Source organism: Papio anubis, chromosome 4, assembly GCF_008728515.1.
Source record: "Papio anubis isolate 15944 chromosome 4, Panubis1.0, whole genome shotgun sequence".
Classification (NCBI taxonomy): domain Eukaryota; kingdom Metazoa; phylum Chordata; class Mammalia; order Primates; family Cercopithecidae; genus Papio; species Papio anubis.
The window spans coordinates 52,559,702-52,631,790 of record NC_044979.1 but is presented as its reverse complement, the minus strand read 5'-3'; the positions used below and the strand labels follow the sequence as shown (position 1 = coordinate 52,631,790).

General features: G+C 41.9%; 1 non-coding gene across 1 annotated transcript; it reads left to right on the top strand.

Moving 5' to 3' along the window:
• The first annotated feature begins 53,344 nt into the window (after positions 1-53,344).
• LOC116274737 lies at positions 53,345-53,452 on the top strand. Its single transcript, XR_004183518.1, has one exon. It is a non-coding gene; the product is annotated as a U6 spliceosomal RNA (small nuclear RNA).
• Positions 53,453-72,089: the final 18,637 nt, after the last annotated feature.

The window sequence follows — 72,089 nt, the reverse complement described above, 5'->3', positions numbered from 1 at the left end:
TGGGATTACAGGCTTGAGCCACCGCGCCCGGCCAAGGATATGCATCTTAAAACATCTGGGGGTAAAACAGGAGGGGATAGAGAAAGAGAAGAACAATCAGTAGATCAGTAGAAACCTACAGTCAGTAATCTGCAATAGGGATCTGTAGAAAATTAAGATGGTAAAAATAAATTGAAACTTACCTTTAATCCCAACAAAGGTAAATGGACCACAATTCAGTTACAAAGTAAAGAATGTCAGATTGAATTTAAATAAAATTATGCCATTAAATGAGACATAAGGATACAAAAAAGGTGCAAAGTCAAAGGATAGAAAAGCTGATAACTTCAAAATAGTTAAAGATAGACTTTACTGGAAAGTTTGTAAACTTGTATGTATCTAATAACACAGTATCACAATATTTTAAGCAAAATGACAAATCTACCGGGAGAAAGTGACACTTCATTATAGTGCAACATTTTAACACATTGCTCTCAGTAAGTTTTGGATTAAACAGACAAAAATCAGTGGGATATAGGAGATTTGAACAGCACAATTAGCATGCATTGTATAAGGAACATATACAAACAGTTGGAGAATATACATCTTTTGCTAGTACATAAGAAATATTAATAAAATTATCCACATGCTAGATCACAAATCTAGCTTTTACAAATTTTGGAAATTCAGTATCATATAGAACATATTCTCTGACAACAATCCAATTGTGAGATATAAATCTCTAAAACTAAAAAAATCCTCTGTATCATTCAGTGCTCAGATCAAAACACCACTGTAGCTATTTTGAGCAGAAAAGGTCTTCATACTAGGAATCAAGTGATTACAAAATTGTTGGAAGGCATGGAGAATTGAACTTTAGGTGGGGTTTATGGAGATGTACCCAGAACAATATCCCAAGGGCACTGCCTTGGACTCTGCCAGGGCGGGAGGGTGGGAACAGGTTTCCTGTGGCAGCTGTGGTGCCACTGGGAACTGTTGAGTTGAACAGACCACTGGACTGTGATCCAGGCATCTCAGTCTGTTTGGGCTGCTATCAGAAAATACCTTAGATTGGGCAATTTATAAACAATATAAATGTATTGCTTACAGTTCTGGAGACTGGGAAACCCAAGATCAAAGCACCAGAAGAGTGTGTGTCTGGTGAGGGCCTGTTTCATAAGTGGCGCCTTCCGATTGTGTCCTCATATGGTGGAACCCTCTTTTCTTTTTACTTCTTTTTCTTTTCTTTTCTTTCTTTTTTTTTTTTTTTTTTTTTGAGATGAGGGTCTCACTCTATTGCCTGGGCTGGAGTGCTGGCATGATCACAGCTCACTGCAGCCTCAACCTCCTGGACTCAAGCTGTCTTCTCACCTCAACCTCCCAAGTAGCTGGGACTACAGGAGCACACCACCACGCCCAGCTAATTTTTGTATTTTTTGTAAATACAGGGTTTTACTGTGTTGCCCAGGCTGGTTTCGAACTCCTGGGCTCAAGTAATCCTCATGCCTCAGCCTTCCAAAGTGCTGGGATTACAGGTGTGAACTGCTGCACCTGGCAAGCCTTTTTTAAGGGCACTGATCCCATCTGTGAGGGTGGAGTCCTTATGGCATAGTCACCTCCCAAAGACTCCCACCTCTTAATACTTGCTTTAGAGGATAGATATCAGTGTATGAGCTCGAGGGGATATGAACATTCAGATCACAGCCCAGGGATCAGGAAGCAGCCCCTGCTGCCCTCACAGCTGCCACACACCTGCAAAGCCAGTGCCTGCACATGAGAACTCTGAGTTCAGTGTTGCCACCATCAAAACCAACTCTTTTTTTTGAGACGGAGTCTCGCTTTGTTGCCCAGGCTGGAGTGCAGTGGCCGGATCTCAGCTCACTGCAAGCTCCGCCTCCTGGGTTTACACCATTCTCCTGCCTCAGCCTCCCAAGTAGCTGGGACTACAGGCACCTGCCACCTCGCCTGGCTAGTTTTTTTTGTATTTTTTAGTAGAGACGGGGTTTCACCGTGTTAGCCAGGATGATTTCGATCTCCTGACCTCGTGATCCGCCCGTCTCGGCCTCCCAAAGAGCTGAGATTACAGGCTTGAGCCACTGCGCCCAGCCAAAACCAACTCTTAACACTCAAAAAACCCAGAGAGACTAGACATAGGAGCACTATGGAAGAAAAACAAAACATTCCATGACCTTGCCTGTCAGCAGGAAGAGGGCGTTTACTTCTGTTCCTCCTTTCAAATCATGTGTAGGTGTGTCCAATAGAGGAACCTAATTCACATTCAGAACTGTAGCTGCAAGGGAGTCTGATATATGAAGTTTTTCACTTTTTGGACTCTAGTACTTCTTTTTTTTTTTTTTTTTTTTTTTGAGACAGAGTCTCGCTCTGTCGCCCAGGCTGGAGTGGAGTGCAGTGGCATGATCTTGGCTCACTGCAACCTCCATCTCCTGGGTTCACGCCATTCTCCTGCCTCAGCCTCCTGAGTAGCTGGGACTACAGGCACCCGCCACCATGCCCAGCTAATTTTTTGTATTTTTAGTAGAGACAGGATTTCACTGTATTAGCCAGGATGGTCTCGATCTCCTGACCTTGTGATCCACCCGCCTCGGCCTCCCAAAGTGCTGGGATTACAGGCGTGAGCCACCGCGCCCGGCCATCTGAACTCTAGTACTTCTGTAGTGTAGAAAGAGGTTTGTAGAAAGAGGATAAATGCCAATTTACCAAATCCATCACCCCTCATAGGTCAAAGGAAAAAATTCTGGTGTAAATAGTTTTAAAGTTGAACAATAAAATACAACATATCAAAACTTGTGAGGTACAGCTAAAATGAAACCCAGAAATGGATAGTTTAAGTGGTTATATCAGAAAAGAAAGACTCAACATCAATGAGATAAGATTCCAACTTAAAAAATGTAAGAATAAACCTGGCATATCATACCCAAACAAAAAGAGCAGTTTAGAAATATTAAGAGCACTATATTGACATAGGAAAGAAATAGTAGAGAAGATCAACAAAACCAAGAACTGGTTCATAGAGAAAAAGCAATAAAATAGACTTCAGGCAAAATTATCCCATAAAAAAGAGAAAAGATGTAAATAACAATGATAGGAATGAAAAGGGGAATAAAACAGCAGATGCTGCAGACATTATGATAGTAAAAGGAAATTATGAATAACTTTTTGCAAATAAATAGGAAGGTTTAAATTATTACATTCTTAGAACAATGTAACTAAATTAACTCAAGAATAAGTAGAAAAAGGAATAGTGTTATGATCTTAACCAAATTGGATCAGTTGTTAATATCATCCCTTGAAGACGCCAAGTTCAGAAGGTTTTATAGGTGACTTTCACCAAACTTAAAAAGAGTAGATAATTCTGCTTATAAGCAAACCCTTTCAGGGAACTTATTTCGAGAAGAGCTGGATTTTTAATAGAATTCTCTCTATTTTTAAATGTTGGCAATTATTTAAACATTTTTGTCAGTGCAGGCAAAACAAAATATGTTTGCAGGATGGTTTCAGCCCACAGTCTGACAGTTTACAACCCCTGATCTAAACCTTACACAAGAGAGCTGATCCAAATCATAGTGCAATTAAACGAAATGATTTAGTTCCAACATTAAGAAAATTTGCTGATGGAATTATGAGACAATGATATGCATTTCCAGAGGTGGTTGTGGAAATAGGCTCTGAAGGCTAAAAATTATAGCTGACTGAAGTACTCCTAATAAGACTCATGTGCAGTCTTGCCTGGAAGCAGAGGGATGGACCAGATGATCTTTCTGGGTTGTTTCATGGGCTCTTCTAGTCTTTCTAATAAATGCAGTTTTCTCAATGCATCCCTTCTGTGTTACCATCTGATCCCGTAGTAAACAGTGATTTGATGCTTCCTCCAGACAATCTTGCTTCAGGAAAAAAGGGTTAGAATATTTAGGCCCAGTTTGGGGCTGAGAATCTTTCACAGCATACAGTTACTTGCATGTCTTTTATTAGGAGAGTTAATGTAGTGTAGTTATTAATAGCACAGACTTTGGATCCAAATTCTCTTCATTTGACCTTGCTTCTGTCACTTCATGGCTATATGGCTTTTCCTTGCTTTTGTTTCCTCAGTGGTGAAATGGGAGTAAGACAGAACCCCTGTTTTAAAGGCATTCACACTGTAGTTGTAGGAGACAGACAAAAAAAAAGTGCTGGGGGTGGTGGCTTACATTGTACTCCCAGCACTTTGGGAGGCCGAGATGGGAGGATTGCTTTTGAGCTCAGGAGTTTGAGATCAACTTGGGTAACATTACGAAACCCCATCTCTACAAAAAATACAAAAATTAGCCAGGCATGGTGGCGTGTGCCTATAGTACCAGATATTTGGGAGGCTGAGGTGGGAGAATAGCTTGAGCCCTGAAGTGAGAGGAAGTCGAGGCTGCAGTGAGCCGAGACTGCACCACTGCACTCCAGCCTGGGCAACAGCAAAACCCCATCTCCAAAAAAAAAAAAAAAAAAAAAAAAAAGGATGCATAGTATGTATCAGCTAGCAGACTCCATTTCCCCATCCTTGAGTCTAGCCTTGGCCATGTGATTGGTGTGGCTAATAGCACGGGGCAGAAGTGCTGGTCCTCTAGTCCTGAGTCTGAGTCTCAAGTGTTGGTGTGTTCCCACTTGCTTGCTTGTACTTCTGTTATCACTATGACTAATTTGCTAATCCCTGGGGGAAGGAAAGATAGGTGGAGCCGAGCTACATTCAGCCTAGATTATTCAATCCCTAGCTGCCTACAGAAGTATGAATGAGTCCAACAGAGACCAGCAGTACCGCCCAACCCTACCTAGACTAGCCACCTCCCCAGCTGGCTGGCAGATGAAGGAGAATTAACAAATTCCTGTTATTTTAAGCCATGGAGTTCTGGGTGTTTTTTAACACAGCCATAGCTCACTGATATAAACAGCTGAGATTTATTAAGGTCTACTTTGTGCCCAGGACTCTTCATTTTCACAACAGCCGTGGGGTAGGTACAGGGCATGCTAACTTAATTAAAATGTAATTAATGGAAATTTGATATAGTGCAATAAAGATATTAATAAAGTCGTGCTTTGTGTGCAAAGTTTGAAATGAGGCAAATTTCTATTATACATCTCGCCTCCTCCCATCGCTCCTCCACCCCCAGCCAAATTTTGTCAAGCATCATGGAACATCAAGGTTACATGACTGGTTGTAACCAAGGCTGACTGGTTGAGTGTGTTGTAAGTAGTGCCTGCTTGACAGCAGAAATGTTTGATATTCTTTGTCTGGATTAGCTTAAATTACTGCATTTTGTATAATGAGAGGTCTATATTGAATTTGTCATATAAAAAGAACAGCTACTCTGGACTATCATTATTAGCTCCAATGAACAGACGAGGGAAGTGAGAGGTAGAGAGGTTAAGATCATGTGGTTAGAAAATGGGTACTGCCTTCTAGGATGATGGACAATGCCAGAAGTTAGAGAAATTCCAAAAGCCTAAAATGGTTTTTCCTCATCACAGGACACAGTTCAGGAGCATCTAGTCGCTGCAGGGGATTTGACTTCAGGCTGAGAGGGTCGGCCCAGGTTTACCAGACCATGTGCCCTTTGCTTTCTGTCTTCAGATTCTCGAATTTCTAGTGATTCAGTTGTTGATTTTGTATATTCTCCCTGGCCTTTGATATTTTCAACCTTGTATTTAACACTACTAGTAATGCGATTGTCCTCTGCTCCCTGCGTCCATGACTTTTAAGCATTTCCTACTTTGTTAATGTACTTTGTTAATTTGGATTAAATTTTAAAAATCATCCATCTCTGTCTTTTCCGGTTTTTTAGCTGTGTTCTCACCTCTGTCCTCAGGCTCATAGAAACACCAACATGGCACATATATACATATGTAACAAACCTGAACGTTGTGAACATGTACCCTAGAACTTACAGTATAATTAAAAAAAGAAAAAAAAAAAGAAAGAAAGAAACTGGGCCTAAATGGGAATAAATTCCTGGCCCTTTGTTGCCCTCTAGTGGCCTCCTGAATTACTGCTTCATGTATTTGACGTTTAATCCACTGTATTCTGGAAGCACTTGTCGGGACCAACAGTTTTTTTTTTTTTGAGACGGAGTCTTGCTCTGTCGCCCAGGCCGGAGTGCAGTGGCCAGATCTCAGCTCACTGCAAGCTCCGCTTCCCGGGTTCAAGCGATTCTCCTGCCTCAGGCTCCCGAGTAGCCGGGACTGCAGGCGCCCGCCACCTCGCCCGGCTAGTTTTTTTTTTTTTTTTTGTATTTTTTAGTAGAGACGGGGTTTCACCATGTTAGCCAGGATGGTCTCGATCTCCTGACCTCGTGATCCGCCTGTCTCGGCCTCCCAAAGTGCAGGGATTACAGGCTTGAGCCACCACGCCCGGCCGGGGACCAACAGTTTTAAAGGGTATGGTTCATAACTGCATTTCATCTCTCACTGGATCCAGCCTCCTTCATGATAATAAGTTGTGTTTGAGGAAAGCTTAGACATTTAAAGATTTGAGGCAAATTGATAAAAGTTATTTCAGAGAACCCCAGGAAAGTTCTGCTCTAACGTTTTGACCTCCAGTTGAGCCCTGTGCTGACAGATATTTTTCCTCTCAGTGTTAATGAGAAGCCAATGAATAAGTCAGTTAACATTTGCTGAGCACCTATCAAGTACTGCGCACTCTTTTAGATGCTGGGACCTAGGTGGAAGAAAGTGTCAAGCTCTTGCTTTTCTTGCTTTTCAAAAACTATTCTGCTATTATCATTTTAAAAAGCTAACAACCAACCACCCCACTTTACATGACTTAGGTGACGAGGAAAAGTTCCTGTTGCTTTTTCTACCCAAGTGAATCTACGTCACTATTTATAGTCCTGGCTTGGTTGTAATACGATCGGAGAAGTCACCAATAATGGATTAAATAACGTAAGATTTATGGTAACCAAATTTTTCATAACAAATGTACAATGAGCAAATTCAGTTTTCTACAGCAAATAGTAAAACAAGTGTCATAGTCTCTGGGTTAAGGTTACGTCACAGTAAACCACAGCAGCTAAAATAGAATTTCGCAAGAATTCTTGTGGCAAAGGAAGGACCCAGTTTTATGATCTGACTTGAAAGGGCCTTTACTCCAACTTGGCTAAGATTCATCTTTTTGGTGTCTTTGAGACTAGCTGGGCTTGCTATTCTCAAAGCATTTGTGATGATAGTATTTTTATTTTTTGAAAGTTTCTTAATGACCATTTTTGGAACATGTAGCTTTGGATTTCAAGTATAATCTTAAGACTGAAAAAAGTCCTGCAGTTTATAGCTTTCTATTTTTACATGTAATGCTGATGGCCAAAGTTGCTGCTGTTTAGGAGCTTGACTTCTTATAGGGGAGAGAGCCCATGATCGGGTAAGTAAGTAAGCCCAGGGGAGCAATGCCTGGGTAAAAGTCAGACTGGGCTAAATGTCACAGTTCTCTCTGGCTCTGTCCCTAGATCTTTGGTCTTCCACGACTTAATTTAGCACCTGCTGTGGTACTGCACCAGCTGGTAAATCTTCACAGGGTCTATTGTCCCTGACTGGCTTCACCTGGCCCTGGGCCCTGGTGGGGGATTGGAAATGTCCTCCTGACCGGTGTTAGCTGGGGGTCACTTCCTCATGCCATGCTGAAGGCATGCGACCTCCCCTCCGGGAGTCGGTGCTTAGCACAAGTCTCCTTCTGAAACATCAGTGCCTTTTGGGGAGTTTCCCTCTGTCTGTCGGGAAGAGGGCAGAGGGGAGTTTGTGGAGATGCTGAACGTCTATTTTAGGTAGTCTCCCTCTCTCAGGCCCCTCCCATGAAGAGCTCCATGCAATGAAGCAGGTCCAGGTTTTGTGATTGATACGTTTTGGCTCTGTGTCCCCACCCAAATCTCATGTTCAATTGTAATTCTCAGTGTTGGAGGTGGGGCCGGGTGGGAGGCAGTGGGATCATGGGAGCGTTTCTTGTGAATGGTTTAGCACCATCCTCTTGGTATGATGATGAGTTATTGTGGGATCTGGTTGTTTAAAAGTGTGTGGCACCTCCTGCCTTGCTCTCTCTTGCTCCTGCTTCCGTCATGTGAAATGCGTGCTCCCCCTTCACCTTCTGCCATGATCGGAAGCTTCCTGAGGCCTCCCCAGAAGCAGAAACCTCTATGCTTCCTGTACAGCCTTCAGAACCATGAGCCAATTACACCTCTTTTCTTACAAATTACCCAGTCTCAAATATTTCTTTATACAATGTGATATTAGTCTGGTGGGGCCTGAAGGTTGACATAATTGTGTGTGTGTGAGAGTGGCCTGTAAGCAAAAGAGCACAGAATTTGGAATAAAAACTAGATACAAAAGGGAAAATTTATTTAGAATGAGAAAGACGTCATCAGAAATTAAATTTTTTAAGCTAACAAATGCCAGAAATGTCACAAAATTGGGTTGCCTTTCTTGGTGGCTAGGAGAAATGGACTTGAAAGAGAGGGATGGCAGTTGGAGAATTAGCAATGCCAGAGAAAGGTGAGAGTTCTAGAGGCCCATGAGTGAGCCGGGGGCCTGAGAGTGGCTGTGAGAGGAACAAGTTCCCTTCAACTTTTGGAACAAGCACTGGCCCTCAACTGGCAGGAGCATCAGTTGGAAACTGGTTCAAAATGCTAATTCTAGGTCCTCACCCCAGACCAACTGAATCAGAAACTCAGGGATGGGGTCCAGCCATCTGTGTTTCGATAAGCTCCCCAGAGGATTTGGAAGCGTACTCAAGTTTGACACCTCTGATGTAGAGGAGAGTGGAACCCTGTTGTCCATGTGAGCATCTCCTGTTAAAAATATAATTACTGGCCAGGCATGGTGGCTCATACCTGTAATCTCAGCACTTTGGGAGGCCAAGGTGGGAGGATCACTTAAGCCCAGGAGTGAAAGATAAGCCTGGGCAACATAGTGAGACCCTGTTTCTAAAAAAAAAAATTAGCTGGATATGGTGGGGCGCACTTGTGGTCCCAGCTACTCAGGAGACTGAGGTGGGAGAATTGCTTGAGCCCAGGAGGTTGAGGCTACAGCAAGCCGAGATCATGCCACTGCACTCCAGCCTGAGCAACAGAGTGAGACTCTGTCTCAAAAAACGTGGCTGAAATTTTTTTTTTTAATAATGTATTTTGTGAGGTGTGAGTGTAGTGGTGCCCTCAGCTACTTGGGAGGCTGAGGTAGGAGAATCGTTTGAGCCCAGGAGTTTGTGGCTGCAATGTGCTATGATTGCACCCGTGAATAGCCACTGCACTCTAGCCTGGGCAATGTAGTAAGATCCTGTATTTGAAAATATGCCCAGATACACACACACACACACACACACACACAGGCAATACATAACACAGATGATATCTTTCATAAAGCAAACCAACTCATACAGCTTTTATGTCATGGTTAAGTGTCTGAGAGATAAGTGATACCATCCACCATGATTGGGTGCTAAAGAGAATACGTTTTAAGGCGAGCGTAGAAAGGAAAATTCTCAAATCTCAGTATTCTCTACAGCATAGTTTATTAGCCAGAGACACATGGTAGGTTGTTTTTCTGCTAAATTTATGCAAGTGATTGTTAAAATTTTGCATCATTTACAAACAACCACAACCACAACAAAATCGAATTCAGGGTAGAAATTTATTTTATTGTTTGCCATTAACTGAGCTAACTTATTTTTCCTTTTAACTTTGCATTTTTTTCCAGCTCTTCCTTCTGTGTTCATGGTTGGAGTGTTAATAGCATGTCTAAGCTAATTGCACTCCTGATGGTCTAATTCTAGTCACTGTCATTTTTGGCAGGAAAATTCTGAGTTTGGCATGCTCTCACACTGCACACAGGCATGCTAAATTAGCTGGGAAGAATCTGAGAATGCTAGATTTTTATAACCAGGCAGAATAAGTCCAAAAATACCATCAAGGATTGTACAGAACAGTTAAGAATTCTGCTTGGTAGGCACTGGGCATAGAGCTGCCAAAACAATAAAACAAACCAATAAAACCTAAAAAAGAATTGCATCCACTCCAGGAAAAGCTTGTCTGATGACCTCTCTTGCCACTCTGGTGTTACTGGTGTGGGCCTTCAGGATGTGTATTAATGTTTTAGTGAAGGGGTCTTTGGGCTACACATGACATGACAGAAACCCAACTTGAACTGATTTTTACAAGGAGAGAATATATTATGTCTCATAACTGAGAAGACCAGGAGGAATCCTGCTTCAGGCATGGCTGACTCCAGGGGCTCAAATTCTATTGTGTTAGGTAGTCTCTAAAATAGCTCTCAATGATCCTGGCCTCCTGGTACTCATTCCCTGTGTAATCCCCTCCCCTTGAGTGTAGTTGGACCTAAGATTTGCTTCTAACAAATAGAGCACAATAAAAATGATGGGATGTCATTTCTGAGATTAGGTTGCAGAGGGACTGTGACCTGGGCCTTGTATGCCATCGCTTGCTCTTCTTCTCACAGAGCCCTCCATTTGCAGGAGTCAAGTTGTCATGTTGGGAGTAGTCCTATGGAGAGGCCCTGGTGGCAAGAAACTGATGTCTCCAGCTCTCAGCAAGGACCCGAGGCCTGCCAACGACCACGTGAGTAAGCTCAGACTGAGGTGTGCTCTGAAACCTGCTGCTGGGTGAGTGCAGTTCTTCCCGCAGGGAGCCCTGAGATGACCGCCGCCTCTGGGGAGACCTTGAATTAGAACCACCAGCTAAGCTGCTCCTGCATTTCTGACCCACAGAGCAGGTGAGATAGTAAATGTGTTGCTTTAAGTGGCTTCGTTTTGGGGTAATTCATTCCTCACACTCAGTAACCAGTATGAGTGCCATCTACGGTGGTCTCTCTCCAGTTCCCCCAGAGCTTTCCTCTGGCCTTCATGACCAGGCAGAGATGGCAAAAGAGTGGCCGGGAACTCCAGACTCATGGCCTAGCTCCCTCAAATAGTGACTTTCTCCTTTGCAGTAGATAAGGAACAATTCCTGGGTTTGAGTCTCATGAAACTGACTTAGGTCGCTTTCTGCTGGATCCCTTAGCTTTGATTTTTCTTTGTGTCGTTCCCTCTGTTGGCTTGGAAATGTGAGAGATTATAACTGGAAAGTTCCAGGTCAGCCTTTGTGGCCTCTCCGTTTCAGCCTCCCTGAGTTCTAGCCTATGCCAAAAGTGACACTGGAGTTTCTTCTGCCTTTTTTTTTTTTCCATTGGTGAAGCTCAACAAAAATTGAGGTGGTGGGACAGAGAAGGTACAGACAACTTAGATGAGGCAGTGGTAGGTGCTTCTGCCACTAAATAGTGCTATTGTTAATTTATCTATTAATAGTTATGAGTGACTACTAAAGTGTTAGTAGTTTTAATTTTCTATCTTTATGACCAAGCATTGATTAGTTTCTATAAGCCTTCTGAGCCCAGTGATTGGCTCAACTGCTAAAATTATACCATACAGTTATATAAACATGTACCAAGCGTTGACTGGCTGCTGCAGAACTCTGTTCCCAGTGGGCCTCATGGCTGCAGCATTCATCCTGAGTTTTGCCTTCCCACCTCTAGCTGCGAGTGGAAGAATGTCCTATGCAAAGGCCAGGGCTATAGATTTAGGGACCTGGGTTTGAGTCCTGGTTAGAGTGTTGCCTTGGCCCCTCTGAGCCATAGTTTTATTTTATTATGTGAAACGAGAATTTTAGTGCCTGCCTCATAGAGCTGTTACAACTGTTAAATGACACAAAACTTATCCTGTTGTTTATATTTACTTATTCCTGGAGCATAGTAAATGTTTTACATACTGTCCATAGAAATAATGTTTTAATGTCCCTCTTAAAATGCAGAAACTGGCCGAGTGCGGTGGCTCACGCCTGTAATCCCAGCACTTTGGGAGGCCGAGGTGGGCAGATCACAAGGTCAGGAGATCAAGACCAGCCTGGTCAACATGGTGAAACCCTGTCTATACTAAAAATACGAAAAATAGCTGGGCGTGGTGTCACGTGCTGTAGTCCTAGCTACTCAGGAGGCTGAGGCAGGAGAATCTCTTGAACCCGGGAGACGGAGGTTGCAGTGAACCAAGATCATGCCACAACGCACCTCAGTCTGGTGATGTAATTAATTAGCTCAACAACTTCTGAACTCTTCTAATGACATAGCTTAATCTACAATAGACTTTTATTTTTACTTTTTGGTAGCCACATATATTGTTGACTTAAGTTGATCTTTTAATGAGTGAAAAACCCTCCCAGTTCTTTTTTACATGGACTGTTAAGAAACCTCCTATCTCTGACTCTACACTCATCCCAGTGAATATTTGTACTCAAACACTTGGCTTCACATTGATGCCTATGACACTCATTTTGTTGTTTGTGGACATACTCATTTTATCTGCCTGGTCTTTTTGACTTTTTTTTTTTGCCTTTGCCCAATATATCAGTTGGATGTGCACTATTCTGGATGGATAATTTGACCATTTGATGACCAGGCCATACATCTTGTCAGTTGAGACACTGCAAGAGTCTAGTCTAGAGATCTTGGCACACCAGTAGAGACACCCTTTTGGCTTGCACTTGCTGAATAATCAATCGGTACTCTTTCTTTTTTTAGCCAACTATGGATGCTCCTAATTGTTCTAATCTTCAACTCACATAGCTCTATATTCCCCACGTGGATGCCATGAAAGCCTTTTCTAAATGCTTTCTTAAAATTCACAGCCTATATCTACATTGTTATAACTAACATAAAAAGAAAACAGGCCAGGAGCAGTGGCTCACGTCTGTAATACTAGCATTTTGGGAGGCCAAGGTGGGCAGATCATTTGAGGTCAGGAGTTCAGGACCAGTCTGGCCAACATAGTGAAACCCCATCTTTACTAAAAATACAAGAATTAGCCAGATGTCGTGGTGCATGCCTGTAATCCCAGCTACTTGGGAGGCTGAGGCAGGAGAATCTCTTGAACCCGGGAGGTGGAGGTTGCAGTGAGCCAAGATTGTGCCACTGCACTCTAGCCTGGTGACAGAGCGAGACTCCATCTCAAAAAAAAAAAAAAAAAAAAAAAAGGCAGAAACCAAATCTGAACAGGCACCTCATATAATGATGTAATTAATTAGTTCAACAACTTCTGAACTCTTCTAATGACATAGCTTAATCTACAATACACTTTTATTTTTACTTTTTGGTAGCCACATATATTGTTGACTTAAGTTGATCTTTTAATGAGTGAAAAACCCTCCCAGTTCTTTTTTACATGGACTGTTAACAAACCTCCTATCTCTGACTCTGTACTCATCCCAGTGAATATTTGTACTCAAACACTTGGCTTCACACATTGATGCCTATGACACTCGTTTTGTTGTTTGTGGACATATTCATTTTATCTGCCCGGTCTTTTTGACTTTTTTTTTTTTTTTTTTTGCCTTTGCCCAACAAATCAGTTGAATGTGCACTATGCTGAATGGATAATTTGACCATTTGATGACCAGGCCATACATCTTGTCAACTGAGACATCGCAAGAGTCTAGTCTAGAGATCTTGGCACACCAGTAGAGACCCCCTTTTGGCTTGCACTTGCTGAATAATCAATCTGTGCTCTTTCTTTTTTAGCCAGCTATGGATGGTCCTAATTGTTCTAATCTTCAACTCACATAGCTCTATATTCCCCACCTGGATGCCATGAAAGCCTTTCTAAACGCTTTGTTGAAATTCACAGCCTATATCTACATTATTATAACTATCATAAAAAGAAAACAGGCCAGGTGCAGTGGCTCACGTCTGTAATACCAGCATTTTGGGAGGCCAAGGCGGGCAGATTGTTTGAGGTCAGGAGTTCAGGAACAGTCTGGCCAACATAGTGAAACCTCATCTCTACTAAAAATACAAGAATTAGCCAGATGTCGTGGTGCATGCCTGTAATCCCAGCTACTTGGGAGGCTGAGGCAGGAGAATCACTTGAACTCGGGAGGCAGAGGTTGCAGTGAGCCAAGATCACTCCATTCCACTCCAGCCCAGGTGACAGAGGGAAACTGTCTCCGAAAGAAAGAAAGAAAAAAAAAAGGTCCTTATATATCATCAGCTGTCCCTTTGTTGAGCAGAAGTTTCAAGAGGCAGGTTCATTTGTTACTTGTGAATGATACTATTGCTACCATGTAAGAGTTCCTGCTTTTCCACATTTTTGTCAACACTTGATATTATCAGATTTTTAAAATCAATTTTTCTGAGGGTAGAATGGTATCATATTATTTTTGTAATTAGAAATTCCTACTCACTAGTGAAGTAGAGCATGTTTTATATTCATTGACAATTTGGGTTTTCTTTTATATGACTTGCCTGTTTATATTCTTTGCTTATTTTTTGAACTTTCATTTTAAACTTAATATATCTTGGTATTTCTAGATATGTGCACATATAGAGTGCTTGTATTTTGTTTTTAACAATTGCAGAATGTAATATTTTATGGATATAGCATGATTTATTTAACCATATTCTTCCGATATTTAGTTTTTTCCTAGTTTTTGTTTCCTACTATAAACATTGCTTTACTTGATGACATTTGGCTAGTATATCCACAGATAGGTTCCATTCCAGGAGAGAAATTGTAGATTGTTTTTAAAGTTTGTGCATTTATATTTTAAGAGATATTATTAAACAACCTTCCAAAAATGTTGCACCAATTTACACTCCTCCCCCAACAAGTATCTCATCTGTTGTGATGATGTGTCAGGACAGGGCTATCTGTGTTCTTCAACTGACTAGGCCATTTGTACAACATGCCCGTGGCATTGTCTTCACCCCCCTTTTTCTTTTTTCCAAGAGAGCTCTCTCTCCATGGTGCAATCATCCTCTCTTGCCTAGCTTTCCACAGGATTCTGGGGGAGACTGTATTTTCATTTAGCAAGTATTTGCTCTCCCTCCTCCATACCCCCACAACCCCTTTATGGGAAGAACATATTATCCCACTGATGTTGGATTGGCCATGTGACTTCCTGCAGCCGTCAGAATGTGAGTGAATGAGATGTGAGCTGAGGCTTTACGTGTGCTTGTGTGGCTTAGCTTCCCTGCCTGTGCCACTGCCATTTTCCATGAGAAGAGCATGCCCCAGGTGGTCCTGGTTTCAGAATGAGAGACACAGGGAGCTGACTGTAGCCTGACCCACAGCCTAAAGCAGTCACGCCAGTCAACCCACTGATCTGTGAGTGAGAAATACATGCTTTCATTGTACTTGCCAAGATTTTCGGATTTGGGTTGTTACACGGCATGATTGCAACAATGCTAACTAATACAAGCTTCTCACATTTATATTTTTAAAATGCTATATACTTGAAAACATATTTTTATGGAAGTGCATAGCATATTTATGATTGTGTTACACAGGTTTTCCTGCTGTCTTTATTTTTCTTTTCCTTATTAGATTGGTTATCCCCTCTTTTATTTTCCCTTGTCCTACCCAAAGAAGCCTCCTTTCCTTTCCAAGTAATCCGTGTTAACAGCCTACTATGCAGCCATCTATATTTTCTCCATATTTCTTATATACTTGTATACAATATGAATGCATATATGCAGGAATGACATTCAAAATATGTAGCAAATATGTACTGGCTGCAGTATGCACAGTACCAACCAAACACAGTGAACACTTGCTGAAATAACCAATATGGTTTTATCAGTGTACACTGACTAAATACCAGCCCGGCACACACACAGACACATATGCACAATAGAAATTTCTGTCATTATTTTGTTTTACAAAAATGGAGCAATATTATGAACATTTTTGCCCTATATTTTTAATTATTGTTTTCCACACAATAGCTCATTCCTTAAATTTCAACTCCAATATGGCTCTATTCATTCCTTTTAATTGCTCTATAAAGCCACATTGAATGGACTAGATGTATCAGTGTTTATTCAACAGTACCCTATTAATGGCCTTTTTCTTTGTACTGGTGTTTTTGCTACTGGGGACGATGCTGCAATTAGCATTCTTTTGCAAATATCGATGTGTCCTGGTGATCTTATCTTGAGAGCATCAAGTCCCCTGAATGGAACAGGTGGATTGATTGATTGAGTGGTTAATTTTGTTAGATGACATCAGATAGCTTTTCAAAGTTCAGTAACAATTCACACTTTCTACCATCAAGATTTAAAGAAACACTTTCCCCTACATCCCACCCAGCTATAAGTAAGTGGCTTTCTGATTTTTGCCAGTAAGTACTGGTATACAATAATGATCTGCATTTCCCAAACTGCTAGTGAGCTGAACACTTTTTCATGTGTTGGCTACTTGGATCTTCTCTCCATGTCTTTGCTCATTTCTCCGTTACAATTTTGATAGCCTTGTCAATATGTAGAATCTTTTTTTTGCACACTGTGGGTATGAATCCTATGCCTACATTGAAATACTTTTTTTCTCAATCTACAATGTGTCTATTGTTTTGGCGCAGGTTATCACTGCCCTGGCAAATGCTATCATGAGTTTAGGAGTGTGCTGCATCTTATGTCTTTCTTTTTTTATATAAATAATATTTGTACATAGTATTGAAGTAGATGTGACATTTTGTTACATGCATAGAACGTGTAATGATCAAGTCAGGGTATCCAGGATATCTATCACCTTGAGTATTTCTCATTTCTATGTGTTCAGAACATTTCAAATCCTTTCTTCTATTTTGAAACATACAATGCAGTGTTAACAATGGTCACCCTATTCTGCTATCAAGCATTAGAACACACTCCTTCTATCTGTTTGTGTTCATCAAGCCACTTCTTCATCCCACATACACACCCTGCCCAGCCTCTAGTAATTGTCATTCTACTTTCTACCTCCATCTCATGTCTTTATATCTCTCTCCCCTCTCCCTCCCTCCTGCCTCCTCCCTTTCCTCTTTTTCCTCATTTCTCTCTGTGCCTGTTTTCCTTCCCTTCTGTCTGTCTTCCTTAGGATCTCCTTTTTTCCACCTCCTGCTCTGTCTGCTTCCTTTCATCCACTCCTTACCTCCTTGCTTCTGCAGCTCCGTGGGAATACTCATTTTCAGTGCAGAGAGCACTGTCTTTTTCTTTTTCTGCTTGTGTCACTTACAAAACCAAGTCAGACCCAAGAGGTATTGTGGAGCAGCCCAGTAAGGGTTGTTAAAGCAGCGTGTTTTCAAAATCGGCTGAATGTAAGATCCTTTGGGAAGGTTTTTCTTTTTATATGGATCCCCCAGACCCATCCTCAGAGATTTTGATTCTGTAGGTCTGGATGGGTGTCGATGGATATTTATTTCCAAATCTATCCAGGTGATTACAGTACCTGGCCGTCTGTGGGTGAGTGCTGGCTCAGGGAAGTTGGACAAGGGCTCTCCAGTGTGGGAGTAGCTTGCTTGGGTGACTGGATGTTACAGTCGTAGATAATTGGCTTCCACACCCACCTAGCTCAGTACAAGACAGCAGGAGGGGTTCCAGTGGAGTAGAGACAATGATAAAGCCGTGGTCTACTGGCCTGATTCTGAATCTCAAATGGCAGCTTAGCCTGAATGCAGCCGCAGTGTGGTGAATGGGCACAGGGAGGCAGTGTGGCCCCACGTGGCTCCAAAGCCCTCTGATTCTGCATGAGGCCTGACTCCGGCTGGGACCCAGGCTCCAGGAAAGCTGTGAGCTGGTGAAGGGCTCTCCCACTGCCTTCTTCCCCTTCCACTCTTAGTCCCTGTCCCACAGAACCTGGCTTTCAGATAATTAAAGTTCATCCACCATTTGCTGAGCATGAATTATCTCATGTCGAACACTGTCCTAGGTTATTTCATTTAATCTTCATAACAATCCAAGAAAGGCATATGATTTCCACCCTACACAGAGGAAGCTGCAGTTTGGGGAAGTTAATTAGTTTCCCAGTGATGGCAGAGCCAGGATTGAGACCAAAGCCTGTCTGACTCCAACCCCAGTTGAGTGGAATTCTTTGCATTCAATAACTGCTGCTTAATACAGGTAACCATTAGTTGATTCTGAACATATTAATAGGTGCTAATTTACCAGTTAATTTATTAATGCATGCTGATTATTTCCCCTTCCTTCCTTCTTTAAAGGGGTCAGTAAGAATAACCGAGTTACCTAAGAAAGCTCAAAGCCCGAGGTCTGTTTAGATTTTAACAGGATCTGAAGAAACAAAGAATGAAATAGCTGATGGTGAAATAGTGGCCATGGGGTTGCCTTCTCCATTCAACTAGGCCAGGGTATCACACTGAGAGTCTACAGACCGAATGTAGGATTTTATTTGGTTAACATGATGTTATTTAAAAATCTAAATTCCAGTGCTTTTGTTGTTTATTTAGAGACAGAGTCTCCTTCTATCGCCCAGGCTGTTCCAGTGGTTTTAGGTGGGACATCTGCTTTGCAGTTTATCACAATCCTATCCTTCCCCTTTCTGTACATCTTTCTGCTTTGCTCATTGATGCTACCTGCCGGGCATCCACTAACAGCAGCACCGGGCTGACGAGTCCTGTCATACTCCTGCAAGATGAGAACTGGCTTTGGGCCCCGCCCCATCTCTTTCTCTTGTTCCACTTCCCTCCCAGGTGCTTCCCTCCCAGGTGCCATCGTCGGCCCTCACACCTGTGATGGGTGCATCAGTCAGTCTGCTCTGCTGCTTCTAGCACCCAGATCAGTCCCAGGTTTGCCAGAGCTAAATTTAACCTGCAGCTGCTTCATCAGATGCTTGGGTATTTTCAGCCCTAGGAGCCTCGGGTGGCTGAGCTGGAAGTAGCTGAGGGCTGCTGGCCAGGGCTTAAGTCCAGTGTTGTGGATTGAAATTAGCATCCAGGTTGCTCCAAGGTCTTAGCTACCCCCCACACCACGCTTCCATTTTTCTTAACTGAAGATGAGGAGAAAAGAGGGAAGGCAAGAACTGGCAGAGAATAAGACAACACAAAATAGACCCTGGGATCCCTCTGAATTTGCTCCATCATTCCTCCCTTCTCTACAGCCAGGAATGCCCCTCTGGTTGGTGGCCTAGCAGAGGGTACAGTCTGCATTGCACAGTGAAGGGCTGCCAGCTGGCCTGTTCTCTCCCAAGCCACTGTTCTGGGGAGCCGCCAGCCTTGCTCTGAGCTCTAGCGTTCTTCATGTGTCTGTCATTCAGTGTCCTTTCCTGACCTGGGCATTCACTGACAGGACTATGTTCCCTAAAGCCTTGGCCCATGACCTCTGAAAGTTCCCTGCTGATGTGTGCCGTGGAGTCGATAGTCCCTCTGGCCAAGCAAGCAGAGGCATGTGCAAATCTGCAGGCTGTCAGTGGCATTTACAAAGAGCAGAGGAATGTGGGTCCAGAGATGGGGCGGGTGACCTTGAGGGGAGGGGAGGAGAGGAGATGCATGTGGAGGGGGGTTGCAGCCCCTAGGTCCTGGGGCCCTGGGATGGAGGAGGTGCCTGCTGGGCATGAACCATTCTGCTTATCCTCAGCTGATGTCCTTGGCAACAGGCTGTCAGCCATCATCAAACCTCCTGTGAAGTCAAGTGTAGCAAAGTCCTCCCTCTCTCGCTAAATCCTACATGTCCAAGGCAGGAGATGTTCCCCTGACTACTTCTTCAGTAGGTGCCCACTGGGTGGCACCTCTAGCCCACAGCTCCAGCAATAGAAGGGCTGTAGGGATCCTTTGTTTGGATCTGCTCATGTTACAGGCAAGCTGTAGCCCTTAGAGGTTGTCAGTTTCATGTCTGGAACCCTGACCTCTTGTTATGGGTCCTCAGCATCCTTCTCTCTTTCACACCGATATTCACAATACCTAACAATTAGGATTCTGTACCAGGCACTATTTCATTTTATTTGTTTGAGACAGGGCCTTGCTCTGTCACCCAGGCTGGAGTGTGGTGGCATGATCACGGCTCACTTCAGCCTCAACTTCCCTGGGTTCAATCGATCCTCCTGCTTCAGCCTTCTGGGTAGCTGGGACTACAGGCACGTGCCACCACGCCTGGATAATTTCCCATTTTTGGTACAGATGAGGTCCCGCTATGTTGCCCAGGGTGGGCTCCAACTCCTGGGTGCAAGCAATCCCTGCCTTGACCTCCCAAAGTATTGAAATTACAGGCGTGAGCCACTATGCTGGGCCCACCAGGCACTGCTTTAAACACTTCTCAGGTATTAACTCATTTAGGCCTTGCATCCACCCTGTGTGAGGTAGGCACTGCTATCATCCCCATTTCACAGATGAGGACACTGAGACTCAGGTAAGTGACTTGCCCAAGGTCATACAGGAATTGGAGCTGGGTGTTCTGGCTCCAGAGCCCAGGTTCTTCACCACTGTGCATACTGCCTTTCACGGGACTTCCCGGGACTGCCTATTTCATGTCCATCTCCTGCACCAGATTGTAAACCACTTGATGGAAAGGATTCTGTTTTAGTCCCCTTTGGGTCCCCAGATTACGCCAGAGCTCAACACAGTGGAAGCTCAAGCAAATGTTGGTTGAATGAATGTGTGAATGAATGGAAGAAGAAAAGCATCAGTTAAACCATTCCTTACCCTGCATTTCTTGGAACCAATGTCTCTGAGAGCTTCCTGAGTTTAGGACGGGACATTTTGGCCTCTGGGGAGAACCTAGCTGGGTAAGAAAGCAGCCCTTCCCTGGGTGGGACCCTCCTGGCTTCTCACTCCGCCTGTGTGGCTATGAAGCAGGAGCACTGCGTGTTTTCTTCCGCAGAGCAAACACCTGGGTTGATTGTTTTGGCAACTGTCCTGTAGACTGAGGAGCACGTGGAGCATGTGGAGTGTCCAGCTGACTCCTGTGACTGTGGCAGCAGCGTCACTTCTGTGTGGGGCCAGAGGCAGTGAGGGCTCCCTCTTCTGTGCCTCAGCCGCTGTGTTCTTGAGGCTCAGACCCACAAAGGTCTCTGAGTATTCAGTTTTCTGAGGCTAATGCAGGGGGAGGGACCCAATGTGGGTACGGGTAAGGTTGGGGTGGGGTGAGGGATGCCGAGTAGATGGGGCTTGCACTGGGCCCTGGGAAACATACTGAGAGTCAGAGATTTGCATGCAGCTGTATTGCATGTAGACTGGGGAAGCCCTGTGGGGAGTCAGGGTGGTTCTTCAGAGGTCCTGAATTGAGGCAGTGGGGCTGAGCTTTATACCTTCTTCATCCACCAGTTATGGGACATAGTGGCTGCCTCAGAGATGGGAGCAGACCTTGGGCAAACAGCTCCTTAATTAGAAGCAGCATTCCTAGAAAGGAGGATTTGTGAGCCATCAGCAAGCAACACTTGGGCCAGCATGGTGGCTCATGCCTGTAATCCCAGCACTTGGGGAGGTCGAGGAGGGAGGATTGCTTGAACCCAGGAATTCAAGGCTGCAATGTGCTGTGATCACCCCACTATGCTACAGCCTGGGCAGCACAGTGAGACCCTGTCTCTAATAAATGAATAAGCAACACTCCCCATTGTTTGGGAATGAGGTGCTAAGTCTTAAAGAAGGATCTGGGGAGGTACCACAACATCTGCCAGACACATTCACCTGGAAGACGACAAGAAACAGCTATGGCTATTTCTCTTGTCATCTTCCAGGTGAGTGCGTCTGGCAGTGGATGTTGTGGTGACTTCCAGGTGAGTGCGTCTGGCAGTGGATGTTGTGGTGACTTCCAGGTGAGTGCGTCTGGCAGTGGATGTCATGGCGACGGCAAGAAACACAGCCATGGGCTGAAGCCATGCTGAAAAGCAGCAACAACAGGAGAAACAATGGTTCTGAGTGCCAGAATCAGCACTTAGCAGCAGTACCTCCTGGGAATTTGTTAGAAATACACATTCTCAGCCCCATATCAGATCCAGTCAGGAACTCTGGGGAAGGGTCCCAGGAATCTCTATCTTAACAAGCCCTCGAGATGATTCTGATGCAAGCCAAAGTTTGAGAACCACAGTTCTAGACTACCCCATTGGCAGGACTGATTGAAGACTTCAAAGAGTATTTGTTGAGTTCACATATTTTGTAGAAGGTGGCATTCAAGGCATGTTGTAGATTGAATACAACCCTTTCCTCCCTCTTCCTGACCCTGGTGGAAACTCTGGACCAAGTGTGAGAACCTTAAAAAGCAACAAAGTACATGGAGCTCATCCTTGCATTGGCCCAAATCCTGCATCTACAGGAAAAGGGAACAGAAGATAGATTTTTATCCAAGATTTGTCACATCTGTTGGCCTCCAATGATCAGCAAAATAAGACATTAAACTAATGCTCTCCAATCTTTTTAGTTAAATTACAAATCATGATCTGTCCCCAAAGACTCTCAATACTCATAATTACTTAGAAACGACAATTAGCCTTAGAAATTAATGATTAAAACCAACACAATGTATCACTAAACTATGTCCTCAAAGCAAGTAGTGGTGTTTGAAGAACCTCCAAGTAGGACAAAACACTTGTGGAAAAGTTAATGTAGGTAGGCTAATTTAAAAACCAGCATAGGCCCTCTTTTGGATCACCATTTATGTAAAATCATGTTAGTATCTTAAGTTTTAGCTCCTATCTATTCAAGACAAATGATTAATTTATTAAATTTTAATTTTTCTGAATCCACTTGACACTTAGATCGTCTTTTTTGGTTGCTTTAATTAACATGCTTCTACTTTCCCTCTCTTTGTGGTTGCAAGGTATCTATCAGTAGCCCACTCCTTTATTTTCAACTTCTTAAAATCACTTTGTTTTACATTTCTTTTTTGCATATAGTACATAGCTGGATTTGTTTTTAAGCCAACCTAACAGTCTGTGTTTTAATGGATTAATTCAGTTTGTCTATATTTAGTGATAACTGATACTACAGTTGACCCTTGAACAACACGGGTATGAACTGGGAGACTCTACTAATACGCAGATTTTTTTCAATCAAACTCGGATTGAAAATACAGTGCTCCCTGGATGCGAAACCCACTTTAACCCACTTTTCACATAGGCAGGTTCCACAGGGTTGACTTCAGGACTTGGGAATGAGCAGATTTGGGCATCTGTGGGGGTCCTGGAACCAAACCCCCAAGTGTAACAAAGGATGACTATACTCACTTTCCTTCTGCCAACTTAAGTATGTTTACTGTTTGTTTTTTATTTTTATGTTTTTTTGAGATGGAGTCTCACTTTGTTACCCAGGCTGGAGCGCAGTGGCACGATCTCGGCTCACTGCAACCTCCGCCTCCTGGGTTCAAGCGATTCTCTTGCCTCAGCCTCCTGAGAAGCTGGAACTATAGGTACATGCCACCACGCCCGGCTAATTTTTGTATTTTTATTAAAGACGGGGTTTCACCATGTTGGCCAGGCTGGTCTCAAACTCCTCCTGACCTCAGGTGATCTGCCCATCTCGGCCTCCCAAAGTGCTGGGATTACACGTGTGAGCCACCGTGCCTCACCTGTTGTTCGTTTTATTTTGCTGGTTCCTCTTTATCCCTTTTCTTACGGTTTGGTTATCATTTATTCCCTTTTTCCCCGTTGTAAATTTTTAGCAGCTTCATTGAGGTGTAATTGTCATATACAATAAACTGTGCATTTTAGAGTATGCAAGTTGATAAGTCTTGACATATGTACAGATCCTAAAACAATCACCAAAATTCACATGATGAACATATTTACCATTCTTAAAAGTTTCTTAGTGCCCTTTTGTAGTTTCTTCCTCCCATCAACTTTCTGTTATAGTTTGTACTTTAAAGAATTTTATGTAAATGAAATCATACAGTATGTGGATGTATATGTTTTTGTTTGGCTTCTTTCAGTCAGCATTCTTTTGTTTTTGAGATTATAAATTGTATGCCAGCAGCTTTTTTGTTTTTATTGCTGAGTAGTATTCCATTGTACAGATATGCCATAGTTGGCGTTCACCTGTTAGATCCATGGTATGGATATGCCATAATTGGCGTTCATTTACCTGTTGATTAACATTTAAGTGGTTTCTAGTTTTGTGCTATTACAAATAATGCTGCTATGAATACTCATGTGTAGATCTTTGTGTGGATGTACATTTTCATTTATCTTGGCTAAATACCTACAGTTGGAATGTCTGGATCAAATAGTAGGAGTAGGTTTAACATATTATGAAGTGTTCATACTGTTTTAATTTCTTTTTAATTTTAATTTTTTTTTTTTTTTGAGAAGGAGTCTCTATTGCCCAGGCTGTAGTGCAGTGGTGTGATCTCGGCTCACTGCAACCTCTGCCCCTTGGGGTCAAGCAATTCCCCTGCCTCAGCCTCCTGAGTAGCTGGGATTACAGGCACCTACCAACACGCCTGGATAATTTTTGTATTTTTAGTAGAGACGGGGTTTCACCATCTTGGCCAGGCTGGTCTTGAACTCCTGACCTCATGATCCACCTGCCTCGGCCTCCCAAAGTGCTGGGATTACAAGTGTGAGCCGCTGCGCTCAGCTTCATACTATTTTTAAAGTCATCGTTTCACAGATAGCGGGTCTGTAAAATGACCCACTCTCAGCGTATGATAATTCAGTTTATTCACACATCTCCCACATCCCACATCTCCAACCTTAGTATGTTTAGTCTTTTTAATTTAAGCACTCTAATAGGTGTGTCAAACCTAAATAACAGAGGGAGACTCTGAAAGAGAGATTTATTCAGGAATGGGCATTGAAATGAGAGTATGTTGGGTGTATTCAGGAAGATAAAGGAAGGCAAGAGTTTTTAAAGGTAAAACGAAGAGGATTATGTAAGTTGTTTTCAGACAATTATCCTTGGCTACTAGGACCAATAGCAAGGGTGGCATCGATCCAAGGTTGGACAGGCAGTTGGTAGGCAGATGTCCTTGTAGAAGTAGTTTCTTGTAAGGTAGTGGCAGCCTTTGTGCAAGGTTGTGGTCTTTGCAGAGTCTTTTGTGATAGTTCCTGTTATAAGGCATATGTGCATAAAAGCCCTTTCTTCATGGCCTTCCCCAGCTCCATTTGTCAGGGTTTTGATACAAGTAACTCCATTTCGATTCTGACAACTTTTGCAGCTCTATGGTGGTATCTGATTGTGGTTTGAAGTTGCGTTTCTCTAATGATGTCGAGAATGTTTTAAAGGTTTATTTGCCATCCATATATCTTTTTTTTTGTTTTTTTTTTTAAAATTATTATTATACTTTAAGTTCTAGGGTACATGTGCATAACGTACAGGTTTGTTACATATGTATACTTGTGCCATGTTGCTGTACTGCACCCATCAACTCGTCAGCACCCATCAACTCGTCATTTACATCAGGTATAACTCCCAATGCAATCCCTCCCCCCCCCCCCTTCCCCATGATAGGCCCCGGTGTGTGATGTTCCCCTTCTCGAGTCCAAGTGATCTCATTGTTCAGTTCCCACCTATGAGTGAGAACATGCGGTGTTTGGTTTCTTATTTGGTGAAATGTGTTTTCAAATCTGCCCATTTTTAATGGTTTTTTGTATCTTTTTTTATTGTTTGTCTCTTATTACTGGGTTTGAGAGTTCATTATATATTTTGGATAAGAGTCCTTTATCAGACATGTAATTTGTAAATATTTTCTCCTGATTTCTGACCTTTCATTCTTAACAGTATCTTTCAAAGGGCAGAAATTTTTGTCTCCGGTGAAATCAAATTTGTCAACTTTTCCATTTATGAATTGTGCATTGAATACTATAGCTATGAAACCTTCACCTAGCATAAGGTCACAAAGAGATTTTCCTAGATTTCCTTCTAGAAGTTTTGTAGTTTTAGGTTTTACACTTAAGTCTATGATCAATTTTGAGTTAATTCTTGAATATGACATGTGGATCAAAGCACATTTTTTTGCATATGGATATATAATTGTGTCAACATTTATTAGGAAGAACATTCTTTCTCCTGAATTTCTTTTGAACCTTTATAAAAAAAAAATCAATTGTCCATTCACATGTGGGTCTATTTCTAGACTGTGCTGTTCCATTGATCTATTTATACTAATACCATACTGTCTTGATATTTGTAGATTTACAATAAACACTGAAATCAGATGGTGTTAATCTTTCTGAAAGACTTTATCACTTTTTGTAATGTGAATCTGCTGGTGATAAATTCTTTCAATTTTATATATCTCAAAATGTACTTAATTCACCTCATTTTTGAAAGATATTTTTGCTGGGTATAGATTTTTTTTTCTCTCAATCCTTCAAAGATTTTTCTTCATCGTTGTCGCACTTGCACTTCTTCCAACAAAATCTGACCAAATGCTTATCTTTGTTCCTCTGTATGTAAAGTATCTTTTTCCTCTGGCTGATTCTAAGACTTTTTTTTTCCAAGACAGGGTCTTGCTCTGTCACCCAGGCTGGAATGCAGTGATATGATCTCAGCTCATTGCAGCCTCTGCCTCAGGTCCCCAAGCAATTCTCCTGTCTCAGCCTCCTGAGTAGCTGGACTGCAGGTGCCTGCCACCAGACCTGGCTGATTTTTGTATTTTTTGTAGAGACTGGCTTTTGCCATGTTGCCCAGGCTGGTATCAAACTCCTGGGCTCAAGTGGTCCTCCCGTCTCAGCCTCCCAAAGTGCTGGGATTATAGATGTGAGCCACCGTGCCTGGCAATATTTTGTCTTAACACTTCTTTTCAAAAATTTGATTGTCATATGTCTTGGTATAGTTGTTTTATGTTTCTTGTGCTTGGGATTGGTGAACTTCTTAGATCTGTTTATAATTTTAGATAAATTTTGAAACATTTCAGATATATTCACTTATTTTTTCTGTTCCTTTCTCTTTCTTCTCTCTTCTGGAGACTCTAATGACACATGTATTAGGAAACACCTGATGTTTCCTACAAATCAGTATGATCTGTTATTTTATTTTTGAGTGTTTTTTTCTCCCTCTGTTTTATTTTAGAAAGCTTCTATAGCTATGTCTTTAAATTCACTAACCTTTTTTTTTTCTGTACTGTCTAATCTGCTTTTACTCCCATCTAGTGTGTTTTAAATCTCAAATATTGTAATTTTCATCTCTGGAAGTTCAATTTGGGTCTTTACAATATCTCCCATGTTTCTACTTGACACATTCACTGTTTCCTCTAGCTTTCTGAACACACAGAATATAATGGAAAGTTTTAATGTGCTTTTCTGCTAAGTTGAGCATCTGTGTTCAATCTGGGTTGGCTTCAGTTGATTGATTTTTCTCCCTATAACGGATTGTAGTTTTCTACTTCTTTGTGTGTTCTGAAATCTGATTGGCTGCCAATATTATGTTTACCTTGTTGGTACCAGAATATCTGCATGGAGTATCTTCTAAGACCCCTAGTGGATACATGAAACCAAGGATAATACAGAACCTTATAAATATTATGCACAAATTTCTTTTTCCTTGTTCACAATTCCACAGATTGAAGATTTGTTCTTAACATAGGTCTTAGCAACTTCAGCATATATATATATTTTACCTATCCAAGGAAAATGTTCACCTTTTCACTTAAAGGAAGCACTTATTGGCTTCTCTTTGGCATACCTGAATTGCCAGCATTACTGTTCTCGTGCTTTGTAGCCATTATTAAGTAAAATAAGGGTTGCTTGAAATAAGCACTGCAGTACTGCCTCATTCAATCTGCTAGCCCAGATGGCTACTGACTAATGGGAGAATAGGGTATACAACAGTGTGGATATGCGGGACAAAGGGATGATTCATGTCCTGGGCAGGACAGAGCAGGAAAGTGTGAGATGTTAATCTTGCTACTCAGAAAGGTGCGCAATTTAAAACTTGTGAATTTTCCATTTAACATTTTTAGGCCACAGTTGACTATGGGTAACTGAAATTGCAGAAAGTGAAACTGTGAATAAGAAGGGACTACTGTATTTTTGTATTTTTATAAATATTCTTGAGCTTTGTTTTGGGATGCAGTTAATATTTTAGAACAATTTGATTCTTTCAGGGGTTATTTTTAAGGTTGTTATGTGGGGCCAGAACTGTCTTTAGGTTTGTTTCTCACTATTGAGGTAAGACACTTTGGAGTATCTACCACATAACCTGTGAATCATAATGTTTTCTAATTTGGATGGCAGAAAAAAGGCACCATTTCTGGGCTGGCATGTGTTCTATGTTCTATTTCATTTAACTCTCTCAGATAGTTCTTCTCACACGTGCTCTGATCAGTATTTGCTGAATACTCAAGAAAAACCCTCTGCAGTTCTCTGGAGCGTGCTCTCTCTCGCTCGCTCGCTCTCTCTAGCTCGCTCTCTCTTTCTCTGTAGTTCTCTCCTTTATGGTACCCTAGCCTACATGCCAGCCATGTGAACTCTAGCTGCCTTGGTCTTCTTGGCTTTTCAGCTTTTTAACTCAAAGAATCTGTCAATCTCCCCAGGTTCATTTCTTGTTTGTTTCTTTAAGGGATCACTTTTCTTTGTTGTATGGTGTTCAGTGCCTTAAAAATCATAGTTTCATATTTTTTTCCTCTCTGTGTATGTTTTTAAAAGTGGTTTTAGGAATGAGAGCAAATACAGTCCTTGTCCCTCCATCTTCCTTGGAAGCAGAAGTTCCCAGATTCTGCTTTGAGTCAAGGCCTCGATGGAAGAAATCCTGCAGAAGCTTACTCCCTATATTCATTCTCAGTGGGAGGCTCTTCTTGACATCCTCCTTTCTGGCTGAGTGGGAGGCCTGAGGGCTGTGGCTCAGACAGGGTTCTTGGGAGCTGTGCCTAGGGTGTGAGATTGGAAAGCCCAGTTCTTTCTGTGAGGGTGAAAAAGTAAAAGCACTGCCCTTATCTTAGATAAAAGACGGTCAGAGAATATAGACACAGATCCTTTCTTTAAAACACCTTTTCCTGTATTCTCCTATTGCCCAGGCTGAAATGCAGTGATGTGATCATGGCTCACTGCAACCTCCACCTTCCAGGTTCAAGCGATTCTCCTGTCTCAGCCTCCTGAGTAGCTAGGACTATAGGCACGCTTCACCACTCCTGGCTAATTTTTGTATTTTTAGTGGAGATGGGTTTTTGCCATGTTGCCCACGTTGGTCTTGAACTCCTAAGCTCAGGCAATCCTCCTGCCTTGGCCTCCCAAAGTGCTGGGATTATAGGCATGAGCCACTGCACCTGGGCAGCTCTGACCTTTTTATTTCATTCTGACAAGTGAAATCCTGTCAAGTAGGAGGTCCGGTACATCAGGAAATCTGAAGGGACTGAGGCTTAGGTGATGCAGAGTCAGAGGGATGGCATGCTGAACAGGGAAGGCAACTGGAGGAGACTTTTTAGGTAAACTTGAAAACAGAAAACTATCAGAAGGAAAGGCCACCTGTATTTTAAAAATTATCACACATCTTTGTAAGACTGTGTATAAAAAACTTGTTTGAAAAGCCAATTCCATCTCACACATTTGTCTCTTGCATAGTAGAGCCTTTAAAAGCCTCCAAAGACCCTTTTCTGCTCATTGGTCTTCAAACGTAGTGGTATTCAACTTGAGAATGGTTACTTTAGAAGTTATATAAATGGTCACTTTTTTTTTTGTCAGACAGAAAATCCTTTGACTCCAGGTCTGTGTCTTTTCCCTCTTCCTCAAGAGAAACACATCAATAAATGTGATGAATCCCTGGCCTTCTAGAATGTTACTAAAGGTTTACTGTTGACAGGAGCAAAAATGGGTCTGAAGCGTCCAATTCCAGAGTGTAAGTCTGCACACAGAACAAACAAAATAGAGCAAGTGGATTTGGGTGATGGGACTCAGGTTTGTTAGGTTTCTGGAACAGAAAGATTGAAGATGCGCAGCAGAATGTTGGGGGGCTGGAAGCCACAGGATGAACACAACCTGTTTTGGGACGTCAATTGTACACGTTGGTAAAAATTTAAAACACAGTTTAAAAGCAAACAGGTATATTATGATATAAAAGAAAAAATTTACCAAATGTTAAGATAAAATGGTTAGACTTAGAAGAAATACTGAGCCTTGGGTGACCTTAGACCATGCCCTCAGACTCCAGAGGGCAGAGGAGGTTCTGGTTATTCCCCTGCATGGACAGGGATACTTCAGTGGGGAAAACTGAAAACCTGCTCTAAAGCTACAGTGCCCCTAAAAAGGGAAAGAGAGAGGGAGCCCCTTATGGAAGGCCTGCAACTGTCTAGTGGACTTGGAGGGAGACGTTGTTGGGCCAAGCCCATGCAGAAGGCCTTGAGAGCTGCCCAAATGGGGACAAGACCATTGCATTCACTCATTCACCCATCCATCCACCTTATAAGGATTTATTAAATGCTTCCTTTGTATCTAGGATAATAATTAGCAATGATGACAAAAATTGATAAAAAGGAATATATTATTTGAGTGCTCCTGTATTGAGTGCATATATATTTAGGATAGTTAGCTCTTCTTGTTGAATTGATCCCTTTACCATTATGTAATGGCCTTCTTTGTCTCTTTTGATCTTTGTTGGTTTAAAGTCTGTTTTATCAGAGACTTGGATTGCAACCCCTGCCTTTTTTTTTTGTTTGTTTTCCATTTGCTTGGTAGATCTTCCTCCATCCCTTTATTTTGAGCCTATGTGTGTGTCTGGACGGGAGATGGGTCTCCAGAATACAGCACACTGATGGATCTTGACTTTTTATCCAATTTGCGAGTCTGTGTCTTGTAATTGGACCATTTAGTCCATTTACATTTAAGGCTAATATTGTTTTTTTTTTTTTTTTTTTTTTTTTTGAGACGGAGTCTTGCTCTGTCACCCAGGCTGGAGTGCAGTGGCCGGATCTCAGCTCACTGCAAGCTCCGCCTCCCGGGTTTACGCCATTCTCCTGCCTCAGCCTCCCGAGTAGCTGGGACTACAGGCGCCCGCCACCTCGCCCGGCTAAGTTTTTGTATTTTTAGTAGAGACGGGGTTTCACTGTGTTAGCCAGGATGGTCTCGATCTCCTGACCTCGTGATCCACCCGTCTCGGCCTCCCAAAGTGCTGGGATTACAGGCTTGAGCCACCGCGTCCGGCCAAGGCTAATATTGTTATATGTGAATTTGATCCTGTCATTATGATGTTAGCTGGTTATTTTGCTCGTTAGTTGAAGCAGTTTCTTCCTTGCATCAATGGTCTTTACATTTTGGCGTGTTTTTGCAGTGGCTGGTACTGGTTGTTCCTTTCCATGTTTAGTGCTTCCTTCAGGAGCTCTTGTAGGGCAGGCCTGGTGGTGACAAAATGTCTCAGCATTTGCTTGTCTGTAGAGGATTTTATTTCTCCTTCACTTAGGAAGCTTAGTTTGGCTGGATATGAAATTCTGGGTTGAAAATTCTTTTCTTTAAGAATGTTGAATATTGGCCCCCACTCTCTTCTGGCTTGTAGAGTTTCTGCTGAGAGATAGAGACTTACAAAGAGACTTAGACTCCCACACAATAATAATGGGAGACTTTAACACCCCACTGTCAACATTAGACAGATCAATGAGACAGAAAGTTAACAAGGATATACAGGAATTGAACTCAGCTCTGCACCAAGCAGACCTAATAGACATCTACAGAACACTCCACCCCAAATCAACAGAATACACATTCTTCTCAGCACCACATCGTACTTATTCCAAAATTGACCACATAGTTGGAAGTAAAGCACTCCTCAGCAGATGTAAAAGAACAGAGATTATAACAAACTGTCTCTCAGACCACAGTGCAATCAAACTAGAATTCAGAATTAAGAAACTCACTCAACACCACTCAACTACATGGAAACTGAACAACCTGCTTCTGAATGACTACTGGGTACATAATGAAATGAAGGCAGAGAAATAAAGATGTCCTTTGAAAACAATGAGAACAAAGACACAACATGCCAGAATCTCTGGGACACATTTAAAGTAGTGTGTAGAGGGAAATTTGCAGCACTAAATGCCCACAAGAGAAAGCAGGAAAGATCTAAAATTGACACCCTAACATCACAAATAAAAGAACTAGAGAAGCAAGAGCAAACACATTCAAAAGCTAGCAGAAGGCAAGAAGTAATTAAGATCAGAGCAGAACTGAAGGAGATAGAGACAAAAAATACCCTTCAAAAAATCCATGAATCTAGAAGCTGTTTTTTTAAAAAGATCAACAAAATTGATAGATTGCTAGCAAGACTAATAAAGAAGAAAAGAGAAGAATCAAATAGATGCAGTAAAAAATGATAAAGGGGATATCACCACTGATCCCACAGAAATACAAACTACCATCAGAGAATACTATGAACACCTCTATGCAAATAAACTAGAAAATCTAGAAGAAAAGGATAAATTCCTGGACACATACATCCTCCAAAGACTAAACCAGGAAGAAGTTGAATCCCTGAATAGACCAATAGCAGGCTCTGAAATTGAGGCAATAATTAATAGCCTACCAACCAAAAAAAGTCCAGTACCAGAAGGATTCACAGCCGAATTCTCCCAGAGGTACAAGGAGGAGCTGGTACCATTCCTTCTGAAACTATTCCAATCAATAGAAAAAGAGGGAATCCTCCCTAACTCATTCTATGAAGCCAGCATCATCCTGATACCAAAGCCTGGCAGAGAGACAACAAAAAAAGAGAATTTTAGACTAATATCCCTGATGAACATCAATGCAAAAATCCTCAATAAAATACTGGCAAACCAAACCCAGCAGCACATCAAAAAGCTTATCCACCATGATCAAGAGGGCTTCATCCCTGGGATGCAAGGCTGGTTCAACATATGCAAATCAATAAACATAATCCAGCATGTAAGCAGAACCAAAGGCAAAAACCACATGATTATCTCAATAGATGCAGAAAAGGGCTTTGACAAAATTCAACAGCCCTTCATGCTAAAAACTCTCAATAAATTCGGTATTGATGGGATGTATCTCAAAATAGTAAGAGCTATTTATGACAAACCCACAGCCAATATCATACTGAATGGGCATAAACTGGAAGCATTCCCTTTGAAAAGTGGCACAAGACAGGGATGCCCTCTCTCACCACTCCTATTCAACATAGTGTTGGAAGTTCTGGCCAGGGCAATCAGGAAGGAGAAAGAAATAAAGGGTATTCAATTAGGAAAAGAGGAATTCAAATTGTCCCTGTTTGCAGATGACATGATTGTATATTTAGAAAACCCCATCATCTCAGCCCCAAATCTCCTCAAGCTGATAAGCAACTTCAGTGAAGTCTCAGGATACAAAATCAATATGTAAAAATCACAAGCATTCTTATACACCAATAACAGACAAACAGAGAGCCAAATCATGAAGAACTCCCATTCACAATTGCTTCAAAGAGAATAAAATACCTAGGAATCCAACTTACAAGGGATATGAAGGACCTTTTCAAGGAGAACTACAAACCACTGCTCAACGAAATGAAAGAGGACACAAACAAATGGAAGAACATTCCATGCTCATGGATAGGAAGAATCAATATCGTGAAAATGGCCATACTGCCCAAGGTAATTTACAGATTCAATGCCATCCCCATCAAGCTACCAATGACTTTCTTCACAGAATTGGAAAAAACTAAAGTTCATATGGAATGAAAAAAGAGCCCACATTGCCAAGACAACCCTAAGCCAAAAGAACAAAGCTGGAGGTATCATACTACCTGACTTCAAACTATACTACAAGGCTACCGTAACCAAAACAGCATGGTACCAAAACAGAGATATAGACCAATGGCACAGAACAGAGCCCTCAGAAATAATACCACACATCTACAGCCATCTGATTTTTGACAAACCGGAGAGAAACAAGAAATGGGGAAAGGATTCCCTATTTAATAAATGGTGCTGGGAAAACTGGCTAGCCATAAGTAGAAAGCTGAAACTGGATCCCTTCCTTACACCTTATACAAAAATTAATTCAAGATGGATTAGAGACTTAAAGTTAGACCTAAAACCATAAAATCCCTAGAAGAAAACCTAGGCAATATCATTCAGGACATAGGTGTGGGCAAGGACTTCATGTCTAAAACACCAAAAGCAATGGCAACAAAAGCCAAAATTGAGAAATGGGATCTAATTAAACTAAAGAGCTTCTGCACAGCAAAAGAAACTACCATCAGAATGAACAGGCAACCCACAGAATGAGAGAAAATTTTGCAATCTACCCATCTGACAAAGGGCTAATATCCAGAATCTACAAAGAACTTAAACAAATTTACAAGAAAAAAAAAAAGAAAACAAATTTACAAGAAAAAAAAAAATCAAACAACCACATCAAAAAGTGGGCAAAGGATATAAACAGACCCTTCTCAAAAGAAGACATTTATGCAGCCAACAGACACATGAAAAAATGCTCATCATCACTGGCCATCAGAGAAATGCAAATTAAAACCACAATGAGATACCATCTCACACCAGTTAGAATGGCAATCATTAAAAAATCAGGAAACAACAGGTGCTGGAGAGGATGTGGAGAAATAGGAACACTTTTACACTGTTGGTGGGCCTGTGAACTAGTTCAACCATTGTGGAAGAGAGTTTGGCGATTCCTCAAGGATCTAGAACTAGAAATACCATTTGACCCAGCCATCCCATTACTGGGTATGTACCCAAAGGATTATAAATCATGCTTCTATAAAGACACATGCACATGTATGTTTATTGCAGCACTGTTCACAATAGCAAAAACTTGCAACCAACCCAAATGTCCATCAATGATAGACTGGATTAAGAAAATGTGGCACATATACACCATGGAAAAACTATACAGCCATAAAAAAGGATGAGTTCATGTCCTTTGCAGGGACATGGATGAAGGTGGAAACCATAATTCTGAGCAAACTATCACAAGGACAGAAAACCAAACCCCCCATGTTCTCACTCATAGGTGGGAATTGATGAGAACACTTAAACACAGGAAGGGGAACATCATACACTGGGGCCTGTCATGGGATGGGGAGAGGTGGGAGGGATAGCATTAGGAGATATACCTAATGTAAATCACAATTTAATGGGTGCAGCACACTAACATGGCACATGTATACATATGTAACAAACCTGCATGTTGTGCACAGGTACCCTAGAACTTAAAGTATATATTAAAAAAAGACTGTATTCTCAAGGAATTCAATGTCTAGTGCAAGAGTCTCAATGTTCTTCCTGTCCCAACATATATCATTACAAAAATATTTGTTAAATCTCTTGCCTAATGCCAGATACTGTTCCAAGTGATTTACATGAAGTGGCTCATTAAATCTTTACAATAACCCTATAATTCACATACTGTTATCTCTGTTACACAGCTGAAGGGCAGGTGGACTGTGTTTTCCAGGCTGAGTCATTGTTCAGAAGGCATACATCTTTATAAATCATTATTATACCGGGATATCAGTGAAAGTGGAACAAGAGTATGAGACTAATTATTTCTAAGGAAGTTATTGGGGGAAACCCCACCCCCGATATTTATCCTGGTTTCTTTTCTATTTCCTAGGCATCTCAGCTGGTTTGAGAAATAAAGGGAAAGAGCACAAGAGAGAGAGAAATTTAAAGCTGGGTGTCCAGGAGAGACATCACATGTCGGCAGGATCTGTGATGTTCCCCGAGCCCTAAAACCAGCAAGTTTTTATTAGCAATTTTCAAAAGGGGAGGGAGTGCACAAACAGGGTGTGCATCACAGAGTTCACATACTTCACAAGGTAATAAAACATCACAAAGCAAGTGGAGGCAGGGCGAGATCACAGGACCACAGGATGGGGCAAAATTAAAATTGCTAATGAAGTTTCAGGCACGCGTTGTCATTGATAACATCTTATCAGGAGACAGGGTTTGAGAGCAGACAACCCGTCTGACCATAATTTATTAGGCAGGAATTTCCTTATCCTAATAAGCCTGGGAGCACTACAGGAGACCAGGGCTTATTACATCCCTTCGGCTTCGACTGTCAAAGGCGGTTGCCTTAAGGGGGCCATCTATAGACCTACCCTCAGGGTGCATTCTCTTTCTCAGGGATGTTCCTTGCTGAGAAAAAGAATTCAGTGATATTTCTCCTATTTGCTTTTGACAGAAGAGAAATATGGCTGTGTTCTGCCTGGCTCACCGGCAGTCAGGCTCCAAGTCTTGTCTCCCTTGTTCCCTGAAGATTGCTGTTATCCTGTTCTTTTTTCAAGGTGCCTAGATTTCATATTGTTCAAACACACATGCTCTACAAACAATATGTGCAGTTAACGCAGTCATCACAGAGTCATGAGGGTATTGATTGGGGAAGTGGTAAGTGTTCATGAAATCTTCACAATTTATGTTCAGAGATTGCAGTAAAGAGCGGCGTAAGAAATTATAAAAGTATTAATTTGGGGTACAAATAATTGTCCATGAAATCTTCACAATTTATGTTCTTCTGCTGTGGCTTCAGCTGGTCCCTCTGTTCGAGGTCCCTGACTTCCTGCAACAGGAAGTGGAGACCCCTGATTCCAGATGGATGACTAACAGGGTATGGAAACCCCGACATGGAAATCCACTCTTTTTCCTGCTACTTATCACAGAATCTCAAGCCTGTGATGTGACTCATGACAGCATTTGACCCATAGTGAACAACTTCAGTAGAAAGCATTCCTGACCTCACAGGCAGCCCATTCTGTCTTTGGCTAGCTTGAATGTTCAGATATATTATACTGTATATTGTGCCAGAATTCATCTCCTGATAATTTCTGAAAACCTGCCCTAGTTCTGTTTCTCTTTTTTTCCCCGGCTTTACAGAGGTATAATTGACAAATAATAAGTGTATGTATTTATAGTGTACAATGCAATGCTTTGCCTAATTCTGCTTTTTAGAACGGCTTTTCCTAATGTTCTACATGTGACGTTAATAAGCATTACATTGGGAAATAAAAGATGAGATTGTGGTTCAGTGAGTTTGGTAAATACACTTGAACAGAGGTTTCTTTATTAGAGGATTTTCTCAGAATCTTCTGTATGCTAATGTGCTTTGTGAACTTCAGAGGGGCTTACCTTTGTGGTGTTTTCCAATTTTATTTACCCACACAACTGTTTCTTGAATGCCACATACTAACGCTCCACTGGAAATGGCTGCGGAGGTAAGACTGGGGTGTCTCACAGTTTTAAGGAGCCAGGTCCTGCTTTCTCAGGCCAGCTTTTCAAATGGTTGTGTGTGTGCTGTGAATATAATCTTCTCCAAACTAAGCATCCTTGCATCTTTTAGTTTTCTTCATGGTCAGGTTTTCAGACCTTTTTTTCTCTGGTCATCCTTCTCTGGGCAGCTCCAGTTTGCCAATGTATGTTCCTCCTAATGCATGGGGTTCAGAACTGAGTATAGTAACCCTAAGGTGGATTTTGGGTTGGTTCTAATGAGCACATCTGGAACCCTTGGGACAGTCTCATTCTGCTGCTTTATTTACAACCTCATAGGGAAGATTAAACAACTCTCAGCACAGATATGGACTCTAGAAGCAAGAGAAACTGGTGGAATTTGGGAGCAGTCCAGAGAACAAATGGAATGATTTTTAGTTCTGAAAGTTTGGGATATCTTAAATAATCAAAGATTTGGGAGCCTATTATGTGCAAGGCACTAGAGAGGATAGAAAAGTTGTGAGCTATTAGTCTTTCACTCAGAGAGCTGAACACTGAGTTCAGGAGATGGTTAACAGAACAGGCCAAAAATATAAGACAGCATTGCCAATGGTGAATTATGCAGATTAAGTAGGGTTTTAGGAATTCAAGAAAGATTTGCTGCTAGCTGTTTGTGTATTTCCTGTATAGAATCTCATCCATACACTGAGGATGAATAAACATCACCAATGGGTTGAAAGAGGCAAGTCTTGCTTGACGAATGTATGTGCTCCCAAATAGCTTGGTAGTGAAGTGAACTTTTGATCATGGAATACTTTTTCCCAGTGATATTTTATAAAATTATAAATGTGTTTTCTGGAAGAAGGTAATGTTTACTCCAAGTCAAAAATCATGTCCTGAACTAGAGTCAACTTCTAAAAAGTCATATGCTTAAATGCCAAAACAGAGAGTAAATTTTTTAGGGTACAAAGTATTATTCAGAATAAGTTAAGAAATACAAGTACTTTCTTCTCAGAGTAACTCCCACACTAGAGGCGGGCCATTACAGTGGCTAAGAGCACAAATGTTGGAGCCAAACCTTCTTTTTTCTATCCCTGTTCTTCTACTTGTTAAGTGAATGACCCTGGCTATGTACTTAACTTCTTGCTATCTTGTTTTCCTTTTTTTTTTTTTTTAGTTCAGATGTTAAATAATTCTTATTTCATAGGACTGGTATGAGTGTCAATGCAACACATACAGTCTATGTGTTTCAAGTGCTTTGCAGATAAAAAGACAGGGTATCTCTATTATTTGTTACTGTGTAACAAATCATTCTAACACTTAGTAACTTGAAACAAGAATCATCATTTATTATCTTTCATATTTTCTGGGGGTATGGAATTCAGGAGCAGCTTAGCTGGGTGATTCTGTTGAGATTTCCCAAGTTGCAGTCCGATGTCTGCTGGAGCTGAGGTCACCTGAAGGCATAACTGGGGCTGGAAGATCCACTTCCAAGGTGGCTCACTCACGTGGCAGGCAAGTTGGTGCTGGCTGTTGTCAGGAGGCCTCAGTTCACCTTCACATGTGCCTCTCTGTAGGATTGCTTGAGTGTCCTTACAACATGGCGGCCACCTTCCCTCTGGAGTGAGAGACCTAAGACACTGATGTGGAAGTGCAATGCCTTTTATGACTTATCTTTGGAAATCATACACGATCGCTTCAGCTTTATTCCACTCTTATTTAATGTGAGAGAGGGCTACACAAGGGCATGATGCTATCAGTGGGGGTCATCTTGGAGACTGGCTACCATACCCTTCAAAAAGGCACTATTGTGTTACTGATACTAGGTACAGGAAACTAAAATACAGAATATTTTATTTACTTTGAGACAGGATCTCACTCTGTGGCTCAGGCTGGAGTGCAATGGTGCTCACTGCAGCCTTGACCTCCTGGGCTCAATTGATCCTCCCACCTCAGCCTCCCAAGTAGCTGGGACTACAGGTGTGCACCACCATGCCTGGATAATTACAGAATATTTAGAAATCACGTGGTCCATGTAGATACTCAGCTTTGTTTTCCTGAAGGAGTGATCTGTTAACATGACTTCATTGCTGTAAATCACATGTCACATGTTTTGGATTGGGTTCCCCTGAAAGCAGAACCTGAGACAATGACTTATTTGGGAAGTGGTCCCAGGAAGCAGGAGGATGGGAGTGGGTTCAGTGAGCAAGGAAGAAGGGAAAGCCAATATGAAGGTATGTTATGGAGGCTGCTGCTATAGCCACTTTGGACTTGATTCCTCTGGGACCTCCTAAGAAGGGGACTGAATGCCTCCCAGCATTATCTACTTGAAAGACGGGAGGCCAGGGCATTTATCCACTGACTCCCTCCTTCCACTGACTGAGGGCTTCCCTGGGGGGCGGTGGTGGTTAACTTCCCTTGCACTTATGATCTGTGCTCGTGCTCAGGCTGAGGGGCCCCATGGGACTGGAGAAGACTCAGACAAAAAGTAGAACTGTTGGCTGTTGCTGGAGGGAGGATCCTGTCAGCACAAGTGGGTCTGAGCTCTCACAGCTGTGGCAGAAATCAGAGGTGGGCTGAGGGATGTGATGTAGACACCAGAGACATTTGCTACATCAGGTTTGTAGGAGTTGGGGATTAGATGGCTGTGATAGTTCAGCTCCTCCAAGAAGCAGAAGTTAAGACAGGAGTAGATATGTAATAACTGTTTTGGGGAATATGCCTCGAGGAAGAGGAGGAGGGAGCTGGAGGAGGCTGGGAGAGCTATCAGACTGATACAAGTCTGCCCCTGGGGTGGAGAGAGGGAAGGAGGAAAGGTTGGGTAGAAAGTCTTAGGTTGTGGTGCAGGTCTAGGAAAGGTTCAGCCAGGCTGCTGGTGAGGCCTCAAGCCGAAGTCCTCATTGGAAGAGTCCTAGTTTCACAGGCATGGACCTACCTTTGTGTCCCAGCCTGCATGAAGCATGGCCTTTGTGCAGAAAAACACAGTGGTGGATTCTGAACACCTCAGCTCAGCTGTCAGGCAGGTACTCTCCCTACAGTCACTGATCTGAGAGATCACATACAGTCTATTTTTGTGGCTGCCACAGGTAGTGTCATGCGTGGACAGCATGTGACAGCACAGGTAGTTGCAACAAAGCTTGTATTCGGGGGAAACCAGAGGTCACGCTCCGGATGTACTAAGATATCTCCTTCCTCCTTCTGTTTGCCACATTGTCTGAAATTCCACCATAAGGGATCAAGCCCTTTGTTTAATTGTTGCCCTGCCTTCTGGCTCAATTCTGAAAGAAGTAACAGATTGAGTCAGTGACACTTTCAGATAAACACTTCATCTAAATTCTTTAATTCTATGACAGATGGAAGGACTCTGGGACAACACTGAGGGCACGTGGAATTTGGGTGAGTAGCCTGTAAGGAAAAGGGCACAGATCTGAAGGACTGAGGGCCACACTGGGCATTCTTTCCAATTATGCCACGGCCTGCCTGCTGGAAGTGGAGCCAAACCAGCGTTCAGACTCTGTAGTCCATAGCAAGTGAAATGTCCTTCGAATGAAGTGTCTGTCCAGTACCACTTTTTTCTAAATCTGGAATATTTTGAGGGAGGGTGTATTTTTCTGAGTGGTTTGAAAAATTAAATGAATATTGCCTAGGCGGCTGGAATATTTGAGTGGTGAAGTGGGGTTGCAGGAGGAAACGATCCCAAGATGTTTCAGATGGCGATCCATGAGCCACTTGGACAAGAATCCCAAAAGCTTAAAAATATTCATTTCCTGTTCTCCCCGACCCATGTCCCCTCACCCAAGATCAACTGACTCAGAACTTCTGGGGATGAGACCCAGGAATCATTAATTTTACAAGTGTTTCTGGTGATTCTTGTGAACACTAAAATTGGAGAACCACAGGTTCAAGACTAATTGTAGTGGGACAAAGGACATAATAGCTAGGGCAGTTTAGTTTCTCACACGTAATTGAGGTCTTTCTATATCTTATCTCCTGAACTGTAGAAACCAACTGCCCCCAACTTCCAGCTATGTCCTTGATATCCCAAGCTTAGTGTGTACATAGCCAAACACCGAATCACTGACCCTGGTCCTTGCTAAGAGGCTTCTCCACCAGCCTTCCCCGTTACAGTATTGACAGCTGCGTCCTTTCCCATTTGCTCAGACCAGGCTCATCTGCCCTTCACCCCACCCCTCCCGCTTCATAGCATCCAGTTAGCTCAGTTTCACAATACAGCCAGAATCATCTTATCACTTCTCTCCACCTCCACTGCTCCCTTCCTGTTCTGATTGCCATAATCACTCATCTGACTTTCGACAAGAGCCTCCTGACAGGTCTTCCTGCCTCAGTCTTTGCAGCTCACCCTGCCCCCACCTTGACCCTTGGCTCAAAACCACTCAGTGGCCCCCTACTTCTCTTCAAGTAGAAACCAAAGTCCTTACAGTGGCTTAATTAGGACACCAACTATCCCCTGACCTCATCTTCTATTCTCTCATTTCTTCTGCTCTAGCCATGCTGGCCTCCCTGCTATCCTGGAGTACATGAAGCATGGCCTTGCCCCAGGACCTTTGCATTGGCTGCCCTTTCTGCCTGTACCCCTCTTCCCTCGGATCTCTGGGTAGCTCTCTCCCTCACCTCCTTTGCTTAAGTGTTACCTTCTCTGTGAGGCCTGCTATGACCTCCCCTATTTAAAGTGCAACCCTTCCCGTTCTGAATTCCCTTTACCTGTCTTGATTTCTTTTGCATAGCACAGCGTATTCTAATATGCTGTATAACTTACTTATTATGTTTATTTCCTACCTCTCCCCAACAGAAGGTGAGCTCTAAATCGGCAGGGATTTTTGTTTGTTTTATTCACTGCTGGACCCCAGGGTCTGGAACAGTGCCTGGCATATGGAAGATACTCAGTAAATGTTTGCTAAATGAGTGACTGAATTGCATAGAGTGGAATGAGAGGAAGCATGTGTTTCTATGGAATGATTCCTTATAGAGAATTTGCCATATCCAGATCAAAAGAGACCTGTGAGTTTAGGTCATCCACAGAAAGATGCAAATCACGTTGGAAGAGTGAGCAATAAACTTTCATTCAGTGTTTACTGTGTGCTAGAAACCACACTAAGCATTTTCACCAGCATTATCTCTTTAAATCATTCCAACAACCAACCCTATGATGGGGGTCTACTAGTCTTATTTTACAAATGGGAAAGTTGAGGCCCACAGAGATTAAGGAACTTGCCCAGGGTTGCACAGCTAAGTGTCAGACTCAGAATGTGACCTAATGCTGTGAGTCCAAAGTCTGAGTAGACTGCTGCTTCAGAGTGTGGCCCTTCCTAGTGATACTTCTGTTTAAGTGTCTGTTTACTTAACCTCTGCTGATCCCTTTAAAAATCAAAGTTTATAAGCTTAAAGCTGTGGCTCATACACTTTGTGCTTAAAAATGTTTATTTTGATTATGCTAATATTGCTTCATTGTTTAGCTGAGTTTCTGTGACACTTGTAGGAACATGTGCTCTCACCTCTGTGTACTTTTTTGAGACAGGATCTGGCTCTGTCGCTCAGGCTGGGGTGCAGCGGTGTGAACACAGCTCAGTGCAACCAGGCTCAAGTGATCCTCCCAACTCAGCCTCCCAAGTAGCTGGGACTACAGGCGCATGCCACTATGCCCGGCTAATTTTTTGTATTTTTTTTTTTTGTAGAGATGGGATTTTACCATGTTCCCAAGGCTGGTCTTGAACTCCTGAGCTAAAGCAATCTGCCCGTCTTGGCCTCTCAAAATGCTGGGATTACAGGTGTGAGCCACCATGCCTGGCCCTGTGCATTTCTGAGCTTTTTAGAATCTGCTGCTCTGCTGGCTTTACAAGTTCTTATGGTTGGTGAAAGGAATCCATAACTTCAGAGACTCCCTTTCTTCTTCCAGTGGACTTTTAGAACTCTTCAGAGGTCCCTCTGAAGACATATTCAGCACAGACCATCTTATAGTACTATCCTATTTCGTTCAAGTCAACAGATTTCTTGAGAAGTTCAAGAAGCTAGGCTGCTAGGCTCTGAGGACACGAGATGATAAATGCATGGTCCTTGCCTACCTGGGCTCTCAGTGGAGCCAGGAAGAATGACAGAAAACACTATAGCCACGAAGGACCAGAGACAGCATCTCCATGGCACAGAACCAAAGCTGGCTGCAGCAGGAGGTGGGATGAGTCTGCCCAGAGTGAGGGGAAAGGGGATAGATTGACAGCAGGAGGTGATGTCCAGGTAGGCTTCAGGCCGTGCAAGAGTTGGGAAGTGGGGAAGGGAAAAGCCATTCTAGCAGCAAAGAGGGCCCCAGCGACAGGCAAAGTGCAGTAATGTGGTGTGTTTGGGGGGACTCTACTTGAACTTGATGTGGGGTGGGGAGTGCTGAGAGTAAAGGGTGGGAATGAAATGATGGGATTCCAATTGTGCAGAGCTGGGGATGAAGAGGTGAGGAATCTATAACCCTTGTGGGAGGGTTTTGAAGAAGGTGGATTCTTGACCTACTTGAGATTATGGTTCTGCAATAGGGTGAGGGGCGGGCAGGACTCATGGCCCACTGTGTCATTTAATCCCCTTTGCTGGAGAGAAACCTCTGTCTAGAGTAGATCATTTCTTATAGACTTTCCTGTGCCCTGAACTGCTTTGCTTAGAGTAGATACTCAGTATGTACATCGTGAATAAATGTGTGTTGACCCCCTCCCAGTTTATTTCTGTCATTTTATTTTTTTTAATGGAGATTCTCTTTTAAGAGCAATTGGGGATGGATTCAGACATCAGGAGATCTGCTCTCACACTGACTGCAGATTGTCAGGTAGTTGTGGGCAGCAGTTACAGAAGTTGTGGGCAGTAACTCTTCAGTTACTTTGCACACTAATTTGCTCATTGTAAGATGGAAAACTTCCCCCTCTTTCTCTTTCCTGGATTAAAAAAAATTTTTTTTTGAGACAGAGTCTCACTCTGTCACCCAGGCTGGAGTGCAGTGGCACTATCACAGCTCACTGTAGTCTCAACCTCCTGGGCTCAAGTGATCCTCCCATCTCAGCCACTCAAGTAGCTGGGACTATAGGTGTGTGCCACTAAGCCTGGCTAATTTTTAAAATTTTTGTAGAGATGGGGTCTCGCTATGTTCCTCAGGCTGGTCTTGACCTCCTGGGCCCAAGTCATCTTCCTGCCTCAGCCTCCAAAATGCTGAGATTACAGGTGCGAGCCACTGCACCCAGACCCTCTTTCTAAGCTGGATTTTATCAAAATATTTGACTGCTCTGAGACTATTCCTTGTCAGAACAAATGCATTTGGTATGGGACTAAATTATGGGACATTGTGGGAGTGGATTCACATAGGCTGAAGTGACCAGATGTTTGGGTAACCAATATTACTGCTTGCATAGAGGCAAAGGAGATAAGGCAACCGATGGATTTGCCTGCATCCTGGATCTCTTTTAATTTTCTCAGCCATAAATCAATTCATAAATTCAAATAGAAAAAATATATGATCTCTAAAACACCATGGGGAAAATAAAACCAAAAATCCACCAACAATTTTGAGTAATGGAAATAATTAGTATTTTTTTTGTTTAACTTAACTACAATCTTTAGTAGAACTGTGAATACTTGACTGCCACATTCTTTTGACAAGTTTATGGGTTTATTTTCAGAGAGGAAAAGTGAGATAGAGAAAAAATGGAGAGAGAAAGAGGAGAAAGGGGGAGAGGGAGGAGAGAAAGACCTTCAGATATTTAGCTACTTGTATGCATTAGAGAATCCCTTGAGACAGAGAACTAAAATTAGCCAGAAGCAAATACCCACTAAATGCCAAAGCATACTCCATGGCCCAGAAGACTTGTCTGGTGCTTAGAGGTAAAGTTTGGTCTATTTGTCCCTATGCTGAAGGCTAGTCTATGTCCCTGTTCTCTTGATATCATGTTCCCGCAGCATGTACACAAATTAACTGATGATTGTGGTGGAATTCTGTCCTTCTATATCCAGCCTCAATCTGAGAGATTCTTAAAGATTCTTATCTTAAATGTATTCCAAAATAAAATTCCAAATCCACTCTAGTCAATGGAGAAATTACTTTGTAGGTCTATGTTATTCTCTATTTATATTTCTTATATGAAGTCCTCATTTTTCTTCAGGGAAAATGAAGTCTTACATTTTTGTATTGCTTTATAATTTACAAAGTGCTTATCATCCATGACTCCACGGAAATGTTACTATGCTGTGAGGAAGGATATTTTTATCCCATTTCACAGTGAAGAAACTCGAGCTTCTGATATTTTCCTGAAGTCTCCTGGCTAGCACTCAACAGAGTCGTGTCCGGTATCTTTATATATGAACTCCTAGACCAGGATTTGTACCATAAGAAGTACTGACTATTGAACTGCAGTAAACCTGCAAATCTTAGTAGGGAAATCAGTTGTGTTCTAACTACCTGTTTAAAGCAGAAATTAAAATAAGAAGTACACATTCAAATAAAAAAGCAGCTAATTATTGAACACTTACTGTGTGTTAGTAGGACTAGGAATTTAAAAGGTTTATTATCTCTAATTCTCCTGACAACCCTAGGAGGTATGGCACTGTGGTCATGTCCGTTTTTCTAGATAAGGAAAGGGCTTATGAAAGTTAAGAAAATGTCAAAGGTCACACAGCTAGTAAACAGCAGAACTGTGAATCCAAGTTGGTTAGATGCCAGAGCTAAGGGATTAACCACTCTTGTGATCGTCAAGGAAAGTCCATCAAAGGTTGTTTTTTCTTTTACATGACAGAGCAACAGCAACTAAATATTTATTGAGTGCTTCCTCTATGCAGACATAGTGCTATATGTGTTACATGTGATTTCTCATTCACTCCTTACAACAAATCTATAAAGGAGGAATAATGAATTGCTCCCATTTTATAGTTGGTACAACTGAGGCACAGAGGGGTGAAGTATCATGCCCAAGTTCACAAGGCTAGTAAGTAGCAGAGCTGGGATCTGAACCCAAATAATGGTTCTCTCAGGATCTGGGTGTTTCCTGTGTATCCAATGCCACAAAACAGTCTTCTCTTGCTCTGTTGTGGTCAAAGTCTTGGAAAGTGTGGGATTGTTCATGATGCTTAGGGCTCCTTGGGCATGTCAGGGAGCATCGTCATGCCTTCTTGGATAAGCTGGTAATAAGCAAAATTTTCCTATGTGGAAAGGAAGAATTTAATAGGAACTTTCTACAAGCACTTTGTTATGGAGAGTCTATCTGGAAATACCCACATTGTTGAGACTGAGCTATAAATATGCTTCAAAGATTTTCACTCTTAAGGCAGGAGTTGGACAAGTTAGAAGTTTACTTCTATGAGTCTGAAGAAAGAACAAGGTTAGGTAAAGTAGCTATTAATAACAGCTGACAAAAAGAAAAAAAAAAAAGTCTGGGACTGATTATCATAGTCTCTTAAACCAGATTATCAGGCTGCCACTTGCTACTTATTTCTTTTATATTATTATTGAATTCGGGTTCACAGAATTACACTGATCATTACCCTTGACTTATAATATATTGTCTACACTGGTCTTTGCAACTTGTTTATGGTGATTATTGTTTTAAATCCTATTTTAAAGCATAGTTGAGAACCAATTCTAATATATGCTTCTGGGTACTCTGGACCCAGAGCTACAGCACTGACATGTGGTTTGTTTGTGGAATATTGACCCACATTCCAGACATAAACCCTAGGAGGAGTGACTGTAGTCAGTCCTGCAACCCAGAACATGGTGGCAAATAACCCTGCCACAGACATGAAGTCTCTCTCCTTTCCACCAGGGGTTAAGGTTTCAGGGCAGAGTCAGCTGTGGGCTTGGTGAGGACATAGTATTTATGACATACTCTCCAAATACCAAGGAGATAAAACAAATAAGTGGCATTTTCCAGGAAAACTGAGGCAATGTTTCCAGTGCCCTGAAAATCCTCAGAATCATCTCTCTGCCATTTGAAAATGTTGCTCATGCCCTCAACAGTTTTTCTTGGGAAGGCCGGCTTGGGTGAGGGCAGCAGAGCTGCTTCTCATGGGAAGTCTTGTGGAAGCTGCGTCTTGCCCATGGTCTGGTTAGAGATTCTGCCTCCAATTCTTAAGAATCATTCATAGGGAGAAGGTGAGGTTGCCTTGGATAGAAATCTCTTCCCAAACCACCTATCTGGCAAAAATTTTCATATTAATCTTTTTCTTCCTCATCACAACTTCTCTCTGCTTCTATGGAAAACATTTGTTCCAACTTTCCTACCCCTAGTCAAAGTGGATTTTAATTCCGAAACTAAAGTGAGACCAGGCATTTTGTTTCTAGTGGATGAGGTCATTGTGACCACTCCTCTTCCAAGGGCGTTTGGCTTAGTTTTCTTTTTTGGTTATTTGTCTCTAATTTGGCAGCATGTTACAGTGGCTGCCATCACATTGAACAGTTTCAGGTTTCAACTCTAACATTTGCTAGTGTATTTTTTAAAACCTTGGACAACATATTTAACTTTGCTAAATTTTAGTCTTCATCTGTGAGATAATGGCAAGTACCTCATAAAGCTGTTATGATAATTCAGATACCCTTTGTAAGACATTTAGCACAGCACTGGGCACATAGTGTATGCTCAGTAAATGTTACTGATATTATTGCGAAATGTGTTAATATACTTGTAGTTTTATTTCTTCTCTGTGGATGCCCTGAAGTAGTCCTTCTGGGTCCAAGAGAATGTGTGCTATATACTTTAATATGTGGTGCCAGATTATTATCAAAAAGTTTGCAATAATTTAGTCTTATTATTAATGAACAAGTATAGCTATCTTCCTCAAACTTTACCAACCTTACCAGGAAATTAAGAATCATCTCAATTTTGGCTGATATGATGGGCAGAAATGATTTCTCTTCTTTTTAAATTTGCCTTTTCCTGGGATCTAATGAGATTAAACATCAATACATAGATTGTTGGCCATTTTCAGATTCTCTTCTACAGCTGAACAGGCCAGGCCTCTTCATAGTCTTTGTCTATGGGATTTTATAAATATTGCTATTTTAAGTACTACCAATTTATAACAGCTCTCTGTGAGTTAAGGATATATGTTGAAAATATATTTTCTCTCATTTTCCTGTTTTGTAATCTTTTGCTATGCTGACATTTATATTTTTCGTATGGACTGATAATAACCATTTTTCTTTTATGTATTCTGTTATTCATCAAACACTATTGTATGCACAGTATATTTTCAAAACTGTATAAGACAAAGGTGTTGTTTTTTTGGTTGTGAAAGTAGTTTGCCATTTTTATAGCATATTTTTCTTTATATATCAGCTTTTCCCTAATTATTTAATTTGAAGAATTAACCTGAGAGTAGACTTAGGTGTAAAGTTTTGTTCTCATTTTCATTCTCTTTTTCTCTCAAAAGGAAAAAGAGAGAACTTTTTAAAACATGTATTGTGGCTTCTGATTTTGATTATACGATCATCTAAGGATTAGTATTGGAAACTTAAACTTATGGATATTAAGAAGTATAAACTAAAAAATACTCCAGTCTCAAAACCTTATATTTTTGTAATTTATTTGAAGAGTTTCTTAATAACTAATAGCTCTTATTTTGAAGAAATATATTTATAAAATTCAGCAATTTCTTCACTTTCATTTCATTTTTTTCCCCTGTCAAATCCAAGTCAAATTAAGTAGAATAATTTTTAAAAGAGTAGTTACAGATGCTGTCTCTGGGTAGTAGAATTGGAATGATTCGAATATATTTATGTGTGTGTATCATACATACTGTTGATCCTTGAACAATGCAGGGGCTAGGGTTGCTGATCTCCTGCACAGTCAAAAATCTGTGTATAACTTTTGATTCTGCAAAAATGTAGCTACTAATAGCCTACTATTAACTGGAAGCCTTACATAAACAGTTAACACATATTTTGTATGTTATATACATTATATACTATATTCTTACAATAAAGTAATCTAGAGAGCATAAAATATTAAGAAATCATAAGGAAGAGGAAATAGATTCACTATTCATTAAGTGGAAGTGGATCATTATAAAGGTCTTGATCCTTGTCGTCTTCTCATTGAGTCTTGCTTTCTCAGGGGCAGTAGAGGTGTAAGAGGTGGAGAAGGTGGGAGGGGAGGCAGGAGAGGCAAGCACACTTGGTATAATTTTATGGAAATACATGGTAATTTCTGTTTGACTTTTTGCTTTCTCATTTCTCTAAAAATGTTTCCATATAGTACCGATCCTTCTTCCACTGTTTGCTTTAGTTTCAGTGCCCGTATCATAGAAAGGTCTGTGTTATAAAAGAAATTAAAAGCAGTCTTGAATAACTGGAATGCTTCTGCTGTATTGTGTAATGTCAATTTGTTTCCTGGCACTGCTTCTTCTACACTGTCTTCCTCATTGTCTGGCACTGGTTCAGAAACACTCGTCTCCATCATGTTGTCTTCTGTTAATTCCTGTAGCATGGTGTCTGTTAGCGCTTAAATTTCTCCAAGATCTATATCTTGAAACGCTTCACCCTATTTTTTTTTTCCTTTGGCCATTTCCACAATCTCTTTCATGATTTCCTTGATTGGTGCTCTTGTCAATCTTGTGAAGTCATGCACAACATCTGGACACAGTTTCTTTTCCAGCAGGAATTTATTGTTTCAGGCTTGATGGCTTCCATGGCTTTTTCTGTGACAACAATGGTATCTTCAGTGGTGTAATCCTTGCAGACTTTGTGATGTTCTCTCTATTGGGGTTCTCTTCCATAGCACTGACAGATCTTTCCCATAGGGTAGTGTGTGTAATGAGCTTTAAGGGTCCTTATGACCCTGGGTCTAGAGGCTGAATTAGAGATGTTGTGTTTAGTCACAAATGGACTACTTCAATGCCCTTGGTGTTGAACTCATGGGGTTCTGGGTGGTCAGCGGCATTGTCCAATATCAAAAGAACTTTAAGAGGCAGTCCCTTACAGGTAGGGTACTTCCTGACTTCAGGGACAAAGCATAGATGAAACCAGTCCAGAAGAACGGTTCTTGTCCAGGCCGCCTTGTCGTATATCCAAAAGGCTGGCAGCTGCTGTTTCTCTTTTCCCTCCAAGCTTCAGGGTTAGCAGCTTTATAGGTAAGGGCAGTTCTGTTTATTAACCCTACTTGTGGATGCAGTTCATCTGCAAGTTTTTTCAAATGGTCACAAACCTCTACAATTTTTCCCATATATTTATTGAAAAAAATTTGGGTCTAAAAGTGGAGCCATGCAGTTCAAACCCATATTGTTCAAGAGTCCACTGTTTATGATTTTCTTACTTTTCTACCAAGAATATGTACTGCTTTCATAATTGGATAAAGGACCATACAATTTAAAAAGGAAAAGAGAGAAAGTCCTTTTTAATGCCCTCACCTTCCACTAATCGTTCCCCTCACGTTTGCAAACTCATTTTTTAAAGGAACTCCCCTTTTCAGGGATAGCATGCATAGCTTTGCATGTTGGGTGCTCCTGTCTACAAGATTTTTAGTTTCTTTAAGTCAGGGCCTGGGTCTCTACATCATTTCCATTATTCTGGTCCAACTCGGCCCAGCCTCCAGCTTCCCCTGCCGGGAGGGAGTCCTGAGCAAATGCAGAGCCTCTTGTTCCTGGCACCCTGTCATAGGTGTCCTGCAGCAGGTGAGGGAGAGGGGTGAGTCGCAGGTTCAGCCTTGGGGAAGTGTGGTGATGAGAACCCGCATTGCAGGAGCTTAAAGTTCTCTAAAGCAGCTCTTAGATTTTTGAAGTTGCATCCAGTATAAATGAAAAGCTTGAATGCTTACTTAAGTGTTGGATCAGTGCAATAAACAAAATGATCAAATGGCAGGAATAGACTAACCTCGCAGTCTCTTCCCATCAACAGTATTTGTGGGAACAAAGTCATTTTTGGAGAGCAGATAAAATAATTTATTGGTAGAGGTTTGGGACATTGTCACAAGGGACCGAAAGGATAACACACATAGGAACCTTTCAAATGCTGATGTTATCGGGAAAAAAAGCCTTTCATTGAAAGGAGAGCTGTTCATAATTTGATTCCTCCCCCATGAACCTCAGATCCTTCTTACAGCCATGCTTTCCCGCAGAGGAGGAAAACCCTGAAAGAGAGAATGAGTGCAGAAAGTGGGAAAGCAGGAAATGGGGCCCAAGGAGCCTGAGATGAGGGTGAAACCTCGAGAGGCAAGAAATGCTTCAAACGTACAATGAGTCGTGCAGAGTGAAATGAGGTCTGGGCTTCAGTTTCCTTTCTTTGCTCCCAAATCTTGGCATTATCTTGATTTTTGTCTTTAGATTCTGCTTGTAGTATCTTTATTCCAAAGAGGGAAGGCTGTTTCTGACATCTTCACAGGCCTTAGCATGCTCACTGTTGGAAGGCAAACACATTAGAGTACACTTACATCCCCAATTAAATATAACTAAATATTTGATGAGATATTATGTTGAACCATGTGAAATTGCTATTTATAAACGTCAAAAATGGTCAGATATTAGCAGTTTCATACTGTTCAATCTAATGACTTTTTTTTTTTCTTTTTTTGAGGTAGGGTCTCACTGGCACCCAGGCTGGGGTGCAATGGTGCTATCCTGGCTCACTGCAGCCTTGGCCTCCTGGGCTCAAGCAATGCTCCCACCTCAGCCTCCCAAGTAGCTAGGACTACAGGCACGTGCTACCACACCCAGCTGATTTTTTAAAATGTTTTGTGGAGGGTCGGGGCTGAGGTCTCGCTTTTTTGCCCAGCCTTGTTTTGAACTGGCTTCAAGCAGTCCTTCTGCTTACTGGCCTCCCAAAGTGTTGGGATTACAGGTATGAGCCCCTGCACCCAGCCCTAGTAACTTTACTTTTGAAATTATTTAACTGTAAGTGCTGCATTTAATTTACAATTCGCTATTATTTGTCAGCATCCATTACATATGGGCTGGAATTTACATGAACTGAGAAATTCTAACCTGCAGATAGTGATTAGAGGTAATGACATTTTAAATGTTGATGAATACTAAATTTAACAATTAATGGAGTTCACATAATGTGGCATCTGTAAACATTCCATTAAACATTTGTTCACTAGAGCCTCATAATTGTTTTTTTATTTTGGAGCTGTTGTAGGTTGGCTTCCTAAGGAGCAGTTTCTGATGGAGAGATTAATGCGCCGGAGATTTATTAGGGGAGCTACCAGGGTAAGCACCTGTGGGGAAGGAAAGTAAGCCAAATTGTACAGAGGGAGGAGCTGGGCCACCGTGCATTCAAGACTGGCCTCTGCAGCTCCATGGAGAGCTTGGAGCTAGGATGGCCCTTCCTGTCGTGAGACCGGGCTGCTCTGGAAAGGGGGCATAACCCCAGGCAGGGCGGCTGTCTGCAGGTGGGGGCAGTTCCAGAGCAGGCCAGCAGTTGAGCAGTGTTAGCCAGCATTCCCAGCAGCTTGGGGGACAGGTTCTACAGTCCTGCTGGGGAGTTGGGTGGCAAAGCAGAGCAACCACGACAGCTGCCTACTTTTTTTTTTTTTTTAAAGGTTTTTATTAATCCCCTAGCACTGGATCTGAAGGACCCAGGGGATCAATGGGCTCTGTTGGGAAGTGCTGACAGTGCTTGAGGCATTAGTTAGGGAGAGAAAGGCTTTTAAGTATATGTAAGAGGAAATAGGACGATATTGGGCAGGGGGAGATTTGTCAGTAGATGTCAAGGTAGAGAGCCCTGGATAAGAGTCAGGAATCTTACCTGGGTCTCTAGGTCCTACCGGGCTCAAGCTGCAACCCTGACTGGACCCTCAGTGGCCTCCCCTGTGAACCCAAAGGACGAGGCAAGACCTGGTGACTCCCATCTCTCCTCCTGGCCCTGGCATGCGGGAGCTCTCTGGGTCTCATCTTTTATTTTGCTTTGTTTTTCCAGGACTGAGTCTCTGTTGCCCAGGCTGGAGTGCAGTGGTGTGATCTAGGCTCACTGTAGCCTCTGCCTCCTGGGTTCAAGCGATTCTCTGCCTCAGCCTCCCAAGTAGCTGGGACTACAGGGGCACACCACCACGCCTGGCTAATTTTTGTACTTTTTTAGTAGAGTTGGGATTTCACTATACTGGCCAGGCTGGTCTCAAACTCCTGACCTCAAGTGATCCTCCCACCTCCGCCTCCCCAGGTGCTGAGATTACAGGTGTGAGCCACCATGCCCAGCTCTGAGTCTCATCTTGATGGCTTCAGTGTGGAGCAAATCACAGTTCCTAACTCACCATTTGAAGGGCTAAGAAACTCCAAAATGATTCAGATTTCAATTAGGGAGTTTGTGAACCTTCTCCCATCTCCTTGCTCTGACTCCTGGGTTGTTGGTGGGGGCAGAAAGCAGAGATAAGATCCAAGCCAGGACACTTGATAAAGAATCATGCCTATTTCTCCTTCCTCTCCCTCATGATCCTGAGCAGGTACAGGTATGACTGGGACACTCCAATTCATTACTGAGCTGCAGGCAGCAGATCACAGAAGGAAAGCAAGAGAAGGGGGAGGGGAGCCAAGAGTTAGAAAACCAGTGACTTAAACACAAGGGCCCCTTGCTTTACGACACATATACCAAAATTGCAATGAGACTGAGAGATGAGCTTGGCGCCTGAGCAAAGAGGACACGAAAATTCATGAAGCATTTCATATTTTTTCAGGGGCTGGTTAAAAAAAGTTCTGGAGATAGATAGTGATGAGGGCTGAACAACAACGTGAATGTACTTAATGCCACTGAACTGTACAGTTAAAAATGACTAAAATGGTAAATTTTGTTATATTTTACCATAATTTTTATAAACAAATAAACATGACCCTGAGAGATAAAGGCTATATAAAGACATCATAAAGAGCAGCAAGCTATGAAGCGAAAAATCACACAATTAGATTAATGATGTCAATTACAGCCAAAAGAAAAGCAAGTCTTGAAACCCCTATGCAAGCCCTCAGTCATTGCATATACCATGATATAAGTTCAGAGTATTAGAATGAACAGGATCAACGTCCTCTGGGTTCAAAGCCCAACTCTGACACTTAATAGCTGTGTGACCTTGGACAAGACACCTAACCTCTCTGAGCCTGTTTCCTTATGTATAAAATGAAAATGACATCAGGAGAATCAAACAAGGTATTACAGGCAAGGCATTTAACATAGTCCCTGGTAGCTAGTAGACAGTCATTAAATGTGTTTTCTTTCTTTTTCTACAACACACAAATGCAGTGGGTTGTGGGACACAGGAACTAACTTGACAAATAGTGAGGATAAAATAAAACAAAAAATAAAGGTAATATTTGGGTAGTAGTTTCTGGCAGAGGCAGACCAGATAGAGCAAAAACACTCTAAATTGTTGAAAAAGACTTAAAAACTTCTATTAGGCATAGGATACTAGCTTAGCTGTTGTAACTAAGAAAGCCCCACATATAATGGCTTAAATAAGGTGGGAGTTTATTTTTCTCCATGTAATAATCCAGAAATAAACTGTTCACAGATGACAAGGCGGCTCTATCATTCTCAACACAGGATTTCCATCTTTGGCTCCAATGGGGTTGCTTTGGATCCTGATATCATCTAGGTAGCGGGAAGGGGGATAAAGGCCAGGGGAGGGGAGGATGTAAATTTCTTTTAAGGACATGACTCAGAAATGACACAGCTCATTCTCACCCAGTGTGGCCAAATCCATGCTGTAAAGATGCCAAGAGAAGTACACTTGAACTGGTCGGACAAATTCTCAGCTAAAACACAGGATTGCTGTTATTAAAGACGGGGAATATGGATGTTGCTGGACAGGTAGCCATCTCAGCCACATACCTGTGTTATGTTTTCTCTGGTCTAATACTTCAGGCTTTCAAACACAACAAACAAAAACAACAAAGCTAACATAATCCCCAAAATATAGCTCAATTTCTTGCTTGTTAATTTATTCAATAAATATTTATAGACTACTTACTATGTGCTAGGCACTGTTTGAAACATTGCGAATTCAGCAGACTGCAAAACAGACCAGCTTCCTGATCCCAGAAAGCTGTATTCAATAGGGAGAGAAGGTAAACAAATGAAAAACAGAAAAAAACAGAAAGCAGTAAGTGCAAAGATGAAAATTAAGGCAATGGAGAAATGAGCGACTGGGTGGCTCCTCCCATTGGGCGGTTAGGGAAGTCCCTGCGAAGGAAATGATGGATAAGCTGAGACCTGAATAACGGAGCAGCCAACCATTGGAAGAGCGGGAAGCAGAAAATGCCTGCAAGGGAAACTGCAAGGGCAAAGGTCCCGATGCGGGGAAGATCTTGGAGGGTTTGTGGCACGGAAGGGCTAGTGTGGCTGGATTTAGTGGGAGAGGGAGAAGGGATATAAGGGGAGAGAAGAGATCAGAAAGGCAGCTGGGGTTAGGCTTACAGAGGGCTTTGTTAGCCAGGGGCAGTTTGTTCTCTGGCATTTTCCAGCGCTGATTGCATTGGACACAAAGTAGGCACCCAATGAGTGTTTGATGAATGGATAAACTGAAAGATAAAGACCTGAGGCTGTTGACTCTCAAAGCTTTCCTTTGCTTTACTTGGCAAAGATTAGGATTAACCTCTACTTATCCTTTGCATACCTCTCACTCAGAACCTCAAGACCTCTTTCTCCTTGCAAGATTGTTCTTAGTGTCTCTGGTCGCCCAATGTCCCCTGCTTAGAAAAGGCCTTAGGGAAAGAATTTGAGGAGAAGACAGCTATCTGAAGAAGATGGTCACATCTCCTCTTTGACTTTGTCTACTCTGTTCAACAGCTCCCGTTCTGATTTTCCTCCATGGGGTTTAACAGATCTGGCCCCAGCCTGCTACTCTTGGTTAGGGTCAAGTTTGAAGAAGCAGTGTAACAATGGAGTGGCAAGATGGGATGGTAGTTAAGGCTGTGGCCTTTACAGCCAGACTGCCCAAGTAAGGTACATAGCCATCTTGGTCATCAGTTTACTTATCTGTGAAATGGGGAACCATAATGGTTCATTACTGCAATATTGAAAGCTTTGAAACTAAGATTTTTAGTAACTCACTTGAGGGCAACACCTGTCCTGAGTTAATATGAAACTATTTGGAAGGAAAACTTGGCATGAAACTGCTTATAATCATTATTTATTCCACTTTTTAAATATTAGTGTATTTTGTTTGATTAGGAGACAGCCATAGACCCTTCCAGGGGAGTTATATAATTTACGTAATTTATAATGGGCCATACTTCTCAAAATCTGAAAAATTTTGAAATCCGAAACACCGGACTTCAAGAATTTGGATAAAGGACTGTGAACCATTACTGTCCTTCTTAAAACATGGCAGCTAGAATGCATGTGAGCTGGCAGTTGTGGTTAATGTGCCAGTTCCAAGTTCAATGGGGAGTGAGAAGGTGTCTGGATGTCATAGAGTCAATCCCCAAACTTGCATTTCCCCCTTGTGGGTGAGATGGTAAAATGTGGCTCAAATGATACAGTAGGAGGATTTTCCAGGCCTCACAGGACTGTTCTTCGGGGGGAGATCTTGCGATGCCCTAGCTCTGGCCATTCTCCAGCCAATGGTTTCAGAGCTGATTTCTGATAAATGGGGGTTCTTTTAGTTTCAAGCAAGCAACAGAAGTCCACATTAAACTAGCTCAAGCTAGAGGATTATCAACGAAGCCAAGGTCAAGAGGTAGCTGGGCTTTAGGGATGTTCTGGAACTAGGAATGAAAGGGTCGTGGACAGTTAAGGCTTCCCTCACTCTCTTTTTCCTGCTTCTATGCAAGTCCACCCATCCATCCATCTGGCTGCAGAGGAGCTTTCTCTGCTTACTAATCCACTTGGCAAAAAACTGCCACTGTCAACAGCTTCTGAGCCATCTCTCCTGCATGGATTCCAGGCTCCCCAGGAGCAGGACATTGGCTTGGCCCAATGGGTTAAGGAGATGTGGTGGTGTGTGGGGTCAGGTCACCCTGCCCAAACATGGCTGCTCCCTCAGTAACTTTGTGGGTGGGGAGGGATGGGCAGCTTCTGTAAAATGTGGGAAGGTTGTGTGGGGAAATTGTGTGAAGGCTGGAGAACAGAAGGGTTGGATTGAGCAGACCCTGCTTCACACCAAACCAAAAACAAATAGTAAAGTGATGGGGCAGGTAGATCAGGCAACAAGCAGAGATGTCTCTGATCCTGTATCTTGAGGGAAAATCACACTGACCTTCATTGCCACATGTGTTTGTACCAATGCTGGTTTTTTTTTTTTTTTTTTTTTTTTAAAGAAAGGCCAGGTGAGAAACTGGTCAGTTCAGGAAGGCTCTATCTGGTTCTTGTTGGGGTAGGATGGGGGAAGCTAGAGAAAGGAAGATAGAGCAATAGCATTAGAGAACAAAGGGGCAGTTGAAGTGTTTCGCCTCCCCAGTCTATCAGTGCGCAAGCTGTGCCTGGTTTCCTTCCACACGGCCGTGTCTCAACATCAGAACAAAGGATTTCCTCTGGGCCCTTTTGTACAGGTTGACCCAAGATCCCTCCTTGCCTGTCAGCTCCTGGGGGCTGTGACCACTTTAACTGTGGTCTCACCTCATTCTTCCTGTTGAGAGACAAAATCAAGAGAAATCCAGTTCCCAGGAAGACAGAGGAAGATTAGAAAAAAGGAGTCCCTGCTCTCCTTCCCATGGTAGACAAAATCATGCCTTCCTCCCCAAGATTCCACTTAATTGCTGCTCCTTTAAATGTGTAGTTATCTTGCACTTGGCATGTTTACTGGATGGGACAAAAATCAAGGGTCTGCTTGAGGACTTTTTGAGAGGAGACAGATCCAAATACCTTCTGACTTGGGAACCACTTACAAGCTTAGGTCCAATCTGTACGTCTGGAGAAAGTAGCCCAGGACTAATTTTTCATATAGATGCAGAGGAGCAGAAAAATTAAAGCCCAATTCTTTGATAATTTACCTGGGGATCAGAAAGTTTATTCTGCGCTTAATTCCATAAGATCTTCTGCAAATATATGTTGCAGTCACTGGCTCCTTCTTGGCATTTGAATTAACATGGAACATTTTCCTCTCTAGCCCTCCTAGTTCTGTGATTTAGATTGACCATGTGGGCAAGGTAACAGAGGAGGAAGGTGAGGAAAGGACCAGAAATGTGATGTGTCTACAGATAGCAGGAATATCTACTCTTCTAAGCTGTTGCCTCCCTGATGCAGCCCTTGGTCAGATTCCCTAGAAAGGACTCGCTCCTGCCCCCATCAGCTGCCAAGCCAGCAGGTTCCAAGTAACTCCAGCCCAAAGTTTCATACTTAAGATGCATGTAACCAACCAACAGGTAAATAACTACAGGAAGGGCTGTGTGTGCAGTTTGGGTAAGATCAGGGCCTGGTAGAAAGAGCTGTGGGCTGGAGGTCTGAAAACCTGGGATAGAGTCATGACTCTGTATGGTGAAAACTTGGGTAAGTCACTCACTCCTCCTGAACTTCAATTTTCATATTTATAAAACAAGTTAAGATTGATGACCTCTGGGATTACTTCCTGCTCCAACTTGCTGGATTCTCCTTGCCTTTTGAGCATCACAGTTCCAGAGCACTCCAGGCCTTTACCTGGAAAGCATGGATCCAACAAAGGTGAAATTCGAATAGCCAGTTGGATTAGTCTACTTAGGCTGCTGTAGCAAAGTACCCCAGACTGGGTGGCTTTAACAACAGAAACACATTGTCTCACAGTCCTGGAGGATGGAAGTCCACGATCAAGGTGTCAGCAGGGCTGGTTCCTCCTTAGGTCTGCAAGGGAGGACCTGTCCCAGTCCCCTCCCCTAGCTTCTGGTGGTTTTCAGGCAATCTTTGGTGTTCCTTGGCTTGTAGATGCATCACTTGGTGTCTGCCTCCATCTTCATGTGGCATTCTCCCTGTGTGTGTGTCTGTCTCTGTGTCCAAATTTCCCTGTCTATGACACCAGTTACATTGGATTAGGGTCCATCCTAATGAGCTCACTTCAACTTTATTACCTCTGTAAATACCCTATTTCTGGATAATGTTACATTCTGAGGTATTAGCAGTTAGGACCTCAACATATCTTTTCTGGAGGAAACAGTTCAACCCATAATACCAGTTGTAAGCCTTGACTGAACATCTCTGCATGGAAGAAGTAGAAAAAGTGAACTAAAAATAAGTTTCGATTTTTTAAAATCAGGTGATATTTTTATGCAACACTCAAAGCTGAGTTTACCAGCTGTTACCAGGTTTGAGACGTAGTGTCTCGACAAATGATTCTCTCAAAGGAAACATAACGTGTTTTCTTTCTTCTCCTTCTTACTTGCTTGTTCCCTCCATTCTTTTAGTTTCTGACTTCAGTTGTATTAATTATTACTTCATTCCCCTCCACTCTCCCTACCTGGGTCTTGCAAAATAAAGAAAAATCTGTTCTTTATTCTCTGGTTCACCTTCCAGAGGAAAAATGCAGCCAACATCCTTGCTGAATCATTACTTCTGCTTTCAAAGCCCCCTTTCTTCCTCTCCACTTTTCCAGGAACTCATAGAAATCTTGGGGCTGGATGAGACCTGGGATGTTTTCTAAGCTCTTGAGTTGTGTCTCTTGTACAATAGCCAACAGCCTGCCCCCCGCCCTCCTTTTTTTTTTTTTTTTTTTTTTTTAGATACGGTCTCGGTCAGGCGCAGTGGCTCACGCCTACAATCCAAGCACTTTGGGAGGCTGAGGCGAGTGGATCACGAGGTCAGGAGTTCGAGACCAGCCTGACCAACATGATAAAACCCCATCTCCACTAAAAATACAAAAACTAGCCGGGTGTGGTGGCATGCGCCCATAATCCCAGCTACTCCGGAGCCTGAGGCAGGAGAATCACTTGAAGCTGGGAGGCAGAGGTTATAGTGAGTGGAGATCACACCACTGCACTGCAGCCTGGGTGACAGAGGGAGAATCTGTCTCAAAAAAAAAAAGAAAAAAAAGAAGATATGGTCTTGCTCTGTCACCCAGGCTGCAGTGCAGTGGCGTGATCATAGCTCACTGCAGCCTTAACCTCCTAGGCTCAAGCAATCCTCTTACCTCAGCCTCACAAGTAGCTAGGACTATAGGCATGCACTACCACATCGAGCCAATTTTTAAATTTTTTGTAGAGATGGAGGTCTCCATATGTTGACTAGGCTGGTCTCAAACTCCTGGACTCAAGCGATCCTCTTGCCTCAGTCTCCCAAAGTACTGAGAATTACAGGTGTGAGCCACCACGTCTGGCTGTCTGCTGCATTTTTAAGCCATCTCTGCATGATTATCTCACCAATTCTGAGGTAAACGATTGATGACTATAAGCATCAGGTAGATCTATGTTAGGTTGAAATCCAGGTCCCCATTCTGTCACTTCTGAGCTCCCTGGAGCATGACAGAGCAAAGCCATTGCATCTTCCAGGAGGCAGCCCCAGGAAGCAACACCAGCTACTCAGCTCTAGGTTCCTATTAACATTTGAGAGACAGACTTCTCTGGTCCTACTAGTTATTTAGCCAGTCAACTTCAGGATCTGTAACTAACTAGTAGAGTGATATAGCCTCTTTGACTTGAGTTATAGGTAAAAGACTTGAATTTCAAGTACCTGCTCTCTCAATTACTACCTTAACTTTTCAGAAACTCAGTCTGTCGGTCCACAGAGTGAAGACCACAGTACTTGTGCTCATTCTTCATACGATTGCTGTGACAGCAAATAGGACAATGCTTGTGAAAGTGGTTCGTCACTACTACTGTTACTACTATTGCTGCTGCTACTGCTCTTAGCTCCTGGCTGGCAGTTCTCTTTCTAGACTGGGTTAAGATAGGAAGTGTATAAGAAAACTTTGCTGTAAGTCGCCCTGAGCTTCTAGGAAGTGGCTGGGGAGAGGGTGTCTGGGAAAGCCAAGAGGGGTTATTCAAATAATTACTTTCCTAATCTGTGATCCAATTTCTGATTTTTTGCTGGATTATAGAGCTGCCTGGGAAATGGCCAAGTTCAGTTCTTAGAAGAAAAAATCTTCTAAGTGCATGTACTGTTTTGGAATGAGTTAAGCAAGACACCGAATGGCAGCCATCATTTGGATCCTGTCATCTAAAGCAATAACTAGCTCCCCTTCAATATCAGAGACTTTAAGAAAAAATGGACAGAAAAGAGTTATTATGTAATGCACGGCAAGAAAAGAAAGTGCTAGGGGTTTGTTCCCTCCTGGCCTGCTCTTTGTCATGTACATCCCTTCCAGCATTAAGCAGAACAAAAGAACTGTGTGTGTACAAATTACAGGTGAAATTGTTGGTAGACCGGGAATGGGCTCTCCCTCTCAGATGTGGACCTGAGGCCTGGAGGCTCCTACTTGTCAGCACTGATGGACCCACAGCCTCCATTCCACCCCTGTGGTTTGCAAAGCGAGGTTCTCACCTTGCAGGGCCTCTTGTTGCCCAGCTCTAGTCTGAGTGTTTGGCAGTCCTTTCGGTCATTCTAGTGAAGAGAGAAAGGAGGTTGCTTTCAGGTGCCTGAGGGCCTGGCATCTGCGGTACTTACACATGAGTGATTTCAGTATCCAGAGAATCACATCAGGAGCTAATTAAAGCCAAGCCTAAGTTATTTATCTGGGACAGATTTCTACTCACTCTCTTGTTCAAGATAAAGAAATTGTTGTTTCGGTATTTTGATAAAACATCTTAATGAATCTCAAATATTTGCTTCTGTGCCTTTCTGATATCCTAGCCATTATTCATTTGTGGTTTGGGTCTGACCTTGGTCTAATAGAGCTACAAGATTTCCCCAGGTCCTTGCTACCACTGGGTGTAGTCAACTGAAAAGTAGTTTTGTAGCGTTGGTGAAACCATCTGGTGGTGGTATGAATACGAATATATATTTTGAGATAACAGAAATAAGGACTTTGAACCTTTACCTAAGAATATCCCAAATTAAGCAAAATATAAAATACACATTTTTTAAAGGTGAAGGAACCATATTGGAGTAGTAATTCCCAAGCTTTTCTATTTATCACAGTTATCCCAGTAGGTCCTCAGTGTGGCCTTTTCAATTCTGGTTTTTGAAAAAGCTCCACTGATGTTTCTGATAGGCTCCACTCCAATATAATAGTAATTTATGTTTTCTAATTCAACCTCTGCCAGCCCTGGCTTATCAAAAGGTGATGTTATTTGTTCTCATTAAATCAAATTATTTTCAATATTATTTATAAACTACAAGCTGAACTTATTTCGTTCATGCTTTTTTTTTTTTGAGACAGTCTCACTCTGTTGCCCAGGCTGGAGTGCAGTGGAGTACAGCTCCCTGCAGCATTGGACTCCCAGGCTCTCAAGGGATCCTCCTGCCTCAGCCTCATGAGTAGCTAGGACTACAGGGGTACACCACCACCCTCAGCTAATTTATTTTATTTTTTGCAGAAACAGGGTCTCGCTATATTGCCCAAGCTGGTCTTGAACTCCTGACCTCAAACGATACTCCTGTCTCAGCCTCCTAGAGCACTGAGGTTGCAGGTGTGAACTACCATGCCCAACCTATTCAGTGCATGCTTTTTAAAAATTTAGACTAATTTACCAAATCTTAGCTAAGGTATTGTCTTGCTCACGGGCAAAGTAATTTCTTCTACCTCCCTTGTTTTTGTTTAACTCTTTAATTCTCTTATAGTTAAAAAAATAGCCTTTAGCAGGGAATAATTTGAGAAAAATCATTTCAATGGCCATGCACGTGTGATTTTATATATGCAGCTATGTAAGTCTGGGTTTTTTTGGGTTGTGGCATCAGAATCCACCTCACATAAGCTCAAGCAGAAGATGAATGTATTGGCTTCTGTAGCTACAAAGTCCAAGGATGCAGCTGCTTTAGCTAGAGTCAGAGACTTCATTAATCACCCCACTGCCTTCATAACCTAAGCTCCCTTTTCTCCCATTGCAAATAGGTTTCCTCCGTATGGCTAAGAGAAGTGGCCACCAGCAGCCTGAGATTTACAACCCACAGCTAAGCAACCCCAATAGAAAAATCTCCCTCTGAATATCTGTATATCAGCTATAGGAAAGGCTCCATTTCACATCCTAGAAAGATGTGATCCTTCTAGGGTCACATCTCACTGGTGGTGATGGTGCACAGAGATTGATGGCACCACCTAGACCACACAGAGCGGGGAGGTGCTCTTCAGAGAAAAGATAGAGTCATCTGTGGAACAGGGTTTGGCACTTTTCTGCAAGGGGCCAGGCAGCAAATATTTTAGGCTTTATGAGCTACATACCATCTCTGCTACAAATTATTCTTCTCCTACTAAGCTTGCTTAGTACTACACCGAGGAACAAGTACTGGGAGCAGAATCAAAGTTGTGCAGAAAAGGATAATAGGGACAAAGGAAAGAAGGAGAGAAGAAGAGCGAGGGGTGGGAGGTGCAGAAGCGCGTATTTTAGAAAGTCTTAAGGCCACCTTTCTCATCACAAACAACAAAACAAGAAGTTGTAGAGATAGGAAGCTGGAAAATCTATCCTTGGCCATCCATCCTTCGCCAGAAAAAAAAAATTATTTCACTTAAACATAGCCACAGGAAAAAGAAAAAAGGACATGATCAATGTCCATACGAAGTTCTTGTTTTTTAAAAAAATGTGATAATAAGGAGCAGAAATAACATTCCTTTAGACAATTAAAGCACATAAGAAAGATGCTCACAAAAGACATGAAAACCATAACCTAATATTCTAAAACAAGCTAAAATAAAGCAAAGTGATAAAAGCTATGGAAAAACAACATAAATCAAAGGTAGAAGAACTCAGAAATGATGTGTTTGGATAGTAGGAATATTCAAAAATAGAGGTAACAGAACTATCTTTAGAAAAAGAAATTTAAAAAATCATTTCAGGAATTAAGACTAAACTACATGAAATACTAGAGTAAATAAACATTCATTTTTTAAAAAGGAGATTAAAAGAAGGAAAATTGTAAAAATCCAAAAGAAACGAAGAGAGAATTTGAGAGAAAATAACAGCTCAGAAAGATATCCAAAGATGTTCAAACATATGTAAAATAGGAGGTCCTGAAAAAGAAAACCAATCAATGGAAAAGAGCAAATGCTAAAAAATTTTAATAAAAAAACCCCCTTATCTTAAAATATGAACCTCAAAGTGACATCTTGAAAGGATACATTGTGTTTCTGGGGGAAAATGACTCAGAACAGAATTCAATGAGACATATTCTTGTAAAATTATTGGAATTTAAAGGAAAAAAATTCTTTGGATATTCAGACAAAAGAACCAGACATTTAGAGAAAGAAAACTCAATCACCATCACACTTTTTTTTTTTTGACTGCAACGGTTTATGCCAGTAGAGAAAAAATGTGAATCAATAACTTTAATCAAACTGACATTAAATTATAAATGCTTCAGACAAATTATTCTGAAGATGTGAAAATTCAGGAAATAATATTTCAAAAATCTTTCCTTGGGAATCTGTTAAAGAAGAATTTTCAGACAAAATGACTGGAGAGACATTGACATAAAGACTATTGGTGAGCATTAAATGTCTATTAGTCTATAGAATAAAATCTAAGTGAAGATTGTAAAGTTCAATGTGTAAGTACGGTGCATGATGGCTGTGTGTTCTGGTAGTATAATGCAACTATCAAAACCTGAGGGAAGAATAGATTGAGTATATGAAAAACAAATTAAGTTCATAATAGATATTAACTGGGAATAAAACATTACTTCAAATTGGATGCTGGGGAATGCTCATGGTAGAAACGAATAGACAACAGTAAAAAATCAGAGCTCTAAACATATTAAGTAAAGGTATTAGTATAAAGGTAATGGCTAGAACACAAATAGAAACCTTTCTAAATACCAAAAGATATACCCATAAACATATTTGCTTATATTAATGATATAGCAATGCAGGACTAAACAATTACACTTAAAAAATGTTTATGCTTGGAAGAGGAGGAAATGGGTAAAGGGAATAGGGATAGTAGTTAAAATTATTTGAGTATACCTTGTTTTATAGATTTGACTTTGGAACTATGTATATATTTTATCTTTTTTTTTTTTTTTTTTTTGAGACGGAGTCTTGCTCTGTCGCCCAGGCTGGAGTGCAGTGGCGCGATCTCGGCTCACTGCAAGTTCCGCCTCCTGGGTTCACGCCAGCCTCCCAAGTAGCTGGGACTACAGGCGCCCGCCATCTCGCCCGGCTAATTTTCTTGTATTTTTAGTAGAGACGGGGTTTCACCGTGTTAGCCAGGATGGTCTCGATCTCCTGACCTCGTGATCCGCCCGTCTCGGCCTCCCAAAGTGCTGGGATTACAGGCTTGAGCCACCGCGCCCGGCTATTTTATCTATTTATAAAACAAAAGTAGGGTTGGGCACAGTGGCTCATGCCTAGAATCCCAGCACTTTGGGAATCTGAGGTGAGTTGATTACTTGAGACCAGGGGTTTGAGATGAGCCTAGCCAGCATGGTGAAACCCCATCTCTACTTAAAAATACAAAAATTAGCCAGGTGTGGTGGCAGGTGCCTGTAGTCCTAGCTACTTGGGAGGCTGAGGTAGGAGAATCACTTGAACCCAGGAGGCGGAGGCTACAGTGAGCCGAGATCTCGCCACTGCACTTCAGCCTGGGCTGCAGAGCAAGACTGTCTTGAAAACAAACAAACAAACAAAAAACAAAACACCAAAATAAAATTTTAAAAATCAACTCCTAAAAAACAAAAATGAAATTAAACCTCACTGCCTATCAACATAGAGGCAAACCCACATAGAGAAAGATTTTTTTTCCTTTTTCTTTTTTTTTAGTTTTAATTTTTATTAACTTTTAGGTTTGGGGGTACGTATGAAGGTTTGTTACAGTGGTAAACATATGTCATGGGAGTCTGTTATACATATTACTGCATCATCCAGATATTAAGCCCAGTGTCCAAGTTATCTTTTCTGCTCCTCTCCCTCCCCCACCTCCCCCATCAAGTAGACCCCAGTGTCTGTTGTTTCCTTCTTTGTGTTCATAAGTTCTTATGTAGCTCCCACTTATAAGTGAGAACATGTGGTATTTGGTTTTCTGTTCCTGCATTAGTTTGCTAATAGTAATAGCCTCCAGACTCATCCACATTCCTGCAAAAGACATAATCTTGTTCTTTTTTATGGCTGCATAGTATTCCATGGTGTATGTGTACCACATTTTCTTCATCCAATCTGTCATTGATGGGCATTTAGGTTGATTCCATGCCTTTGCTATTGTGAATAGTGCTGTAATGGACATTCACGTACATGATTTCTATTCCTCTGGGTATATACCCAGTAATGGGATTGCTGTGTTGAATGGTAGTTTTCCTTTTAGCTCTTTGAGGAATTACCGTACTGCTTCCCACAATGGTTGAATTAATTTACATTCCCATCAACAGTGTGTAAGTGTTCCCTTTTCTCCACAACCTCACCAGCATCTGTTGTTTTTTTGACTTTTTAAACAAGAGCCATTTTGACTGGTGTGAGATGGTATCTAATTGTGGTTTTAATTTGCACTTCTCTAATGATCAGTGATGTTAAGCTTTATTTCATATGCCTGTTGGCCACATGTATGCCTTCTTTTGAGAAGTGTCTGTTCATGTCCTTTGCCCACTTTTTAATGGGGCTGTTTTTCTCTTGTAAATTTAAGTTCCTTGTGGATGAGGGATATTAGACCTTTGTCAGATGCATAGTTTGCAAATATTTTCTCCCATTCTGTAGGTTGTCTGTTCACTCTTGATAATTTATTTTGCTGTACAGAAACGTGTAAGTTTAATTAGATCTCACTTGTCAATGTTTGCTTTTGTTGTGATTGCTTTTGGTGTCTTTATCATGAAATCTTTGCCCATTTCAATGTCCAGGATGTTATTGCCTAGGTTGTCTTCCAGGGTTTTTATAGTTTCGGGTTTTACATTTAAGTCTTTAATCTATCTTAGTTGATTTTTGTGTGTGGTATAAGGAAGGAGTCCAGCTTCAATCTTCTGTATATGGTTAGCCAGTTATCCCAGCACCATTTATTGAATAGGGAGTCTATTCCCCGTTGCTTGTTTTTGTCAGCTTTGTCAAAGATCAGATGGTTGTAGATGTGTGGCCTTATTTCTGGGCTCTCTGTTCTGTTTCATTGGTGTATGTGCCTGTTTTTATATCAGTATCATGCTGTTTTGGTTACTGTAGTCTTCTAGTATAGTTTGAAGTCAGGTAATGTGATGTCTCTAACTTTGTTCTTATTGCTTAGGATTGCCTTGGCTATTTGGGCTCTTTTTTGATTGCATATGAATTTTAGTTTTAGAAATAGAAATAGTTTTTTCTATTAATAGTTCTGTAAAGAACGTTGGTGGTGGTTTGACAGGAACAGCATTGAATCTATACATTGCTTTGGACAGTGTAGTCATTTTAATGATTTTGAGTCTTCCTACCTGTGAGCCTGGGATGTTTTTCCATTTGTTTGTATCTTCTCTGATTTCTTGGAGCAGTCTTTTGTAATTCTCATTGTAGAAATCTTTCATTTCCCTGGTTAGCTGTATTCCTAGGTATTTTACACTTTTTGTGGCAGTTATGAATGGGATTGCCTTTCTGATTTGGCTCTCGGTTTGGCTGTTGATGGTGTATAGAAATGCTAGCGATTTTTGTACATTGATTTTGTATCCTGTAACTTTGCTGAAGTTGTTTATCAGCTAGAGGACCTTTTGGGCCGAGACTATGCGGTTTTCTTTTTTCTTTTTTGAGACAGAGCCTCGCCCTGTTCCCCCGGCTGCAGTGCAATGGTGCGATCTCAGCTCACTGCAACCCCCGCCTCTTAGGTTCAAGCGATTCTCCTGCCTCAGCATCCCAAGTAGCTGAGATTACAGGTGCCCACTACCACACCAGGCTAATTTTTTTGGTATTTTTTGTAGAGATGGGGTTTCACCATGTTGGCCAGGCTGGTCTCAAACTTCTGACCTCAAGTGATCCACCTGCCTCAGCCTCCCAAAGTGCTGGGATTACAGGCGTGAGCCACCACGCCCGGCCCGGAGTTTTCTGATACAGCATCTTGTCATCTGCAAACAGAGATAGTTTGATTTCCTGTCTTCCTATTTGGATGCCCTTTCTTTCTTTCTTTTGCCTGTTTGCTGTGGCTGGGACTTCCAATACTACGTTGAATAAAAGTGATGAGAGAGGGCATCCTTATCTTGTGCAGGTTTTCAAGGGGAATGCTTCCAGCTTTTGCCCATTCAGTATAATGTTGGCTGTGGGTTTGTCATAGATGGCTCTTATTATTTTGGGGTATGTTCCTTCGATACCTAGTTTATAATATAAAGGGGTGTTGAATTTTATCGAAAGTTTTTCTGTGTCTATTGAGATAATTATTTGGTTTTTGCCTTTAGTTCTGTTTATCTCATGACTCACATTTATTGATTTGTGTATGTTGAACCAATCTTACATCCTGGGGCCTACTTGATCATGGTGCATTAGCTTTTAGATGTGCTGCTGGATTCAGTTTGCAAATATTTTGTTGAGAATTTTTAAATTGAAATTCCAGGATACTGGCCTGAAGTTTTATTTTTTTTGTAGTGTCTCTGCCAGGTTTTGGTATAAAGATGACACTGGCTTCATAGAATGAGTTGGGGAGGAGTCCCACTCCTAAATTTTTGGGGATAGTTTCTGTAGGAAAGGTACCAGCTCTTCTTTGTACATCTGGTATAATTCAGCTGTGAATCCGTCAGGTCCTGGGCTTTTTTTTTTTGGTAGTAGGCTATTACTGATTCAATTTCAGAGCTTGTTATTGGTCTGTTTAGGGCATCAATTTCTTCCTGGCTCGGTCTTTGGAGGGTGTATGTGTTTAGGAATTTATCCATCTCTTCTGCATAGAGTTGTTCATAATAGTTTCTGATGGTTGTTTTATTTTTGTGGGGTCAGTAGTAACATTCCCGTCATCATTTCTAATTGTGTTTATTTGGATTTTCTCTCTTTTCTTCTGTCCAGCTAGTGGCCTATCTTATTAATTAAACAAACAAACAAACAAAAAACTCCTGGATTTGTTGACCTTTTGAATGGTTTTTCATACCACAGTACTTTGACTGTATATTCCCAGTGAGATAAACTCTAAGGATAAAAGGAAGTGTAAAATATTGTATTTTCAATGATTATATCATTGGCAGCAATATTGGTATTGTTATTCTAAGTCTGTTTTTTATGTATGGAAGAATAAAACAAAATTTATGTGTATATATATACTTTTTCTTTTGTTTTTTTGAGACAGGGTCTCGCTCTGTTGCCCAGATTGGAGTATAGTGGCATCATCTTTGCTCACTACAGCCTCTGCCTCCCAGGCTCAAGCGATCCTCCCACCTGAGCCTCCCAAGTACCTGGGACTACAGGCACACACTACCACACTGGGCTAATTTTTGTACTTTTTTGTAGAGAGAGGATCTCACCATGTTGCCCAGGCTGGTCTCAAACTCATGAGCTCAAGCATCCTCCTGCCTCGGCCTCCCAAATTGCTGGGATTACAGGCATGAGCCACTGTGCCTGGTCGCTAAATAACAATTTTGATGGTATTACTGAGAACAGGATTTTTGACAAGGGAGAAAGGAAATTAAGTGAAATCAATGAGGTAGCTATCAATGAGCTTAAGTAAAAATCCAGCATTTTGGGTATTAATATTAATTTGATATATTTTTTCATTTAAAAAATGTTCAGAATCCCAATTTCTGGAATGGTGAAGTAGAGCCCTTCAAGATTCTTCACCTCCATAAAAGGAGTGAGAACAATGGCAAAAATCGCCAAAAATAAATGTTTTCAGAATTCTGGAAATTGAAAGCATGCAACAATTTGAGGGGTTTCATTCAATAAATATGTCTGAACAGCAAGCTTTGTTTTATTTTACTTTTTTTGAGAGAGGGTCTCACTCTGTCCCCCAGGCTGGACAGAGTTGTGTTCACAGCATACTGCAGCCTCAATCTCCCAGGCTCAATTGCTCTTCCCACCTCAGCCTCCAGAGTAGCTGGGACTTACAGGCAAGTGCCACTATGCCTAGTTAAATTATTTTTAATTTTAATTTTATTTTTAGTAGAGATGAGGTCTTGCTCTGTTGCCTAGGCTAGTCTTGAACTCCTGAGCTCAAGTGATTTTCCCACCTTAGCCTCCCAAAGTGTTAGGATTACAGGCACGAACCACCATGCCTGGCCCTAAGCTTTATGTTTTGATTTGCCATAATCTCATTCGTCTAACACCTACCCCAGGGTTACCATGTAACAGCCTCACAACTATAATAGCTATGAAAACTAGCAGCTTGGTAGGCACTGGAGGAGGCAGAACATGTTTGGGGCTCCCAAAAAGCTCATTCCTGGAGAGTTGCCACTATTTGGCCCATCTGAAAACTCTCTGGACAGATTCACTCTCAGAGCATTCCTTCTGTGACCTGACACAGAGCTCACGCTGTGTGAACAACCTTGCCCTCAGGAAATTTGTTAAAAAACGATCAACAACAATTGTTGAACAATGCAGCTGCCCGGGGCAGCAGTACCAGTTGGAACTAAGAACAGGCTGACTAAAAAAAGGAAAAACTAGGGAATGTGGCTTTGAAAACGGAATAGAGCTTTGAAAAACTTCAACATATTCTATGGAATCTAGAAGGCCACATGCTTGTGCAGGGCTGTGCATAAATCCAGGAAAGAAAGAGAAGGCTCTGTGGACCCCGAGGCTTTGCATGGGCAGGAATGAAGGCAAAGGCAATGTTGCAAAATGTCCTCTGGAGCACTGAAGCTGTGCTCAGACACACAGAGTTCTCAGCAGAGGTTAAGGGGTTGATTGACTCAGGCATGAATAAATCTCTGTCCAGTCATTAGTTGACCAGTAAGTGAAACAAGCAGAGACTTCAGGGTCCACACATGACAAAGAATACAGATTTTACAGAATTAGTCCAGAAAAGTCACTAAATAAGCACACAGCAGCAGCAATAACAATAAACAGCAATAAAAGAAAAATGCATGGACTGGGCTTGGTGGCTCATGCCTGTAATTCCAGCACTTTGGGAGGCCGAGGCAGGCAGATCATGAGGTTGGGAGATAGGGACCATCTTGGCCAACATAGTGAAACCCCATCTCTACTAAAAATACAAAAAAAAAAAATTTAGCTGGACGTGGTGGCATACACCTGTGGTCCCAGCTACTAGGGAGGCTGAGGCAGGAGAATCACTTGAACCCCGGAGGTGGAGGTTGCAGTGATCCCAGATCGCACCATTGTACTCCAGTCTAGCGACAGAGTGAGACTCCGTCTCAAGAAGGAGAAATGGTTGATGTGGGGAATCTGCTTTTCATATTTGCCACATTATATTTTTTACAATGCCTATTTTTTCAACAAAAAGTTGTAAGACACGCAAAGAAACAGGAAAGTTTTCTTAATTTGTCTACTGAAAAGACATAGAAACATTCGTCAATCCAGTAGCAATAAGCATCCCTACTGCCAAGATTGTGGTCTCTAAATAGTATTTCCTACATCAAGAAATAAAAACAGGCTGGGTGCAGTGGCTCACACTTGTAATCCCAGCACTTTGGGAGGCCGAGGCGGGGCGGATCATGAGGTCAGGAGTTGGAGACCAGCCTGGCCAATATGGTGAAACCCCGTCTCTACTAAAAATACAAAAATTAGCCAGGCATGGTGGTGCGCAACTGTAGTCCTAGCTACTCGAAAGGCTGAGGCAGGAGAATCGTTTGAACCCGGGAGGCGGAGATTGCAGTGAGCCGAGATTGTGTCACTGCACTCCAGTCTTGGCTACAGAGCGAGACTCTGCCTCAAAACAGAAACAAAAACAAAGGGTTTTTTGGAGAAATGGTTGATTGCAGGTTTGAGGAAGGAAATATACAAAATGAGAGTGAAAATTCTTGTAATACCAGAAAAAAGAAAAGTATCAAAACCAAGCACTGTCATGTTAAAAGGACTCAGAAGCCAGTTGAATACACTCCAACTGACCAAAGGTGGGATGATTTGAGTTGATAAGGGTAATAATTGCAGTAGATCAAAAGTCATCAAACATAGTTAAATTTATCTTAATTCAGGTGCATCCCAAAAGAAGACCATGAGACAATGAACTGAATGCCAGTGGTTTACTTGAAAGGCGATCCCAAGAAACAACACAAGTTAGACAGCGAGGAAAGTGAGACAGGGAAGGAAGAACGGCACAATGTGCATGTGACTTGAGAGCCCTCTCCTAGATGATGTAGCGTGTCTCTAAAAATTGTGCTGCCAAGGGAAGGTGAAGCCACCCCTCATGGTTAAAGTTGTCTTTTGAGGCATTGAATCTCTGTCATTTCTGGGCTGCCCATAGGTGGGCTCAGCAAGTTCCTGTAGCTTTGGAGAAAGCTCTCAAAGAAGCAAAAGGAG